The sequence below is a fragment of the Leucopleurus acutus genome (genome assembly GCF_964270905.1).
Source record: "Leucopleurus acutus genome assembly, chromosome: 18".
Classification (NCBI taxonomy): Eukaryota; Metazoa; Chordata; class Mammalia; order Artiodactyla; family Delphinidae; genus Leucopleurus; species Leucopleurus acutus.
Window position 1 is genome coordinate 54,527,597 of NC_139160.1, and position 72,089 is coordinate 54,599,685.

A 72,089-nucleotide genomic window follows, 5' to 3' on the forward strand; every position below is an offset into this window, starting at 1 on the left:
ATTCTTAGAAAAGCACAACCTTCAGAGACTGAACCAGGAAGAAATAGAAAATATAAACACATGAATCACAAACACTGAAATTGAAACTGTGATTAAAAATCTTCCAACAAACAAAAGTCCTGGACCAGATGGCTTCGCAGCCAAATTCTATCAAACATATAGAGAAGAGCTAACACTTATCTTTCTCAAACTCTTCCAAAATATAGCAGAGGGAGGAACACTCCCAAACTCATTCTACGAGGACACCATCACCCTGTTGCCAAAACCAAAGATGTCACACACATAAAAGAAAACTATAGGCCAATATCAGTGATGAACTTAGATGCAAAAATCCTCAACAGAGTATTAGCAAATAGAATCCAACAGCACATTAAATGGATCATACACCATGATCAAGTGGGGTTTATCCCAGGAATGCAAGGATTCTTCAATATATGCAAATCAATCAATGTGATACACCATAGTAACAAATTGAAGGAGAAAAACCATGTGATCATCTCAATTGATGCAGAAAAAGCTTCTGACAAAATTCAACACCCATTTATGATAAAAACTCTCCAGAATGTAGGCATAGAGGGAACTTACCTCAACATAATAATGGCCATATGTGACAAACCCACAGCCAACATCGTTCTCAATGGTGAAAAACTGAAACCATTTCCACTAAGATCTGGAACAAGACAAGGTTGTCCACTCTCAGCACTATTATTCAACATACTTTTGGAAGTTTTAACCACAGCAATCAGAGAAGAAAAAGAAATAAATGGAATCCAAATCGGAAAAGAAGAAATAAAGCTGTTACTGTTTGCAGATGACATGATAGCATACTTAGAGAATCCTAAAGATGCTACCAGAAGACTACTAGAGCTAATCAATGAATTTGGTAAAGTAGCAGGATACAAAATTAATGCACAAAAATCTCTTGCATTCCTATACACTAATGATGAAAAATCTGAAAGAGAAATTAAGGAAACACTCCCATTTACCACTGCAACAACAACAAAAAAAATACCTAGGAATAAACTTACCTAAGGAGACAAAAGACCTGTATGTAGAAAACTATAAGATACTGATGAAAGTAATTAAAGACGATACAAACACATGGAGAGATATACCATGTTCTTGTATTGGAAGAATCGATAGTGTGAAAATGACTATACAACCTAAAGCAATCTACAGATTCAATGTAATCCCTGTCAAACTACCAATGGCATTTTTCACAGGACTAGACAAAAAATTTGGCAATTTGTATGGAAACACAAAGGATCCCGAATAGCCAAAGCAATCTTGAGAAAGCAAAATGGAGCTGGAGGAATCAGCCTACCTGACTTCAGACTATACTACAAAGCTACAGTAATGAAGACATTATGGTACTGGCACAGAAACAGAAATATAGATCAATGGAACAGGATAGAAAGCCCAGAGATAAACCCACACACATATGGTCACCTTATCTTTGATAAAGGAGGCAAGAATATACAATGGAGAAAAGACAGCCTCTTCAGTAAGTGGTGCTGGGAAAACTGGACAGCTACATGTAAAAGAATGACGTTAGAACACTCCCTAACACCATACACAAAAATAAACTCAAAATGTATTAAAACCTAAATGTAAGGCCAGACACTATAAAACTCTTAGAGGAAAATATAGGCAGAACACACTATGACATAAATCACATTAAGATCCTTCTTGACCCACCTCCTAGAGGAATGGAAATAAAAACAAAAATAAACAAATGGGACCTAATGAAACTTAAAAGCTTTTGCACAGCAAAGGAAACCATAAACAAGACAAAAAGACAACCCTCAGAATGGGAGAAAACATTTTCAAAGGAAGCAACTGATAAAGGATTAATCTGCAAAATATACAAACTGCTCATGCAGCTCAATATCAAAAAACCAAACAACCCAATCCAAAAATGGGCAGAAGACCGAAATAGACATTTCTCCAAAGAAGATATACAGATTGCCAACAAACACGTGAAAGGATGCTCAACATCACTAATCATTAGTGAAATGCAAATCAAAACTACAGTGAGATATCATCTCACACTGGTCAGAATGGCCATCATCAAAAATTCTACAAACATTAAGTGCTGGAGAGGGTGTGGAGGAAAGTGAACCCTCTTGCACTGTTGGTGGGAATGTAAATTGATACAGTCACTATAGAGAACAGTATGGAGGTTCCTTAAAAAACTATAAGTGGAACTGCCATATGACCCAGAAATCCCACTGCTGAGCATATACCCTTAGAAACCATAATTCAGAAAGTGTCATGTACCACAATATTCATTGCAACACTATTTATAGTAGCCAAGACATGGAAGCAACCTAAGTGTCCATCGACAGATGAATGGGTAAAGAAGATGTGGTGCATATATTCATTGGAATATTACTCAGCCATAAAAAAGAAACAAAATTGAGTTATTTGTAGTGAGGTGGATGCACCTAGAGTGTGTCATACAGAGTTAAGTATGTCAGAAAGAGAAAAACAAATAAGATATGCTAACATATATATATGGAATCTAAAAAAAAACCCCAAAACCTGATGAACCTAGGGGCAGGACAGGCATAAAGATGCAGACGTAGAGAATGGACTTAAGGACAAGGGGAGGGGGAAGGGTAAGCTGGGACGTAGTGAGAGAGTGGCATTGACATGTATACACTACCAAATATAAAATAGATAGCTATTGGGAAGCAGCCACATAGCACAGGAATGTCAGCTCAGTGCTTTGTGACCACCTAGAGGGGTGGGATAGGGAGTGTGGGAGGGAGACACAAGAAGGAGAGGTATGGGGATATAAGTCTACGTAAAGCTGATTCACTTTGTTATACAGCAGAAAGTAACGCAACAATGTAAAGCAATTATACTCCAATAAAGATGTTAAAAAAAATAACCCAACCAAAAAAAAAACGGGGACAACTGGTAAACAAACATTAACATAATAAACATAAATATATTGATAATTATGTTAAATTTTAGTGGATGATGTTCTCCAATTATAAGGCAATATTTCCAGAAGATTTTTATATTGAATGAAAAAACAGGATTTTAAAATATCAAATTAAAGAGCTTTTGAAAGTAAAAGGATGAAAAAGGAAAATCATGCTTGAGAAACTTGTGAAGCTCCATTAATAACAGAAAATTAGAGTTAAGAAAGAATATAACCAGAGAATGTGAAGCTCATTTGTAATGATTGAAAAGGGTCAGTTTATCTCTTTCAGAGTATAGAAGTAGAGAGAATATAAATAATTCATTCCATGAGACCAACATTACCCCAAAACCAAAACTCGACAAAGACATTACAAGAAAAGAAAACTACAGACTAATATCTCTAATAAACAGAGATGCAAAAATCCTCAACAAAATATTAGCAGGTCAATTGAAAATGTATAAAAAAGAATTAAACAGCACAATCAAGAGGGATTTATCACAGGTATGCAAATCAGTTTCAGCATTTGAAAAGTAAGTAATGTAATCCATCACATCAACAGACTAAAAAAGAAAAAACACATGATCACATCAATAGATGCAGAGAAAGCCTTTAACAAAATCCCACAGTCATTCATGATAAAAAAAACTCTCATAAACTAGAAATAAAGGGGAATTTTCTCAGTTTAGAAAAAAACAAATCTACAAAAAACCTAAAGCGAGTATACTTACTGATGAGAAAGTCAAAGCTTTCTTATGAAGATCAGATACAGGGCAAAGATGTACTCTCACTGCTCCTGTTCAGCATTGTACTGGGAGTCTTTTCTAATGCAATAAGGCACAAAAAAGAAATAAAAGGTACACAGATTTGAAAAGAAGGCATAAAACCGTTTTTATTCACAGGTGACATGATTGTCTATATAGGAAATATGAAATAATTGATTAAAAAACTGAAACTAATAGTGACTATAGCAAGATAGCAGAACACATAGTTAACACAAAAAAGCAGTTTCTTTCTTATATACCAGCAATTAACATATGAAATCTGAAATTAAAACAATATCATTTATATTCGCATCCCAAAAAAATAAAGCGCTTGGGGATAAATCTAATAAAATATATGTAAGATTTATATGAGGAAAACTGCAATGCTGATGAACATAATCAAAAAATTAAATAAATGGAGAGATATCCTATATTCTTGGACAGGAAGACTCACTATTTTCAAAATGTCAGTTCTTCCCAATTTGATCTTTAGATTCAATGCAATCTCAATTGAAATCCCAGCAAGTTATTTTGTGAATATTGACAAACTTATTCTTAAATTTCTGTGTAGAGGCAAAAGACCCAGAATAGCCAACACACTACTGAAGAGCAAAGTTGGCGGACTGACACTACCCAACTTCAGGATTTTAAAGACTTTATTACAAAGTTACAGTAATCAAGACAGTGTAGTAGACAATCGATCAATGAGGCAAAATAGAAAGCCCACATAAATATAGTCAACTGCTATTTCATCTTTCTGAATCAAGCTACAAACTATAAATACCACTGTTTCCAGTGTTTTAACAACATAAAATTCCTTAAGACGTGTTTTTATATTTATGTTTTGAATTCTAGCTGGAGAGCTACTGCTTCAAACTTCTTAAACAAATTTTAATAGTCGTTTAATGGTTTCCATTAAAATAGTGAAATGACAGCACAAATTTTATTTATTTTATTCTCATGCCTAATGTAATTAAATCAGTATCAATAGTAGTTTAAAAAAGCATCAATTGATGATCAGAAAGTTTAATTCCTAAGATAAGAGGAAATAGATGGGATCAAATATACAGTAAAATGGTAGAAGAAAAAAATATATATATGATATGGTTGAGCCCGTCTCCTTTCTTTACTGGGGATCAGCAACCATCTGGAGTCTCTCCTTACCTATCTCACATCAGTGACCATATTAACAAATGCAGTTTATGTATATACATTTGGGCTGCCTGTGGCTCAACCCAAATTGGAGAAGGAGATTTGACCAACAGTTCAACTTCCATGAATATTTTCCTGAACTTATTTACAGTGATGAATGCAGTAAGTTCCCTACCTGTACTTTTAGTTTGTTGTCTATAATTAAATTTTTTCTGCTTATTTGAGTAACATCCTTTTTTCTAAGTATATTTTAGGCAGAAATTTTCTCCATTTATTATATTTTAAAAATTCTTTTATACCAAACTCCATTTGGCATCAAGATATTTCTTGAAATTTCCAGTGTGCTGATGGTAATCTTTTCCCTCTTTTAAATATCTACAAAATTACTATATGCAAAATACATTTTTGTTATGGGTTTGGGAATAAAATCCTAGACTGCAGAGCAGACAACTGTAAACAGTGGATCATCATGTAAACCAGTACCAAATACATATGTTTAGGAAGATAAAATAAAATGTAAATTAAAAGGAACAATATATAGCATGCGTTTCTTATAACAGCTTCTTATGCAGCTTTTAAATATTTTATTTTCATAAAATATGAGTGATTAAATTATTTGCATCAAAAATGTATAATATCCTCTATGCTTTATTCTTCCTGTAATTTAATTCCAAACCTAAAATCAAAATAAACAATCTATTCACAAATGGAATTGTATGTTTTCATGAGACAAATTAGTAGCTGAGTTTTAGCTGAGCCTTACTGCTTGATCAAGTCCTATACTGGGCTTCACATATGGAAGGTGAATCCCTGTGTACAAGTTTCAGCCTTGTGCCTCACTATCAGTAACTAAGTCCCTGTGTTATGCAGTCCTCTTTTATACAGTGCCTTGATTCCCTACTTGTACTAATGAGAAGTGTATTTTTCTATTGTTTTAACATCAGTATGCTTGTTGCTAGTATTGGAAACTCTAACTGTTGTCTCCTCTTCAACTTCCCATACTTCAAATCTCAATCTCTTGCAGGATTCAAGGCAGCTTTTTTTTTTTTTTTTAAACCAACCAGTACCTCAATGCTAAATACTCTCCTATGTTTATTCTCTTTACCTGCTGTTGTGTTTCCCACTAACTGACATGCCTCTGTGTACTTTGATTCACAGATTATAAACAAACTTATTCTGGTACATACCCTCACAACATCAGCCTCATGACATCACATTCTAAATATCAGATGGTATCCAAGAGTGAAAACAGTCAAACTATTAAATATTCTAATGCTTTCCAAACATCAAGTAATGGAAAACATCATACTGATATGTATATATTATATTCCATACATATGAAAATAACTATGGGGTTTTATAATGAGATATATTTACAAAATTGTTTCTTGAAGCAAGAATAGCTAATGAGATTTTCATAAGCTTTCTGTTAAGTAAGCACATTAAAAACAATTATATGAACAGACTTCACTCAGAATGCCTTCTTATATAAACTGGGGATTTTTCTCTTTTTCATTCCATTGCTGCTCTTGACTTTAAGCCAAAGATGATGCCTTCTTTTAGTGATAATTAATTTGATCTGGCTTATCCAGACTATTTTTTATCCTTTCTTTTAAAATAACTCAAATAAAATATTTTTCTGAAGAGAAAGTCTCTTGCTAATTGAACCTATGACCTTATTTTATTTCATTAGCAAGGTGACAGTCCTATTCTCAGTATTTTTTACTGTAATAGTACCTGATCATGAAATGTGTTTTTATTTAGTCAATAAACCAAAGTTGTTTTGTTTTGTTTGTTTGTTGTTTTTTACTGTGGTAAGAACATTTGATATGAGTTCTGCCGTCTTAATTTTTAAGTGCACAATACGGAATTGTTAACTATAGACACCATGTTGTACAGCAGATCTCTAGAATTTATTCATCTTGCCTAACTGAAACTTTGTATCTCTACAATGTATTATGTATACCAACTAGAAAGGGCTCCTCTGAGTAATATCTTACTGTTCCTCTGTCATTAATCCTTGAAGATCAGTAAAGCTCTACTTCCTAAAGGGAGTTCAAGATACTCTACATGGAATAACTCAAACCTAGGGTGATATTCACACATTGACTTTAAATAAAGACCAAGACAATCTTGTGAATGTCACAGACTGAATAGAGTTTGAGATTTTTATGCTGTATACTAGCCAGTCATCTTCATGAATGAAGACAGAAGTCACAGGACTTCTGATCAGAAACAAAGGACTTTATGACTCATTGTGTATTAAACTGCATAATCTTTATCATTATACCAGTTTCCCTAGATCCCAAGTATCTGGGCTGGGGGTAGGGATGAGGGGTCCAGAATGGCTGAGGTCAGAGTGCTGTGCATGCAGTTGGTTTCCATCACAGTTGAGGAATCTCAAACTGAGGATTCCACATCTTTTATGATGGGCTGCAAACAAACCTTCCTAACATTTTTGCAGCAGAGGGAGGCACTGTCTTTACCATACAAGATAGTAAATAATTATTCCCTTTGCGCCAGTGGAAACAGTGTTTATACATTCCATGGGTATTTATGGTACAGACATTCTTCAAAAGGATAGAAGGATAGTCTGGAACAAAATGGTGGTTAGTGCCTTACTTGCATGAAGTGAAGAAAGACAGAAGGCCCTATGGAGAACTGTCTCCTGAGAGTGTGAATATTTTCTATCACAGCATATATTATATTGTACTGTACCTGACTGTTCACTTGTTAGTCTTCTTTAATACCAATGGCAGTCTATTCCTTTATTGATTTTGAACCCTGAGCATCTAGAACAAAGTTTTTAAAAGTAATCAATATCACTACATTAATAAATGTAATTTTATCTAGTAAAATTAAAATGTGGAGGAAGAATATAGTAACTTTTGAATTCTAGTGGTAGACTCGTCTGACTTTGCCTAGAGCCAGTTCTGTTCTGAAGATAAAAATACAAAAGAATTTAGCTTGTTATACTGAAATTTGTAGATATGAGCAAACTTGGATTTAGAAGCAGGAAAAGGTCATGTTGTTCTGAGAACATATAAGAGTTGTACATCCTGTGGCTTTTTTAGTTCTGGAGAAAGTGGTTTCTCATGAAAGGGATTGGTAGCTAGTTGAGTGTACCGCACTCTAATGACAAGGAGAGATCATGAACTCATTTCCTGCATCTCAAGAATGCGAGGGAGCCTGACTAAACCATATCCTCTCAGCTCCTAGAATAGAGTTCTTCATTCTGACCTTAACCTATCTTTATAGGCTTGTCTTCAGCTATTCTTCATCTATTCACCAAACTGGACTCCATGCATTACAAATGTAATGTTTTACTTCTATGGCCTGACTCAGGATTCTTTCTTTTTTCAACAAACCAGCACTTCTGTCTCCAACAAGCTAAATACTTCTAAAGGCTTAGGAAGGGGTGATTTTTCTTAATTATAACTTCTCTAGACTTGGTGTATGAGCTTCTCTTATGGAATACATCATTCCTGTTTTGAATTATTAATATTTGTGCATCATATCCTTATATTATATATTAGGTTGCATATAATAGTGGTTAAAAAATGCATGGTGAAATTTCCAGGACAACTATGTCCCTCTCCAATATATATTCTTCTTTCTTCCACCTAAAAGAACACTAGGAATAAGTGTCATTATTTATTTTATTCTTGTTCTACTATAAGTTAATATAAAGAATTTTCAATTCTTTCAAGATATTTTTATCTTGAATGATATTAAAAATATTTGAATATATAAAAAAATCAAAATTTTAGGAAGCTAAAATGATAAACCCTATAAATATAAATTCTACTAATTTAGCTAAATTATTCTATAACCTTTTTGTGAATCCATTTAAAAGCAACATTTTTTGTATCTAGAAAAAACAGTTCAATAAAGTTATAAAATAATAATCATTTAAGAAATGCCAAATATATAAACAACAGAAGGCTATGGATTAACCTTCAAGATATTTGACTATATTTTTAGAAGTACAATCATTCAAAATTCTTGGTATTAGTATATTATTCAGCAGACTAATTAATAGAAACAAATATATGGATATATGATGCATATTATGTAATATGCAAATATTTGAAATATTTGTAGATGATAAATGCAGATTTAAGGTCAATTAATATTACATAGATTATTAAGTTAATATTTACAACTAGTAAATATTAACTGGGCAAGATAAAATTTTGGGGATATCCAAAACTGGACTGGGCAGGTAAAATTTGGGGATATCCAAAACATACTAAAATAAATTCAATCCAGTATTTGACAAAAAATTTAAAAATTGAACAATATAAAGAGCTGTGACATTATAAGGAAAACACAAACATACATAGTGCTGGGTAAAACTGGCACAATCTCTGGAGAGACATTTGGAGTTATCAGAGTGTAGCAAAAATATGCAACATGTTTAAATTTGCAACTCTACTTCTACAAATTTATCTATTGATAGGTACTTTTGGAAGTTGCCAGAAATTTACAGATTTAAAATCCACGTATATATGAACAATTTAAGTGTTCATCATCAATAGAGAACTAGTTAGATGCACAAAATTAATGTTTAGCAATTTCTAGACACTTAGGTGTTTTTCCATGCTCTTTATTATTCTTGCTATTTTATTTATTTTCACAACCACCATTGTGATTCTTTTTAGCAGTATTCCAAATAAATTACAGATTAGAAAAACAATGCACCAAGAGAATAAATAGCTTGCTCAGGAACTGACGTAAGAAGTAGTGAAACTGCTAAGAAAACCCATGCAGTCAGATGCTTGAATTCCTGATGTTTTCTATTGTACTTTATTAGCACTTGTGATACATAAAAACAATATATAGTATTCATCATTTAACATAATAAGGTAGATTTCTGATTTAATCATACACATGCCCACACACATAAACATATATATATATATATATATTACACTAACCTTTGTTTAAAAGTGGAATATGTGTATGTGTGTGTGTGTGTGTGTTGTGTACTTTCTCTAGAATGATACAAAATCAGTTACATAGTTGGTAACTCTGAAGATGAAGCTGAAATGACTGAGTACCAGAGGAGAATGACCAAGATAAATTTTATTGTAGCATACATTTTTTTTTTTTTTTTTTTTTCGGTACGCGGGCCTCTCACTGTTGTGGCCTCTCCCGTTGCGGAGCACAGGCTCTGGACGCTCAGGCTCAGCGGCCATGGCTCGCGGGCCCAGCCGCTCCGCGGCATGTGGGATCTTCCCGGACCGGGGCACGAACCCGTGTCCCCTGCATCGGCAGGCGGACTCTCAACCACTGTAGCATACATTTTTACAGTGTATTTTTAACTAAGTGATTATATTGAATTTTCCTGAAAATGTACATACTATAAATATGAAATTAAAAAATCAACTCAAAGAACACAAATTTAATAAAACAGCCTCTGTCTTGGTGGTAATTATGATTGATGACTAATTGTCTATAATGTGAGAATATAATTGGCTCTTTGTATTTAGACTTTATTTAAATGTTGCTTTGTTTAAGCTACATTTTGTTAAATTATTACCAATAAAGGAAAATATGCTCAATAATGAAACATGTACTCATCAGGATTATGGATACAGAAACCAGTAGAAGGATAGTCCTCCTTAAGTACTATAGAATCAATTTATTGGCTGTCTAGGATATCAGAAATGGAAAAAATACTTTAGCTCCCTCATATAAGTGGTATCATGTAACACTTGTTTTTCTGTCTGGCTTATTTCACAAAGTGTAATGTCTTCCAGAGTCATCCATGTTATTGCAAATGGCAGTATTTCTTCTTTTTTAAAGCCAAATAATATTTCTTTGTATGTATATGCCATATTTTCTTTACCTAAATTTTTCCTTTATCTAAAAGAGACTCATAGAAGTAGATAATAGAATGGTGATTGCCAGGGGCTAGGGGAGGGGGAAATGGAGAGGTATAGTCAAATGTAAAGTTTCAGTAATGAAAAAGTCCTAGAGATCTAGTGTACAATACAGTGGCTATAGTTAATAATACTGTATTGTATACTTTAAAATTCACTAAGAGAATAGATCTTATGTTAAATATTCTTATCAATAATACTATTAATAACAAATAAGTGGGGCAAGAAGAAACTTTTGAAAGTGATGGGTATGTTTATAGCATAGGTTTTAGTAATGATTTCTCGAAGGTGTACTTATTTCCAAACTCATCAAGTTGTATATATGAAATATATACTGCTTTTGTATGTCAATAACACCTCAATATAGTAGTTTTTAAATGGAGAAAATATAAAGGGTTTAATAGTGTAAATATGAATTTCAAGAATATTTAGAAATCAGGACTTCGGTTTCAGGGCACTAGTACATCCTAGACCTAAGCCCAACAGGAGAGCTGTGTGGCTTTTTTACTGTGGTTCTGTATATCAGGAGGAAGCATTCAGATCTGTGACTGAGCAACTGCTACAACAGCTGTATTCTCAGGAATTGACTACTGCAATCATGAAATCCAAGGACCAACAATAATATGTTTTATCCAGTGTCTTATGCCTCAACTCTAGGTTACCTCTTCTCTATTCCCTGCCCTGGTATCCTGGGAGAAAGCCAAAATATATTGCCATGTGTTAATAAGCATGAGAGTTCTTCAAGCTTTCAGTAGCATTGATTTCATGTTCACTAATCCAATACGAATACCTAATTAAGCTTCTAACGTTCACAGGATTCTTACTTTGGTTCCACATAGCAGTGTTCACAACTCCTGTCTCAAACCGTTCCCTAAGGAGTTAGGAAGATGTGCAAAGTATATATGACCAGGGCTAGAATCAGGGCTGCATAAATTGAGTTGTGGCTTAAAGAGAATGCTAAAATTTATGGGTAAAACAGAATCACAAAATTAGTCCTGTTGTTCTTTAAATAAGGGGCCTCAAACTGAAATGCAGGTAACAAACAAGGCAGGCATCATAAATTAATTCAACAGGTGATTCTCTATCTAAAGGAGGCTGATACTGTTCAGTCCCAGCCAAATGTAGCCAGAAGAAATTCAGGTTAAAAGTTGCAAGATTGCTTTTTATTTGCTTGCTTGCTTTTGTTTTTTGAGTTGCTTGAAATTGATCCTCACCAATCACAAAAATGTTAGCAGCAATCTGCAATTCTCTCTTGTCTATTAGAAGAATGCTTATAAAACTTAAGAGAGCATGTAAATTACCTAAGAATTTTGTTAAAATGCAGACTGATTCAGTAGATCTGGGGTGGTACTTAAAATTCTGTTTCTAACAAGTTCCAACATGATACCAGTGTGGCTAGTCCATGGATTACACTTTGAATAGCAAGGTACTAGTTTCTCCAGAATTAATAAAACTACATAATCTTTCGGTTTTAAAATGTAGGCTGATCAGTGACTAAAGGAGTGTTTATTTGTTTAAAGATAAAAAGCAGAAAGGAGAATAGTTCCTAGTAAATTGATCAAGTAAATTTAGTCTTATTGAATATCTATTTACAAAGCATATAATTATAATATAGCAATATATTTCATTTATGATATGTCAATATCATTTTATGGTCAAAATTCAAATTTAAGTTTATATGGATTTTTGGGAAACACCCATATTACTCAACACATGATTGAATAACTTTTAAAAATACTCTTGATATGATATAAGTAAACCACAAAACCCTTAGTAATGTGTTTAATTGGAGTCTACTTCAAATCACTAATCACACAAGTAATTGTTGATGAGGGAGGGGGTATTGTTTCTAGTACTCAGATATCTTATTTACCAAGAGAGTTATTTGTAGGATAGTTGCACATGGAAGGCAACAATGAGACCATGGTCATTAAAATTCCTTGTTGCGAATAAAAATGGCTTGTGAGCACAGCACATTCTTTTTACATTTACCTCGCATCCATGCTCCAAAGGCTCTAATACAATGTAATTTGGGAGTCTCAGCTGTCCCATTTACGATGTCCACTGTTCAATTTCGTAAATCAATGAGTTTTCCTAAATGGTGATTGCAATACTCTGGGTTAGCATATGACTACAAAATGATCATTTCTAAAATAACCAACCGACTTCTCTTTTTACAATTCTTAAACCTCCCTTACTGATTGTATGATTGCCCTACGATTAGGCAAAGTTCAGAAAGAAATGTTTTTTGCCTGAGTGACTACTATTTAATTATACTTCAATGGCAAACTCCTTTCTTAGGAGACACATTCATTGCTAAATCCTCTATCTTACTTTCAGCTCTTAAGAAATTAACACTGAAGTATAAGCAGATGATGATTATATGGAGTCCTAAGAACGCTTCCTTGGAAATAGGGTTTCTTTGAAGAGTGGGAAGCTTTCAATACCCACAGGATTAAGTCTTAGTACCTGTCATCCTTTTAGGTGCTATGCCTAAAATGAGGAGAGGATATCAGGAAAAAGAACTAATCAAAATGGAGATACATACTTAAGACCAGAAAGTGTTTGCTTTGAGGAAACTGCCAAAAGAATTCTCTATCTGTACCATGTGTAGCAGTGCCAACTCATTTCATTTGTGTTTTATTACTTGAAAATAGTTAGATTTTTAAAGTAAACTTAAGAATGAAATTAACATACTAAGAATATGTTTACATTTATCATGTAATTTAATGTATTTTATATATATATATAAATATATATATAGCATTTGTATATATCTCAGTCATAAGGTAGGGAAAGATATGCTACATGGTAACAATCATAATAGATGACATATAGTACAAGGTATATGTATCATTTAATTCTACAAAAGTGCCAACTCAAATAAGTGACTTTACTTGCTGCATAGTGAAAGCCTTTTGGGTATTAATGAGAAATAAAAATTTTAAATATAAATACAGATAAAAATTTTAAAATATATAAAATGTATTGTGTAATTAACAAAGTTTGTATTCCTTAAATGTGACTTCAAGCAAGTCACACAACATTAAATGTCTCAGTGTTTCAATCTGAAAATGATAACGAGTCATCATTCCTTTGGATTGTTTTGAGGATTGAATAGATAATACATAAAAAGAAACTTTCAGCATATGTCATGTATTATTGTTATTTTGTAACATGCCTCATGTCTCAAAATAAATGACTTGCTTACTTTATGACTGAGATATATCTATTACATATAATATATTATATATTTCTGTATATAATGTATATGTTTATATATATTATGTATTTATATGTAATATATGATATATTTATATCATATTTTATATTTCTTTATCTCTTGCTTTATAGAAGAGGACATTACGTATTCCTTACTGAGGAATATTAAACAAATAAGTAATAGCGATACTATTGTCATTCTTACATTATCATCAAGAATTACTATAATTATTGCTGTTAGATCTATTATATATTAGCTTATTCAACATTCATTTAGCAAATATTGTGTGCTTATTATGGGCTAGGTACTACTAATCTTAGTGCTTGCAATACATCAGTGAACTGAGCCATCATGTTGCTTATATACCAGAAAGGGAAGACAGATACTTAATAGTCAATGTAATATATTGATGCAATACATTGACTATTACAAGTATTAGTTGTATCATGGTGCTGGACATTTTTTCTGAATGTCATTCTGGATCTACTTTCCATGCTTCTCCACCATCATCTCTATACCAGGTGGCAGACCTGTATGAACTAACTCCATTGTCCCCCTCAACTTTCTGGCTTCTGATTAGATTCAGCCCATGCTAAGTTCCTGCTGAAAATAGGGAGGGTTGGAGAATAGATAACCTAGTTTATTCCTCCATATCTTCCCTCTGGGTCTAGCTCTTTAGCTCAGGCTGTGTCCTTTGACCCATGGTCACTCCTTCTCCCAGTGCAGGCTTCTGTACATGACTCTCACCACTTTCTATAACTGCTCTCTTGCCCTGCCTTTCTGGACCTACCTGTCATAACCATATAGTTCTATACTGATATTCCACGTTCCACCCATTTCAAATACTTTGTAAACAGTACTTGCATAAAATCCCTCTCCAATAATATAATCCAATAATATGATATGTTTTTCGTGTTTGAGGTCCTGATTGATATTAAAAATAGGAGGTTGTAAGTGCTGTGGAAAAAAATTGAAAAAGTAGAGAAGGGTAAAGCTGATATAGAGTGCTAGGGCCAGCTTACATATTTAAATTAAGTAATTGAGATAAGTCTCATTGATAAGATGGTTTATAACAAGAATGTGTGAAAGATTATGGAGTTAGCTATTTGGTTATTTTATGAAAGTCTATTTCAGGCAGAGTAAGCAGTTAGTGAAAGGGACCTGATCTGAAAGTTTAACTACCAAACAAGGAAGCCAGTGGTGTTTCGAGCAAGAAAATAAGAAAAGTGGAAGGCTCTGAAGTCGGGGAGGTGATAGGAAGTCAGATTATTTACCACTTTGTATCTCATTTTTACAACTTTGTTTTTCTTTCTGGAGAAAATTAGAGATGTGTAGGGATTTGAGTTAGTGAATGATGTGAACTGACTTATGTATTTAAAGGATCACTCTAACTTCTTTGTTATGAACCTACTGTAGGCTCATAACAATATTAAGGAAGCATGGTGGCTCATTGGAAGGCTAAGTGGCTCAGACTAGTATCTTAAGCTACATATATATTCAAAATATAGCCAGTGGTATTTCCTGATAAGTTAGATATGAATGGGAATTTATAAAAATTAAAAAATCATTTCACTAAGATCCTGGGAAATTTCAAGTTTTTGTCCACTCTCAATAATATCTTACCTGTGTCGACACAGCAATGTTAAAACTAAAGCCATATGGTGGAAGTTGGCTAATGGCAGCTAATCAAAAGGAGTGTATATGCTCAACTTGATCTCTATGGCATGTGGCAGTGCCAGACATATGGAGAAATATTTGTAGACATTTGTGTGAAAGTATTTCCTTTAATCTGTAAGCAGACTAAGCATGTGATTCAGCATACATCACAGGGCATATGGTTTTGGTAATATTGTTGTTGACACGTGTGTGTTAACAAAAATTGATTGTTCTGCATTTGGATTTAGCAAGATACATGTCCACATTTTTCAGTGTTGATCCAGTTGAGGATATACAAAATAACAAAAGGAGATTAAAAAGAATGATGTTAATCTAGTCTAATAGTAAATATGGCCAGTACTGGTATCTTATGTGTTATAAGTTGGTGTAGAAAAAAAATTTCAATAACATTTCAATTGCCTCAATCACCAGAGAAGCACTGTGCATGTAACACACACACACAGACACCACACACACACCCCAATATTTACAACACATGCCAGTATACAGCACACTTCCATAACAATTTTTAATATTTTTTATTATTTATAATTAGTGATTTAAAGTAAACAAATACATTTTAGATACTACATTTGAAATAATATGTTGATTTTACAATTCAGCAGTGTTCATAATATTTAAATCATATACATAAATATAAACATTTAATTTATAAAAGTATAAAGTGTAATGAAAAATATAATTTGCCAAGAAACAAGTAAAACTATTGCCCAGAAATAAGTGCAAACTAAATATATATTTTATTTCTTTTAGGGACTTAATCTAAATATCAAAAGAATGTAAAATTTAATTATATGTTATGCTGTTGAGTATGTAGAATAGTGCTGTTATGATTTTTTTTTCACTTTGCTCTTAAAGTTAACTTATGTTTAAGTGTTCCATGTTTTTTTCTTTATACTAGTCACAGTCTTTTTTCACTATTTTAATTGCAAGCTCTTCTGTACATTTTACAAAAGGGTAGTGAAAAATATTGAACAAAAATACACTTATAACCTCCTTATATGTAATAATATAGACATAGAGATGTAGTACAGAGAGAGAGATGATATAGATGGATATAGCTATAGTTATAGATATAGATATAGGTATATCTGATGTACCAGAGAAAAATTTAGGTAGACAGAACAATTATTATTTTCATACTTCTTGTTGTTGTTTTGTAATTGGTGTTTCTTATACATTTCATATTTAATAAAATATCACATAGATAAAAGAATGTTAAAACTAGTACAGCACCTAGTGATGCTCTGCTGTGTGATAAAATAACAGAGACAAAGTGAATAGGATGAGGCCAGATCTTCGAATCTTAGAGAATTTTATACAGCATAAGTAGTGTAGCTTTAAAGCACAAGCTTTGACATTAGAGAAATTAAGGATTTCATGTGGATATCTCATTTACTGTCTTTGGGCATTTGCTTCAGTTCTTCATAGTTAAATTGAAGATACACCTTAGTACATTGTAGTCTAGAGGACTAAATTTGCTATTAAGGGTAAATGACTTTATAAAGCATATGACTCATAGAAAGCACCAAAATTGTTTATTTACTTTTAGTAATTTCAGCATAAGTATTTTTCTTATCATTTTATGGTCTTAAGCTCATAACTTTGGATGTTTTCTCATAGAACAAAGAGAAGAAAATTTTATGTAGAGATGGGGCAAAGTTAGGTATATGTTTTAAATGTGAAGGATGCTTTATGGGAAAAGAAATAAGAAATAGGAAGGTACATTTAGAGGCTATATCAGGAGTCCAGGTGAGAATGGAAAAATATTTTCCAAAACTAGATAAACTTTTTAAATAAATGCATATCGTTAAATTTAAGATTTAAAAAATTGATGTACAGATCATTCAAGGAAATTATTCATAATTATAATATGATTTCAATAAAAGGCTACAAACTATATGAAATCACTATTACTTGCTTATTTTATTCTCCTTTTATGTCAAATGCATAGCCATATTAAGTCTCTGAGGCTTATTTGTAGCCACACAGGAAAACCAATTATTTAGTCGATTAACAACCTTACACTCACCTGCAGTAATATCTCACCTCGTAATTGTCGGGTTTTTTTCCAGTACCCAAGTAATCTTTGTTCTAAAGCATTATTTTGAATTTACCTCCCTGCTCACTCTAGCCAAACTTAAAAGCCTGCTCAAAACATGGCTTAATTTGGCTCCAAAAACTTTGAGTAACTAAACTGCCACGTATAACAAAAGTTGCTGCCTGAGCTTTAAGGACCCTATGGGATAGATAATAGAGACAGATGAACATATAGACAGACAAATAAACAGATATATTTGTACATATATACAAATAATATATGCAAAAGCCAAAGGAATCATATGTTATTTCATATATATGTGTGGATGTGCCTCCTTTTTTATAAGGTTTTATTGTTTAGTTGGATAGATAGGTATCTGAAAAAAAATCACTGGATTAATGGGTGGATGGATGGATAAAAGTATGGAAATAGTTAGCTGCTTGTATTTTCTTCAAGATATTTACATGACTAATATCTCATCTTTTTAGCTAAAAATCAGAATCCTCACCAGAGTGCTTCATCATGCAATAATTTTTAAGCTCTTGATATATTAATATTTGTCACTTATGGTAATGTTTTCTTTATGTTTCCATGTATAAAAGTAAAGGGGACGTATCATAAATACTGAAGTTACTCTGATATTTTTTGTTTTATTTTTGTCTTTTAAAATTCACTAGTCCACTGGACACATTCAAGTCAAACATTATGCTTATATAATGTCATATATTTATATTTTAAATTTATATATATTTATATCTGCTTTATTTCAAAATTTTATCCAAACTTTAATCATGAACATTTATTAATGTCATTAAATATTCTACGATTATGAAGTTATTTATGTATGCACCGTATGGATACACAAGGCATTACTTAATAGCTAACAAATATCTATTATGTATTGCGATCTCTAGGAACGTACATTCAGTTTGTGATAAGATATATAACATTCATAAAATATTTGCCATTGGAAGTTAAACACACATTTGGTGCACTGTATAGTAAGCCTTGTGCTAACTGCTTTCAAGAATAAAAAGTAACATAAAATATGGTACTTATCAAGAAGGATAAAACACACTTACATATACACATACACAGAAAAAGGACTAAATGAGAGTGCATGTAAGTTTAATATAGAGAAGCAAGTAGATCAAAATCCCTTATCTTTTTCACTCAAATATATTGAGTTTATTTTAATATATCTTTTCTGTACTATGAATAAGTCCTTATTCATAAATAAACATTTTCAGTGTATATTAGTTATCAAATTTGATGTATTCTATTAATTCTGTTTGAAACTATTTATTTAATGCCATTAGAGTTTCTACTGCCAATTACTTCCAAAGCATATATCATATGAAAGTTTCATTTATATAGCAACAAATACTAATAATTTAACTTGACGAAGAAAATATTCTAAAAATAAACATTCAACAATTAGAGGCACACATATGTAAACTTAATCTTTTAATAACCATGTAATAACACAAAGCTTATTTGCAATAAGAGAAATCACCTTTTAAATTACCTTCACATATTATTTAATCAGTATCTTACTCTGGCTATGTCTTATGTTATAGTAACTAATATTAGAGAAAAATTATATTTTAAAATAGTATCAGACAGGGTTATATTTTTACAGGTTTTTCATCTCACTGTGAAGATGTATTACCCTATTGTGGCAAGAAACCATAATATACTGGCTATCTTACAGGGAAAATTACAAATTTGTTTTTGTTTTCTAAGATCAAATAAGAAATGTAACAAGAATAAGTAGGAAAAAATGAACAAGATGGTTACACCCAAGTCATGGCTGTCAGAAATTCCAATTTTACTTCTAATCTACCCAATGTTGTGTGAAGAGAACTAATGTTCAATCCTAATCATAATAGTGACAGCCATCCAGACTTCAAAGGTCTGTACACATAAAAGATAAAGGGTAAATCAATCTTCATAAAGTTTCAGTTCTAGGATATTCTTGGGTAAGACAACAAATCATACTCTTGTTTTGTCTTCATTTTGGTTCTTTTGTTTTTCTTCTGAAGTTAGAAAGAGTCTAATTATCAAATACTTTGAAGTTTTACTAACATGAATAAAATGTTCATTTTTACATTGATTTGGGCATGTCAGTCGTTTCCATTCACATAATTATGCAATTAAAAACTCACTTATTTATCTGGTGATATAATTGGTATTTGCAAATGGAATTTACAGTATTTATCACTTTGTAAATCATGATAGTTGAGTTTATTATTAAGTGTGTTTCCAGACACTATTTAGAAATAATTATAGCTAGAGTGCATTTCACTTTTTATTTATACACTGTCCATAATTTGTGAAATAATTCTTCAAGTTAATTGAGACACATGGTATTTTCTGCAACAGCACTGCTTTCAGATCAGCAGTTATAGTTATCCCTGAAATAATAATGAATCCTATGAGTTAAAAAATTCCAAAAATGAAATGGACAAATGTCAAAAAAATTAATTTACAAAGAAATATGTGTCCTATTAGTAAAATATTCTAAAACCACTGAGTAATAAATAGACATGCCAACTAAGATAATGATGAAAGCTCATTTCCTCCTACCAGATTTACAAAATAATACCTAAAGTCAGCCATGGTTTGGAAAACTAAGCACTCTCATACAATCTTTAATGGAAGTGTATAGATTGGTACAAATATTTAATTGCAATAGACATGATCTATGAAAAAGTATACATATAATTTAAGGCTATTTCTGAGTTTAATATAAGTATTTTTTTCAAAAGAGGGGAAAGATAAATGTACAAAATGTTTACTGCAGCATTGTTTGTAGGGACCATCTTGAAAGTATTCATTGCAAAATAATTAACATATTTATGGAATTCTCTTTTTTGACCTATTTTGCATGGACAGTATAATAGCGTATGATCAGGTTCTGTGATTATGGAACATCCTTTGAGAGATAAATAAAAGTTGAAAAAATCAAGTACTGTTGGGAGTGTTATGAATATCATAAAAAAGAAAGCAGATGGTATTCTAGAGGTTATACCATGGGTATCTAATCTAATCTGGAAGGGCTTCTTGAAGAAGTGATGGTTGATCTGAGATCTGCTGAGTAAGAATTTATTAGATACGATGACCCAATACAGAAGAACCTCAGAATATACTAACTGCTTAAAGAAGACTATATACTGAATATACTAAGTGTTAAAAGAATACTAAGCTAAAGCACAGGTGTCCAGGGACAGTCGGAGGGTAGCTAGTATAAATGTAAAGAAGTGTCGAGAACAGATAATTAAAATAGATTATCTGTAGATGTAGTGATAGGTTGACTATGAGGAATAAGGATACAAGGCAATAAATTGTTACTTTCAGATTTTTGACTTAAATAACTTGAAAGGTAATGTTACTTACAATATAGGGACAATGAAAAGGTGGTTGTTTTGGATATAATGAAGATTAATTATGAGTTCAGTTTAGTGTTGTGAATTTGATGTACCTAAGAGGCATAAAAGTGAAAATATCTTTTAGACACTTGCATTTTTTTGACCTTAGGAGAAATGACCATGAATATAATATTTATCTGGGGAACGTCAATAAAATTAAAAGCATTCAAATGGATGAAATCAACTAGGGGATATGACAATAAGAGGAGAAACACTGATAGTTTCCCTCACTTAAGGGTTTGATAGAAGAAGAGGAGGCTGAGTGGAGAGTGAGGAGAATCAACCAGTGAACAAGAAGGGAATCCAAGAGGTGTTTTTTAGAAAGGCCACGGATAAGACTATATCAAGGAGGACAAGTTTGTTCATCAAGGTCAACATTTCCTCCAAAAAAAGGTCAAGATTTAAAATTAGAACTTAGAATGTGTGACATGGCAAGACATTAGTAAAAGGCATAGAGGTAGGTTCAATATGTAGTATGTTCAGAAGCCATAAAACAGTTCAGTGAGATGTGAGTGGTAGATGAAGAAATGGAGATAACAAGATAAACAGTTCTTTTGATATATTTTAAAAGGAAAGAGAATAAAAAGAACAATATATAAAGGTGTTGGGAAAGTATTACAGCAGTTGAGAACAGTTTATGTTTTCTACATATGTTTATTAAAAGAGTTTGGATGGGAAGGAACAAGCCAAGTGGTTGGTTGGAAATACAGGATAAAAGAAAAAAGTAAAAGATTGTGAGTGAATGAGATGAGAAAATGTAGAAAGTGCAGTGCCTCTCCAGTATAAAAGTGAAAAAGGACTTGATGGGCCCAAGTGCCAGGTATTTGGCAGATAAAATAAGAGAGTCTGTCAATCCAATGTGTTCTGTTCCATTGTGTAGTTAAGAGGTAATTTCTTCTGTTGAGAAAAAGGAAGAAGGTAGAGTTGCCAAGTTTTGCAGAGTCTGGAATTGATTATAAAAACTATTGTAGAAAGATGAGTAGTGTAGGAAAGAATTGTAGTGGTTCAGGGCATTGTCCAGTGACCATTAATGGTTACAGGCTCTGAATTTATGATGGAATCAATTCATATAAACAGTGCTCAAAACCCTGCATGGTTAGAGAAGGCAAATTGTGTTATAAAGGTTTCTGGCTTGCACAAATATATGTTCTAAATGTAGAAGAATACATCAAGTTTTAGGATGCTGCGATAAGTGATAAAATCACAAATATCTGGACTCTAAGCTAAGAAGAAAGAGAAGAAAAATTCAGGACTGTGACAGATAGCGGCACATAAATAGTGATAACTCTCTTCTGTGAAAAATGACTGAGAAAAGCAAAGCACCCATCCTAATGGCAAAGATAGTCTAGGAAAACAGGGATTCTCTATTATAGTGTTGTATATGTATCAGTTCTCAGAAATCTCTTGGTAGATGTTGGATTACATCTATTTCAAATAATTTATTAGTGACCTACAAATTAAGGGTTAATTGTGAAAGCTGGTCTATAGATTTTCTCTGATACTTAAGTGTGGACCTCATGCACTATTGATTGATGGCTACTAATAAACATGAGAAATTTTATTTATTTATTTATTATTGAAGTAGAGTTGATTTACAATGTGTTAGTTTCTGGAATACAGCAAAGTGATTCATATATATATATATATATATATATATATATATATATATATTCTTTTCCATAGTCTTTTCCATTATAGTTTATTACAGAACTTTGAATGTAGTTCCCTGTGCTATACAGTAGGGCCTTGTTGTTTATCTATTTTATATATAGTAGTTTGTATCTGCTAATCCCAAACTCCTAATTTATCCCTCCCCTACCCCGTTTGGTAAGCATAAGTTTGTTTTCTATGTCTGTGAGTCAAACATGAGAAATTTTAAGATTCTGTGGGATAATGCTGAGCATCCCATTTGTGGAATAATGCTGAGCTGGTTTCTTTTTCAGAAGTCCAAGTATAAAAGTAAAACTGTTTTTTCTTCACATATTTGAGGATCAAAAAAACTGGTAAATAAGTTAGTCACCAGTCATCTCATTCGCTATCAAATACTGGTGGGAAGGAAAATCATGTTTAGAATTCAATAATCTGGGCTTCTCTGGTGGCACAGTGGTTAAGAATCCACCTACCAATGCAGAGGACATGGGTTCGAGCCCGGGAAGATACCATGTGCTGCAGAGCAGCTAAGCCCGTGCGCCACAACTACTGAGCCTGTGCTCTAGAGCCTGTGAGCCACAGCTACTGAGCACGCGTGCCACAACTACTGAAGCCTGTGCTCCTAGAGCCCGTGCTCCGCAACAAGAGAAGCCACCACAATGAGAAGCCCACGCACCGCAACAAACAGCAGACCCCACTCGCCACAACTAGAGAAAGCCCACTTGCAGCAACAAAGACCCAATGCAGCCAAAAATAAATAAACAAAAAATAAATAAATTTATATATATATATATATATATATATATATATATATGAATTCAGTAATCTTAATCAAGACTCAGAATTGGCACATGTGTCTGGAGTAGGCAGCCCTGACTATTATTGTCCCTTGTTTTGGAGCGGCAGGTTCAATAAATCCTGAAATCTTCACAGAAGGACTTGTACAGACTTTAAAAAGAATGAAGTGGAAAAATATGCACTGACATGGAATACAGTGAAATGCACTGACATCAAATTATATTATTATATTGATAACTGGAAAGGAATAGATTCATGATAATATATATTACATGATATAATTTTAAGAAAAAGTAATGATATTAACAAAGGCAAAAAGCAAGATGCAATAAAGTTGAGATACATAGGGTCCAGTAAGTAACCATTCTTCTCCTCACTCAAGTTCAGAATTAGTTGAAAGATGGACAAATCATTTAAACATTTGAGAAATCAAAATATCAGCTCTACTTCTGATAAAACGAAAAGGCAGACCAACCATAAGTTTAACAGGGAGATCTGGGAAAAGAGACAGGCAAAGAGGGCTGATATTGCCCCAGAAAAAAAAATTTAAGTCAAAATGTGCAATACATAGAAAAATTATAATTTGTTTATATTAGCAATAACTTCTTTCATTATTATTTCATCATAAAATGTAACTACAGGAAATGAAGTTCTAAAATGAGAGAAAATATTAGCAACATATAAACAATAGAGAGTTAATATTCAAAATGTTTAATTCCTACAAATCAATACAATGTACAATAAATCTAAAACAGTTTGCTTCAGTCACTGAAAATAGACAATTCTGTTTTTATTTGAATCTTAAAATGGTCCTTAATTCAGTGGTTATCAGATATTTTATACATTCATACATTTCAAATATGAGGTTTTAATAAGACATTTTCATACATCAAACCTAAAAAAGCTTTTCACTAACAGTCACCAAAGCAACTTCTAAGGGATATAGTACTTTAGGAAAAAAGGTCTGAGCTAGGAAAAGCATTATATTTCATAATTTTAAGAAATATAAAAGTATAGCTTTTGGGTGTTTATATTAGGCACTCTGGTATTTTTTGATAAAGGAATGAATCATTTTTAATTTCTTTCTGTGATTAAATTTTCAATTTGGTTATAGCTAAAATGAAGAATCTAAAATAGAACCCAGCCTATTAAGAAACAGTGCAAACTTTCTCCAAAGCTGATCAATAAAACATAGGTCCCTGTTTTTTTAAGAATTAAATATAATATATATTGTATTTGTATACTATATATGCACTTATATCTTTAAGTTATTTTAGCCTAAATGAAATACAGGCATACCTTGTTTTATTGCACCTCTTTTATTGCCCTTCTCAGATTGAAGGTTAGTAGCAACCCTGTGTTGAGCAAGTCTATCAGTGGCATTTTTTTTTTCAATAGCATTTGCTCACTTTGTGTCTCTTTGTTGCATTTTGGCAATTCTCTCAATATTTCAAACTTTTTTCTTTATTATTGATCTGTTACCATTGATGTTACTAATGCAAAAAGATTATGACTCACTGAAGGCTCAGATGATGGTTAACATTTGTTAGTACTAAGTATTTTTAAATTAAGGTATGTACATTTCTTAGACATAATGCTATTGCATACTTAGTAGACTATAGTATAATGTAAACATAACTTTTATGTGCACTGGGAAAGCAAAAATGTGTGTGACTTCCTTTATTGTGATATTCGCTTTATTGTAGTAGTCTAGAACTGAACCTGCAGTATCTCTGAGGTATGCCTGTACTTTAGTTTCCACTTGAGGAGGTCTTTATTTTCTTATTGATTTTTATTTTTGGTTTGGTAAATAAAATAATTGGTCACAAAAATGAAGCAAATTACTTGTTCTATCATTTTTGACAAAATATTTTTTGAGCAACCAATATGTCAGGAATATTCTGGGAAATGTACAGACTGGGATGAAAATATAGATTTATTCCTAGAAATAATGAGCTTAGAGTCCAGCAGAGGAACAGATTATGTAAGTTCAGTTAAGTATTTTAAATATGTAGCACAAAAATGATTCTTCCGCCCTTTGAAACCATCTATAAAACTTTTGAAATAACATTTTTACTTTCTGTAAAGCAATTACATATAATAAACTTTACAATCTACTTCAACGTCAGGGAGGTAATGACAACTCATTATTTCTAGAAAGTCAGTGTTTATTCAAAGGGGGATTTTCTGAAAACTAGGAATATATTTTGCTGCCATATAAATGAAGACAAAGTTCTGCTTTCATGAAATCCATTGACTACATGTCCTCCATGTGAAAGAAGTTGAGAGAAACTATTAAGTGATTTCTGGTACAGCTATAATAACTGGGCAAGTTTTGAGAAAAGCTTCATAATACTTGGGTGTATCGAAAAATGTGAAATAATGTTTATTCAGAATATTAATTGCCATCAGATAGTTGTTGAGGTTGCGAAATTTTTAGATATTTTAGATAACTGGTAAGGTTCTCCAGCTTCATAATGAAAGGAAGAAATTTAGATGTGTGCAATAATTTGTTAGAATGTGGACTAGGTGAGTAAATTCCAAACTTCAGAATTATTTCTGGTAGAATTCCCAGGATACATTACATAAGAATTCATTTGGCCAGTTTACTCACTGAAATATTATGTTGTCAATGCTTGTCTTAGGATTGGGCTGAGAATTCATGAGGTGGCCCTGGTGGAAGACATCTGGAAATTGTTTTCCAGTTTTTGTTTGTTATGTTTTTGTTGCTAGTGGTGGTGATTTTTTAATCTAATAACCACAGAAATAACTAATTCATCTCCTTCCTTGTCAGTTGGTATGTTTCTTTTGTGAAGGATAACAGTGCTGAGGCCACCATGACACCAATCAGAAGATCAAGCTGACAGTGGTTAATATAGGGTTCTTGATAATATCACTGATGTACTGCTTGGAAACCTGCCCTAGCATAAGATTCCATTTGTGTGAGTGATGTGTGTTATAAGTATTTAAACTAATTTAAATATACACACACACACGTGTGCCTCTATGTATTTTTTATATTCTCTATTGGTTGTTGTCAAAAGCATCCTATTCAAAAGCATGCTTATTAAATAACATTGTTAAATGTAATTCTCAGGAACACAGTCTCTGGAGTCAATGCATCTGAAATCAATCCCTTCCCCACCATTTCAAGCTATGGGACAATTATCAAGTTGTCAGTCTTCTGGACCTAAGATATAGTACCTGTATGATGAAGCTTGTCATAAAGATTAAATAAGACTATTAATGTAAGCCCTTCAAAGATTGCCCAAAATATTGTAGGCAGAGGATGCATGTTAACTCGTGACAGCATTGTTGCAGATGGATACCCTATGACTCAGGCATTTGACAATAAGAGAGCCTATCTACAAGTATTACCTAAGTTTCCCCCACAATATGAATTCTTATAAGCATTTAAAATGTATCAAACATAATTTCTAAGGCTTTGCTTTTAAGATAATATTAAACTATACATATTCACTGATGTTTTTATCTTTCTATATCTCATCACTGGACTTGGTAGAATTTTATCTAAAGGAATTAAAACAAAATTCCTGGGAAATTGTTCTTTAAACATTTTAATTCACCAATAAAAAAAAAAAAAAGGTTGATTCTAGAACTGAGGCAGGGAAAGTAGAAGAGGAAATTAGAACATCTTGTGGTGCTGGAAAGAAAAGGAAATGATCTAAAATATGTGTTTGAAGAACAAAGCAGACAGTTTAAAAGAGCTCCTAGTGGCCAAGTCTGGGGTAATTTGAGGGGAAAAAAAGCACGTATAGTAGTATAGTGTAATGCATGAAGTAAAATAAGTATCAATGAATCCATAAAGATGTAAATAAACAACAGAGTACATAAATAGTGTAGAAGGAAGACCTCAGTTCTACAGTAGAATTCAAATAAACAAATGCAGAAGAAATAATAGAAATAGAAAGCAACATTAGTCAAACACGACGATAACAATTGTTGTAGGCAAGATTCATTAATAAATGCAAACTTAGTAGGTAAAACTATAATGAGAAATAGGATATCTGAATAATCTTAATGTATTTCTCACAAGATAATTACTAATTACGAAAGAAAAAAGAAATTTTACAGTGAAGTAACATGACAGTACCTTAAATTAAGTGATAAAAGTTAGCATCACCGGTAAAATGGCATCGATAGTACATACTGTACTTCCAGATGTGATACTCATAGAAAAGCACATTTCTTCAATCATTGTAGTTATTTCCTGGGGCTGCCATATCAAAATGCCCCAAATTAGGTGGCTTAAAAGAACGGAAATTTATTATCTTACAGTTATGAAGTCCAGAGGTCTGCAATTAAGGTGTCAGCAGAGCCATTTTTATTCTGAAACCTGTAAGGGAGAATCTTTCTTGCCTCTTCCTAGCTTCTGGTGGTGGCCTTCAATTCTTGGTATTTTGGGGCTTGCAACTGCTTCATTCTAGCCTCTGCTTTCATCATCATATAACATTCTCCTTATGAATCTGTATCTTCTCATGGCCATCTTCCCTTCTTATAAGGACAAAACTCTGATAATTATCCAAAGCCTTATCAGCATATGAGGATCATTTATTCAAGAGAAATGACTGAATATCAGAACAAACGGTGAAGTGTGTCATGTTTTAACTTGTAATATTCCCATCCTCCTTACTCAATTCCACAGTAGCCTTGAAAACCATCAGCTTCACAGCTACAGTAGCCATGAAAACCAGAAGCCTAGCAGCCACTAGGTGGCAAAATAGGTTTGAAAGTCCCCAAAAGCTCTAATCCTGGAGAATTGCCATATTTAACACGGCTAGCCACTATTTGGAAATTCTAACTCACAAATCTTATACACATTAACTAATTGAGAGCTCACTAGGTGTGAGTAGCAATTTCCCTGCAGCATTTGTTGTAATCATTTGGAAGAAATTAATTAACATTGCAACTGTCTGAGACAGGGATAACAACTGGAGAAAACAAGAGACTGGCCAAAAAACTTAAGGAAGAAAGCAGAGGAGTGAGATACCCATAGGTGCTCTGAAAACCTCCAACATATTCCTGCAAATTTAGAAGGCTGTGCATATGTAAAGGGCTCTGTACATGCCCAGGAAATATCTCAGAAAGCACTTATCTTTCATCTCCAGCTGGTTATGAGGCTCTGCACAAATAGAAAGTAAAGACTAAGTCAGGGTTGTACATTGTCAGGGTGTGCACAAAGAACTTGACTGAGACTGGGAGACTTCTTAGTGCAAGGAACTAAGAAGATCTCTATATGATCTTCAGATGACAGTTATGGTAATGAAGCAGAGGCTTCACTGGCCAAACAATACAAGTGATATATATTTTAGTGAATTAGTTTAGTTTACAAAAGTCAAAAACTAAACAACAGCAGTGACAAAAACAACAAACAGCAATGATGATACATCCTGAGTGTGATATTTGACTACCATACTTGTCACATTATATTATTTAAAAGTTCCAGTTTTAAAACAAACAAAACATCCAGACATGTGAACATAAAGGAAAAGATGCCTCATATATTGGGAAAAAAATTGTCAATAGACACCCTCCCAGAAGGAGCTCATGTGTTAGATTTACTAGACAAAGACTTAAAAGAACCAAATATAATTCTGGAGTTGAAAAGTACAATAACTGAAATAAAAAATTCACTAGAGGTACTCAGCTGCAGAAGGTACTCAGTGCTAGCAGAAGAATTAATTAGCAAACTTGAAGACTGGTCAATTGAAAGTATCCAATCAGAGGAAGAGAAAGAAAAAGAAGGAAGAAAAATGATTAAAACCTCTGAGATCTGTGGAACACCATCAACCATACCAAAATGCACATAATATAATTCACAGAAAGTGAGGAGAGGGATAAAGGGGCAGAAGGAATATTTGAAGAAATAATGATTTAAAACTTACCCAATTTTATTAAGAACATTAATTTATATATCCAAGGAGCTTAGCAAACAAAGTATGATACATATAAAGAGATACACCTATATTATTCATAATCAAACTCTTGAAAGACAAAGACAAAGAGAGACTTTCAAAAACAACAATAGAGAAATTACTCAGCATGTACAGGGAGTCATAAATGAGATTATCAGCTGATTTCATTTAAGAAACCAGAGAGGCCAGAATACAGTGAGATGACATATTCAATGTACTGAAAGAAAAAAGATTATCAACAAATACACAGTCTTTATAAGAAAGAGCTGGGATAATTGGGTACCCTCATCTAGAAGAATATGTTTGGACCCAAACTTCATATCATATATGAGATTAATTAAAATTTAGTCATATGCCGAAAAGTAGGAACTAAAACTATAAAACTCTTTGAAGAAAATGTAGAAGTAAATGTTTGTGACATTGATTGGTTAATTGATTCTTAGATATAACAATGAAAGCGCAAGCAGAAAAGAATTTGATGTCATCAAAAGTAATAATATTTTTGCATCAAATGATACTTTTACAAAAATAAAGACAACCAGTATAATGGGAAAAATAAATGTCATTTATCAGTTGTATAATATCAGAAATATTTATATTATCAGATCTGATATCTCTTATAATATTATATCAGATATATTTATGATATCAGATATATTTATCAGGTATGTATCAAACATCTGATAAAGAACTAATATCCAATATACATCTAGAATTCTTACAATTCAAAATCAGAAGACAGAACACCTGATTTTTAAAGTGGTCGAGGATTTGAAAAAATATGCAGGTGGCCAAGAAGCACTGGAAAAGATGCTCAACATCATTAGTTATCAGGAAAATGAAAAATCAAATCCATATAAGACACTATTTCCACTAGGATGGTTAAAATTAAAAAGAAAAGACAAATACAAGTTTTGTCAAGGATATGGAAAATTGGAACCATTGTACATTGGGAGCAAAATTGTAAAATGGTGCAGCCACTTTAAAAACAGTTGGCACTTTCTTATGATGTTGAACGTAAATTTACAATATGACCCAAAATTCCACTGCCAGGTATATAAACAAGAGAATTTAAAACTTAAGTCTAAACAAAAACTTGTACACTAAGTATATAGCAGCATTATTCATAACACAGGCACACTTTGTCTATCAGAGCCTCGCTTTATTGCACTTCACAGATACTGCTTTTTTTTTTTTTTTCGCGGTACGCGGGGCTCTCACTGTTGTGGCCTCTCCCGTTGCGGAGCACAGGCTCCAGACGCGCAGGCTCAGTGGCCATGGCTCACGGGCCCAGCCGCTCTGCGGCATGTGGGATCTTCCCGGACCGGGGCACGAACCCACGTCCCCTGCATCGACAGGCGGACTCTCAACCACTGCGCCACCAGGGAAGCCCAATACTGCATTTTTTTAAAATTGAGGGTGTGGCAACCTTGCCTCAAGCAAGTCTGTGGGTGCCATTTTTCCAACAGCGTTTGCTCACTTCATGTTTCTGTGTCACGTTTTGGTAATTCTTGAAATATTTCAAACTTAGCCATTGTAAATATATTTGTTATGGAGATCTGTGATCAGTGATCTTTAATGTTACAATTGTCATTGGGTTTTGTTTTGTATTTTTAATTACACTATATACAATTTTTTAGACGTAATGCTGTTGCACACTTAAAATACTATAGCATTGTTTAAGCATAACTTTATATGCACTAGGAAACCAAAAGAGATGTGTGTGACTCACTTTATTGTGATATTTGCTTTATTGTGGTGGTCTGGAACTGAACCTGAGGTGTGCCTGTATCCAGCAGAAACAGTCCAAATACCCAACAACATATGAATGGATAATCAAATTGTGTATATCAATAAATGGAAAAGTATTCAGCAATAAAAAGTATTGAAGTACTGATAACTGCTGCAACATGGACAAATTTTGAAAGCATTATAAGGAAAAGAATTCAGTTACAAAAAACTTACATATTGAATAAAGATTTACATGAAATTTAATTGAAATTTATATGACCTGTCAAGAATAGGCAAATCCATAATAACAGAAAGCAGATTAGCTGTTGTCAGGGGCTAGAGGCAGAGGGCAATGAGGAGTGACTACAAAGATATACAGGATTTCTTTGTAGGGTTATAGAAATGTTCTGAAATTAGAGAGTGGGGATGGTTGTACAACTCTATCAATAAAGTAAAAATAACTGACTCATAAACTTTAAAGTTGAATTTTATGGCATGTGAGTTATATCTCAGTAAATCTGCTATTTAAGTAAGAAAACTTATGCATGTCATAATGTATTATCATAAACAGAAGTATATCAATATATATTTTTAGAGAAAAATGTCATTCAAATTTGTACATCTATGCATTTGCATGTATATTTATATATTGAAAATTTGTATTCAATGAATAAGGGTAATTTTATCTTGTATATTTATGTATAGAGTTTGATTTCCTCCAGAAATTGCTATTTATTATAAAACTGTATTAGTTATATACATGACTAGCATAAAAAAAGCTTCTTATATCTTTAAAATTCCTGTTATAACATTGACTTACAACATTATCCACTCAAAGGAAGTACAAGAATTTTGAATTAAAATGAAGCTGAGTATTGAGAGCTTTGGAAAATGTCAAGTTGTTTTGAAGTAATACGTCTTTCACTAATATTATTCTATTCACTACACTGCTATGGAGCTTAGTAAAGTCACTGATGCTTTCCAACTTAAAATAGGTACATAGGTAGGTAGATAGATACATAGGGATTCGTCTCTTAGCTATGTAGGTTAAAGAAACTTTTTTCTATATATCTATACCTTATCCCTATCACAGTCTCTACACACACACACACGTGTGTTTGTGTGTGTGTATATATATATATATATTTATATGTAAAATTGTTGAACCTATTATTTACAGAGACCTTTGTTTTATTAGTTCTACGTTCTCTGTAAACTCTAAAAGTAAACAGGATATTGTATGTAAGAAAGCTTAATATTCATAAAAATCCAAGCATTTGTCAGATAAAATAAATCTGGACTTAGGTAAGCAAAGATTTTATTCAAAATTGCAATAGGGAGAGGACTCAGACCTCATGAACCGCAAGCATCTCTAAATCAAAGTAAAAAGGGCTTTCTTTACTAGGGAGAGGAAAACAGAACTAGCAAAAACATTGTGGGGAGTAGGGCAGCAAGGTGGGCTGACCAGGTAGAAAAACTAGGGCTTTTCTACAGGAAATGTGTCTCTCCGGTCGGCCAGATTTCAGAATGAACTGTTAAGGTGGGATATTTTGTACCTTAGTGCTTGTTTAACCTTGAAGCAATCCAAAGTTAGGGACCTAAGAAGCAGATAGAAGCCTGATTAAATTTCATCGAGCCGAATGAGAAGTAAGTAGGGCTGATTACAATCACTTGGTCACTCTCAATTATGTTCAGGAGTTAATTATGAAAGACAGGGAGACAGAAAAACAAGTTAGATATCAACTATTCCCTGTGAGGTAATCTTGAATTACATTTATGTAGTTGCACAAAAAATGATCTACTTTTCCCTATAAATTCTGCAAAATATGATTTGGCTGTTTAGTCTTCCTACAGCTAATTTTATTAATAGGGTCTTCAGTGACCCTATTTCTAGATAAATTCACATTCTGGAGTACTGGGGGTTAGGTCTTAAATATGCATATATTTTTAAATTTTGGACATAATTTAACCCATTACAGACATGTTTTATAACATCTCAATACCTCAGGTGTCTCATCTTTAAATGGGAATAATTATTATCAACATCATGGGGTTAAATGAATCATTCGAAGCAAAATTCTTGGATGAGCACTTGTCTTAGCTCTTATAATTGTTATTATCATCATCATATACACATACGCATGCATGACTTTTAACAGAAACATACCCCTGGAAGGACAGAGATAGTGATGACTATAAATAATGTAACATTTTATTAAATATTAGACATATATATCATTGCAATCAATAATATATTCTCAATGTCATAATTTTGCATTGATTCAATATGCATATTTTCACTTAGTTATGATAAAACTATGCATATACAAAGTGAAATCCTGGTATTTAACAACCTAAAGAGAGAATAGGGATTTTGAATTCAAGTATATTACACATATGGATAGGAATTCTGAGAGCTTTGGAAAATGTCAAGTTGTTATGCATTGATTAAAAATTATTGACGCAGCTCTTGACAAAACAAGTATAGTAGCACATGTTAAAACTCATAAAATGTGTAATAAAACTAAGTAACGATTATATAAATGAAATCTGACTTCAATATTATTCAAGATCATTGTAAGAACAATACCTAGCATCACTGAATTTCAAATAATACATGTTTTCCAATTAATCACTGTTGTAATTCCTGGGTCTCTTGTCCCAGGCCTCACCTTTCCACCCATTTTGACAACTAACTTGCCTGCTATTCTGGAAAGAAGAGCCCCTACTCTCCATAAAGAGAACCCTTCCTAACGAAATGAATATATTGCCCCAGTACTCAATAAATGTTTACCCTAAGTGCTACTATGTCTCAAACATTTCACTTTGGTTTTAGATCATATTATTATTCAATGCATTAAATCACTGTCCCCTACATTAAAGATGGCTATGATTCACACATGACTTATAGCTGAAATATCAAGATATCCAAAAATAGAAACAATCATTCACTCACATTCCCAGGAGAAATAATTATGTATATGAAGATGGAATTTATAACCTGTATATTTTGAAAGGTTGCAATTGTAATTCAAATAATCATTTTACATGACTCAAATAAGTTTAAGAAATATGATGTTGCCAGATGAATTGTGTACAAAAAAATGTTTACCTGTTATAGATAGTATGTTTCATCAATATTTGGACAATTACTGACATTTGAATCCAATTTAATCAGATGCCTTTCTTTAGTAGCACAGGAAAGGCTACTTTAACAAATGGATTTAGATAATAAGAACCAAGCCTATACTGAGGAATAAATCAATATTCCATTTACTTAACAGTTAAGTATTGATGCATATGTCACAGTAAATATATACAGTCAAAATTATATGTAAAACATTATAAGAGAAATATCTGGCTTGAAGTTCAGATACAAGTCTCCTGATTCATGAATCTTTCTCTTTTCTTTTTTCAGGATACTTGTTCTGAATTGCCTTTAACCATCTGAGTCATATGCCAAGCCACATATCACACTTAGTCCATGTTTAGGTTAATCTATAAATGTATAAATCATGTATTTACATGAAGTATATTATATTATCAATTTCCCCATGGGTTTAACAAACTTTAAAGTCCAAAGCTCAAAAAATTACTATAATATTTTATAGCCTGATTTTGTTTCCTTTTTTTGTTATTATAACCATAAACAAAATCACTAGGTGTAGGCTTAGAAATTTTTTCTGGTGTAACAAATTCCTTTTACCTGTTAAGTGGTTACTGACACATATATCTAGTGATCAGTATTTATCTGGGAGAAGTCATCAAGCACTCTATCATAATCAAAAATCAGAAGATAACTCAGAACATGTAATGTTGCCTAGTCATGAGATGATAATATTTTTTTTTCTTTTTAATTTGGTAAGATTGCACCAAGTCCACTAGGAATAAAGCAATAACCCTAGGAATATATGAAAATAAATATAAAATTATTAAATAATGTCAGTAATTATAGTAATAATTGCAAACTTTTTTCACATTTTTGTCATGTTTATTTTGCAGATTAAAGTTTTAGAAAAATCATTAAAATATGTGGTTTAATTTCGTTAATTTAGATTAAAATTAAATTATATTATATACAGTTTATGTTTAAATTTTCAAACATTTTCTTCAGTATATATTTGAATTTAATCAAAGAATCATTAAAATTAAACACCCATGAATAATCCTTTCTATGTATCAAAATCATATATCATCAAAATTGTTTGTGTCTTCTGAACCTTCCCTTAGTATTCCTCAAAAGGTCATGCAGATATTTGTCCTTGCTACTGTGATTAGAGTTAAATGGAAATGCATAAACTTCATGGACTACTGGAGAGTGCAATCAAGCTAATGATTCCTGGATATTTCAAAAATAATAACAATCTCTCATTCAGACTAAATGAGATACAGAAGATATAGAAACACATGAGAAAGGAATTCTGATAAAATTTCATTTCAGTCTATATCAGATATATCCCTGAAATGATCCAAGGTTATTTCTCAGGAATTTGCTTTACACATGTTTTAACAATAGATCTAATTCTCACATGGGTTTGAAGTATTCAAAAGCAGTACCGACTCTCTCAAGAATTCTCATTAACCAGTGCCACCATAAAAAATAAGTGAGATTTGTGTGGGTTGTTCCTACTCCATTTTCTTTCAATTACCAGTTTGGCAAGTGTGAAAAACGGATGGGTTTTAGAGAATGACTCAAGATGTTAGTAACTTAATCATGTGGAGCCTCCAATGTTGACTGCTCTTTCAGAAGTTATTTCTCTTTTGGATAAAGAAATATCATCCCAAGAACTCAGTATCTATATAGCTAAAAAAGGCTTCCACAAAATGTTTCCATTTTACCCTCAAACAACTATAACTATATGTTTGCAGAATATTACTTTATTAACCTATACTAAATTTGAGGTAGTCTTTGTCATGAGGTAGATAGTAAAAATATGAATTACATTATTTAAAATGAGACTAACCATTCTATGTAACAGTTTTCTCAGTATAAGTTTGTCAGTTTAAAAATTCAGGTTACACTATTGATATATAGTATTATGGCAGGATCTCTAATTTCAGTATTTGTCATATTTATATTTTGGCCTTTTGTATGTGGTTTCCTTTCTGATTATGTGTACATATTTTTTAAAATATTTATTGGAGTATAGTTGATTTAAAATGTTGTGTTAGTTTCAGGTGTACAGCAAAATGAATCACCTATGCATATACATATATCCACTCTTTTTTAGATTCTTTTCCCATATAGGTCATTACAGAGTATTGTTCCCTGTGCTATAGTAGAGTTCCCTGTGCTATAGTAGGTTCTTATTAGCTATCTATTTTATATATAGTAGTGTGTATATGTCAATCCCAACCTCTCAATTTAACCCTTCTCCCCCTTCCCCCCGGTAACCATAAGATTGTTTTCTACATCTGTAACTCTATTTCTGTTTTGTAAATAAGTTCATTTGTACCGTTTTTTTTAGATTCAATATGTAAGCAATATCTACTATAGTGTCCTTCTCTGTCTGACTTACTTCACTCAGTATATATACACACATTTTAAAATATATTGTTAATTTTTTTATTAAAATATATGATTCATTTATATATTCTTTCAAGATATATTTGCTGATTACCCACTATGTGTCAGTCACTGTTTTTATTGCTGGGATTATGTGGACCTGACTTAGGAACTTAAATTTTTGTGCTAACAGAATAAGATAAAGAGGAAAAATAAACAATATGATTTCATATAATGGTCAGTGCTGTGAAGAAAAACAAATCAGAATAGGTAGTGAGGGATGTATAGAGAAGGCCAGATGTTTCTGATAGAAATCACTAACATATTCTCTGAGGAGGTGACATTTAAACAAAAACTTAGTCTGTGATTATCTAGAGGGAAATCATTTCATGCTAGAAGGCAGCAGGTATAAAAACTCTGGAGTGGGAGTAAGCTTGGCATTTTCACGGAAGAAATATAAGCAGTGTGGCTGTAGCTAATAGCATGTAGGAGAAATCTCAAGAGGTAGGTAAAGAAGATTCTAGCAATTACTTTGAGGGTCTTTGTAAAGGTATGTGTGCAAGTGTATGTGGTTCTGCAATATATTAATCTAATGTGGCATGAAGGCACTGGAGGATTTTGATCAAAAGAGTAATATGATCTACACAACATAACATCACACAAGTTGTTTTAGAGAATAGACTATGGGGAGGGTAAAGTGGTGCCAGGGATGTGAGTGATAACAAAGAACTGGAATGAAGGGTAAACAGACTGGTCCAGGTCAGGGATGCTGATGCCTTAGGATTGAGTTTGGTGTTGGAGGTGGTCATAAGTTGTTAAGTTGGGGACATAGTTTTTAATAGAACTGACAGTACTAGCTGATGAGATGTGAGCTGTGAGGTGAAAAAAAAATCAAAGATGACTTCAGGGTTTAAGTTTGAGCATCAAAATGAATGATGATGTAATGATTAAGAAGAGAGAAGCTAAAGAAAGATTTGGGAGTGGAAGTACCATGCATTCTATCTTGTATGTATTAATTTTATGATGCTTGTTGAATAGCCAAATTGAGATGTTATTCATTAGATAATTGTAAAATTATTCTAGAATTTAAGAGGATGTTAGCAGCTAGTTATATAGATTTGAAAGTCATTTGTAGCTAGATGGTATTGAAAGCCAGGGGATTGAATGAGATCACAGAGATTTGCAACAAGCAACCATGCCAACTCTTTCCTTTATTCATTAGATATTATTGCCTGTCCTTAATTAAATCTCCAATGCTTCATATTCTTGCCATCAAGTTCCTTTCTCTATCATGCTTTTTGAAAAATTTATTTGGCTATCCATGGATGATACTGCTGTCTCTCAGGCTTTCCAAAAGGTGTTTGCATTTACCCACATCTCATATGTCACAAGTTTCTGCATGAAAATATGCTTTCATTTATCTGGGATAAATGTTCAAGAGGGTAACTCTCCTTTTGGTTTTAAAAGGAACTGCCAAACTCTTTTTCAGAGTGATGAACTATGTTACATTCCAATTATCAATGTATGAAAGATCCAGTTTCTCTGCTTTCTCACCAGCATTTAGTGATACCACTTTGTTTTACTTTAGCTGTTCTGACTGGTGTGTAGTGATATTTCATTGTGATTTTATTGCATTTCTCTAATGGCTAATAATTTTCAAACATTTTTATGTGCATATCAGCTAAACATATATAGTACTCTTCCGTAAAATGCCTGTGTGTCTTCTGACCATATTCTGATTACATTGTTATTCGTTTAACGTCCAGGTGTGAGAGTTCTTTATATATCCTAGATACTGGTCTTCTATGGTCTGAATATTTGTGCCTCCCTAAAATTCATGTGCTAAATCCTAATCCCCAAGGTGACAGTATTAGGATGTGGGACCTGTTGGAGATGATTAGGTTATGAGGGCCTAATCGAAGGCATATTTTTAATACAAAATAGTCCTACTAGAGAATTTTCCTATTCTGGGACCTAGTCAGTGATAACAGCCTCTTCTGTTTATGTCTCTTGGTAAATTAATCAGAGTACTATTCCCAAGTATTGAATATGATGGGTCCCAAATCCAAAGAGGTCCACAAAAAATGTGCTTCCTCCTTATTGGGAAAAAGTTCAAATTATAATAATTTGGCCAATGCTATGAAGGAGTTAAATAGCATGCCCCAAATGACTGTACTCCTAAAAACCCCACTGATGTTGTAGTAGTTTTTGAATCTTCCTAGGGGTCACATTTCACCCTCTGGTGTCATGTGTCTTACTGGGCCCCTCCATCATAGTTGACACTTCTTTCTTATCCAGACAGATTAATATTATATCATCAATTTAATGGACCAATTTAATATTTTGGAGGATGAACAGAAACTCGGCATTTGTCATTACAATAACTGGTAGCCCACAGACCAAGGATTCAACGTGGGGATTCTGCCAAGCACCCGATGTGCTCATTTTAATAATATAGTTCTCGCATTCCTTTCAACAAAGTGTTCCCTTCTCTCACCATTTGCCAAAACAGTCCTAGTATGTCTACTATATTTAGCACAGGTCGTCTCTTTCAGAGAGCTTCCAAGTGCCATTTTCACTGTGAGTTAGCACTATCTCCTGATTTTTGCCTGTGTGATGATAACTCTTTCATGGGAGAATTCACGCATATTAATAAATTCTTTCTTATCTAACCTGACGATCCACCACAACTCACCCAAAGGATCAAGTGTTACACATCATCTCCCACATTCGGAGAATATGCTGGCTAAGTCTTGCAGCTTCATCAGTGTGGAGCTTTTTCTTCTTTACTAGGTCCAGCAGTTCTTCCATCTTGTTTTAGTGTGACTTAATCACATTTACTTGTCAGGAAGGGAGGTGGAAGTAGATCTGGAGGGAGTGTGTGTTTCCTTGCAAGGCACAGACATTTGTAGGAAAGGGGTTACTGTCTTTAACCCCACAGGAGTGGGTCACTTCTGTGAGAATATGTGGTTTAGACAGATCTTGTTTCAAAGTTTTTCAATGCATCAACCTAGATTTCTCAATTCCAAGTCTCATAGATTCATGTCATTCCAACTAGAGTCAAGACCAACTAAGCCAAAACTGTCTTGTAGTAGCTGAGAATTTATCCTTCTCTGAAGCTATGCTGCCCCTGTAAACAAGCCTCATGCATGATACTCCAATATTTCTCTGCTCCGGAAACTGATCACTGTCTTTATAGTATATGCTACAGTAGGTTTTTTACTTTCACACTTATCCTTCAATTGTATAATATTGATCCTTGACCTTGTATTGTCTTTCTCCAATGCATTAACTTCACTCAGCATCAGGTATCTAACTCCATTGTCCACATAAATAGTGCAGCCACCAGAATATTTTCTTCCACTTTCCATTAGTATCCTATTCAAGTTTACCATCTGTAAATTTCTTTTAACAATTTAAAACCTCTGTGTTAGGAGCTTTTATTGGTTTACCCACTACAATTAATGGGATCCACATTGCCATAGAGGCTTTAGAATGGAGAGAAAAGTGGGGCTAGTATCAGTTTAAGCTACCCACAGGAAGCTTGGCTAAACACAATGGATGCCAAGGCAGCAATTCCATGGAGCAACTTGGCTAAACTCTCAACAGTCGAAAAGGCAGGTAAAGCTACTTTTTTGAGGAACATTAATTGTGTCAGAGATAACTAATACAGTAAGTCCACATTTTAAAAAGAGAATGAACTATTTTCTAGACTAACACATAAAGTAAGCAGTCACAGAGCTCATTGGAAGACAGATAAATCTTGATTAAAATCAACCAGATAAGGCTGTTCACCAAAAAGAATTTCAAGCTTTTGTGTATACACATGACAAAAAAGTTAAAGGAGCTATCAATCTTAGAATTAATATATTAGTACCTTAGAATGATCGCTACTACTGGTATTTAACCCAAGGGGAAGATGAATCCAAAGTGGCTGAGAAGAAAGATAGTTGTTTTTTTAATACCAATTTAGTATTCAAGCCATTTATGTGCTGAACAGGAGCTACAAGTTGAAAAATCTTATGTCTTGCATTGTTTATATTTCAGAACATGGTGGGCATGGCAATTCCCACTTTAAGAACACATATGGATATTTTCATATATAGATAACTGGATAAATCAATCCTGCTTAAAAAAAATCAGTTCATATTATGATCATCAACATAGAATAAACAAAGCAGTGTGTTTTGTAGACTGTGCTATTTAGAATAAACAAAGCAGTGCCTTTTGTAGACTGTGCTATTGAAGAAGCATATTCTTGTCTCTGTGTTACAAATGATAGAACATAAAATCAGACAGAACTTAACACAATATTCAAAATGAACAATTTTTTTAAAAACTTCAAATATTGAACTAAAAAAGGTACAGTATTTTTAGCCAATTGAAGTCAATCCCACATTAAAAAAAGATAAATGGAACATTGAAAATAGAACAGTGCTGTGCTAAGCTGTGAAAACTGAAGCACATGCCTGCCTTTTTTTTAATGGCTTATTTTCATCTTTCTAGTGAATCACTAAACTTTTAACTGATTTAATATCTTATTCTCTTAGAAGGGAGAAGATAAAAGTTCAGTTTTATGTAATTACATATCTTTTCATAATTTGCAAATTCTATCTGTAAATGTTATAAAACCATTCTATCTTCTCACTCAACTCTTCATGTTATATGCTACTTATTGAACACTTGATCTATAATGCCTTGGATTGTTTCAAACAGGTAATACTTACCTTTACAACTAAATCTTAAGCTTTTGAGAACGAAAATCTAATCATCATTTAATCATAAACCTACAACAAATAAATGTTTATTCAGCACATGCTCTAAGTCAGGCTGTGAATTAGTTGCTAGGGATACCAGCCTAGACAGAGATATAAACTCTGCCTTTATGGAGACAACATAAAGAAGACAGACATAAACGAAGAAGTATAATACAATATAGTAAATATTATTGCAGAGCTGTGGTGGTGTGGAAAGGGAATCAGGTAAAGTAAGAAGAGATGTGACATTTTAGAGGGATCCTTAAAGATACATTGGGATGTATGCTTAAGACAATAATGCCTTAAACTTTTTGTTTTCCTTTGTAATGCTCAACATAGAATTATTCATTAGTCCTCAGAAAACACATGCCAGTGGACAAAATATCTTTGTTATAAATTTGTGGGGAGGAGAAGGCCCCAGAAATTTCCACAGTTCTTGCCTATTTTACCAACATCTCTATAACATTACAAAGCTATAAGTCACTGATATTCATGTATGTAACTATAGCCACTTATATATTTCCCTAAACGTATATTACCTTTTAGCTGTGCTTCTGTTAGATAGCAATAATGTATGGTTAAAATAAAAAATGAATTAAAATACAAAAGGTAACTTTATGTTATTCTAAAAAGTTTCAAAAGATTTTTTAAAAATAAGAATTCATTTGGCTAAATACCCAGAGAGTTTTTAAAGATTTATGTCATCCAGAGAAGATAAACTTATTTTCTTCCTTCATAAAATGGATTTCTCATACATTTGTCAAATGCATTAACTATTCTATTTATAAAAACAAAACAACAATTGAACAATGCCTACACAGCAAGTTAAAAATATAAGGTTTGGAAATAGCTTTCACGTGTTTTCCAGCTGTAATTACTTAACTTTTAAAAAAGCTGACCTATTCTTATTTTATTATGTTCTTAATTTAAGACATTCAATAAAAGTTTTATCTCTGACTGATCATGCATACTTATATATTTATTATTCCTGAAAAAGTTTTAATACTATCCATGATTATAGTTGTTCCATTCTCAAATAAATATTTGACTAAAATGCATAGTTGAAAATCTGATGCTATTATTTGGATTGTCATTTATTTATGCTAGCAAAATGAATGGTTTCTTGACTCTTTTATTAAGATTAAGCCATTTATATTCTAATTGATTTTTTAAAAAGATTCTTGAAAAAATGTTACATTATTGACTCAGAAATATACTTCCAAAGGCATTAAAAAATAGATGGTCAGCCATCAATATGTGTTACATATTTCTTCTTATTTTTATTTTATTTCTGTGAATACTTATATCGATGAATAATTATAATAGCTTATGGGGTTTCCCTTGTGGCTCAGTGGTTGAGGGTCCGCCTGCCAATGCAGGGGACATGGGTTCGTGCCCCGGTCCGGGAATATCCCACATGCCGCGGAGCGTCTGGGCCCATGAGCCATGGCCGCTGAGCCTGCGCGTCCGGAGCCTGTGCTCTGCAACGGGAGAGGCCACAACAGTGAGAGGCCTGCGTACTGCAAAAAAAAAAAAAAAAAGCTTATGGTGTAGTTGATATTTTGTCTACAGAACTTTACTGGTGTTATACATACTTCCATGTTATACTGAATATTAATAGCTCTTTCCCATTAACTGCCTACTGAGGCTGGATTAGACTGGGCCATCACTGCAGAAAAGGATGGCACATACACACACACACACACACACACATACACACACCCCAAAACAAAACAAAACAAACAAACTGAACATGGGCCCAGTGCAAGGGGGCAAGATGTTGGTAGAGCAAAGCAAAGATATTTTCTAATAGTTTAGAATCCAAGAGCAAACAAAGGCAAGGAATATGGCCAAGTAACATAGTGGAGAGGCTTCATGGAGAAGCATTAGTTTTGGAGTCAGACACATGGAGTTTGAAACCTGAGCTATAAGATTCTGTGCAAAAAGATATGTAAATTCTTGATTTTTTAATTAAAAACTATACATAATAATTACTATTGAATGCAATAATGGTTGAACTATACCTTGCACAGTGTTTGATGCAAACTAAGTCTTCAGTACATGTTATATTCATTTCTTCACAACTGATGGTGCTGTAATCTGCAACAGTTAAAAACAGTCTACATGATTAAAAAAAAACAGGATTACTAAGAAGAAGAGATAAATAATATAGAACAGAGGTTTTCAAAATTTAGGAGTATAAAAATAAAAATAATTGTGATACTTAAGTGGCCCAAACCCAGAGATTTGGCTTCAGTTGGTCTAGAGCAGTGCATAGGCATCTGCATTTTTATTAGGCCAAGTGATTTTGTTGCATATTTGTGCAAGAAAATCAGTTGGATAAATACACAGGAAGAGTAAATTTCAAATTCTGTGGCCTTATATGAAGGAAGAGCTTATTTTGTACAACAGTATAATATTTAACTTGGTATCAGTATTTCTCAATCATATCAATGTCTCTCAAACTTGAATAATGGACTTATTTAAAAGAAACGTACTGTGAGAGGCTATCATCTTTGTCCAAGGTGACCAGATTTACCCTCCCATCTGACACAACCAAAAAACAACAGACTATATATCTTTATCTGTATCATCTATATAATCTGTATCTCTGTCTATCTATATCATCTATAAGAACATACACGATGGTTTTCAAGACACCAGACAACAGTGGGTAATGTTTTCTGGCAAGTGAAAAAGAAACAAGATACTTTCCTCACTAGCTGCCTTAAAGTTCCCAGGCCAAAGCAGGGAAGGGAAAGCAAGACAAGAGTCCAGGAGATCACATGAATTGACAAAACAGAGCTGAGAGTTCAGAGAGAAAAATGTGGCTGGAGATTACAACACAGATTACTGAGAGAAGAGATCTTCATAAAGAGATAACTCTGCATATCTAGAGTCTGAATACTGATCAACCCTAGTGTTTGAGAAAACTAAAAAATCCAAAAATATTAGAGAACAATGCCCAGTTTCTCACATAGGGCTGAGAAAGTGCATATCCCACTAGCCAGATCAGACAAACTTAATAATTTATGTGATATTTGATAGAATACTCAGGAAAATCTAACCTCAGAAGTTGGGAGTAATATGCCCTAAACAGAGCCATATTCTAGACACACCTAGGAAATCATAAAATAATAATGAACCTAAACATTCAAACTTTAAATAAACTATATCTCAGAACAAACCTCACAAATATTTATAGGAAAAATTATACTCAGGTTCTAACAAGGTGAAACTACAATTCTAATTTGACGTTTATTTATTCAAATATGTGCTAACACTTTGTTCATATAGTAATATACATGGCATCTTGTAGATATTACTTGATGCAATCAAATAAATTATATATCAATTGCTCTTTATATTTTTTTGGAATGTATCATTAGTAGAGAAATTTGAGTACATTGTGTGAATTTGATCATAAATATACTAAACACTGACATCTCATAAACATAAATAATTCAGCAGTGGTTATCTAGATAATTATTCACAATATATGGGGTGAACCATATATTCTCATGTAAATCAGAGAACACTTGAGGATCTATGTTAAAAAATATAGTAATTATGGAAAATATTTAAGCGAGAAATTGAAAGGGTCAGAAGATGTTTCCTAGTGGAGGGAATTGTATAAGCCACTTTTGAGGGAGTAACGGTATGATTCTAGTGAAAGATGATGAAAGCCTTATCTAAGAAACTGGCAGTAGAGAAATTTTAAGTGTTTAAGGCCGTCTGTGTCTGGGATATTTAGAGTAAGTGGCATAGGGAGAAATTATTATTTCAGAAGTAAAGTTGATAAGTTCTTTCTTATCCAGAGCAAGATCTTACAGTGATTACTGTCTTCCTAATTTCTCCCTATGACAGGTGAACTAGTCAACTTAAATCTCTTTAGTTAATTGCACCTCTGTACAAAATGTAGAAAAGTAGGAAAGACTGTATTTTTACACAACGTATAACATGCTTACAGATATTTAAATTGCATAGATATCAAAAACTGTCCTGATTAGGTTATGGAGAACACTAAATGGTCAGACAACTGTATACTAGTTGATAGGACAAAAGGTTGTCATCTAAAACAGAATGCCAGGATGATTGGGGACATATATTGCGATATTTGTAAGAAGGGAATAGAGATTCTAGTTACTAAAAAATATTTGAAAGCTAAGAATACAAACTGTAACTACCTGGTAGTGCACGGAGGGGGGAGTTTTTAAAGAAAATACTCTAGGTATATTGTATGTCAAGAAGATTAAATATTTGCAAAGCTCAAAAAAATCTACAGGGGCTTTGAGAAGTTTATATGCACGTGTGTGTGTGTGTGTGTGTGTGTGTGTGTGTGTTTATTTTACTAAGAAACTTCAAACACACAGCAAGGTTCATAGACTTAAAATTGATTTTAAAAATCTATGTTATTTCTTGGATTGCCTATATACCTTATTGTGACTAACTTGCAACTGCTGAGCGAGCAGTATTTACCAAGGCAGATATGATTTTCTCAGTTGCAATATAATGTTGATCTCATTTGGACTGACTGCTAATCCATACAACTCAGTATGCTGACTTTGTAAAAGATTATTATTTCATATTACCAATGAATTTTAAAATGTGGCAAAAGGCAATCTTTTGAAGGGTGCTAGTTTTGAAATTTGGTGTGGCCTTAACTTACAGACAGCAGTGTATCCAAATGTCTTTAGGATCAACCACATTTTCCATAAAATAATGGGTAATGTTGATTAAGTAACAATTACAAAACATTGCTTTAGTATTCTTAACTGTGGTTCATTGAAAACCTTTGATAGAAGGCTCTTACAGCACATCAATCTACACATATTGATCAAGTCAGACTCAGTTCTTTAACATTAAAATCTATTCTATGTGCAAAAATGGTTATAATATAAAAACACATTAGAAGTACTATCTCAAAAGAGCAACTCCTAAAGGGTCACATTAGGACCCTGTTGTATATTTGTTTGAAATATGATCTCAAAGTATTATAGAAGGTTATGTATGTGTCCCATAATATTTTGGGAAAGTTTTCAAAAAAGGAAGATTTCAGAAATGAAAAAAAAAAGTAAAAGATTGAATTCAAGTTTGAAGGTTGAGTGGGATTTAGTGCTGGAGTAGAAAAAGAGAATTAAAAAATAAATAGAAGCAATAGTCTCAGGAGTGGGAAATAGTAGGGCCTTTTGTAGTAAATATCGGTAAAACTGTCATAGCTAAAAGTGGGGTGAAATGGGAGCATGTATAGAAGTAGATATGGAATAGAAGACAAATAATAAATCACCAATATGTTCAAAGAGCAAATTATGCACTTTTAATATTAGTTATGGCTATTAAAAAGTACTTGATAATTTGAAGTAGAAAAATAAAATAATTAGCAGTAAAATAGATTGAAAAATGGACTGAAGGATGAGTAAAGGGCAGCTATTTATAACCCCAAACTTCCTTTTACCCAGAATTTCTACTGCACTTATCTTAGATTGATTTTATGAGATATATCCAGATATAGTACTGTTTGGGGGTTTTAGGAATTCTGAAGCTATTTGTGTGTATTATAGAATTAAGCAATTTTTTTTTAAACTGTATTATATTGTTGGGTTTCAGAATTCCCTTGTGTATCTGAGGGGAGGCAAGAAAGAATCTTGCTGTTTTGGAATAGAATTAGAACTATCTTATGAACCTATGACTTTTAGTTGACTGTATGAAATTGCCACTTTTCTAGTACAGTCTGCTAAAATAACCTAGAAACAATGATATTCCACTAGAGATGAGTGGCCTTAGTTCCCAGATCTTAATTTCTAAACATTTCTCGTGAAAAGGAACAAGGGGACTTTGGTGAAATGGTTAATTTCAAAGTCGAAACAGGGAAAATATAAGGTAAACCAGAAATTTGTCTTTCAGGAAGTAAGGAAAATTATGTATATGTGCATGTTTGTGTGTATAATATGTATATTTATATATAATATTCTCATAGTCACTGATTATTAGCTCTTTAATTAAATGATTATTGAGTTGAAAAAGAGAAAAGGTAATCTGTCTATACAGTAAGGTTGGTTTACTTAGTGTATCATGTTAGGTTGGAATTTTGGAAGTGAGAAAATATTTTGGTCTTCTCACCACTTAGGCATTAGATTCTGGGTTATGTCTCTTAATACTTAGGCAATGTTTCATATTCCTCCAAATCTGCACTCAGCAGTATAAAAACTGACTAGTATGTATTTATGTCTGTTGATCACAATCATCCTGTTAACACATCCCAGAGATTACATATTAATTCAAGTGATATGTAGAATTTTGTAATTTTTTTTTGCCTCCTCTATTAAGGCCACTAGATCTATGGAATATTGCAAGTAAAAAAAAAAATCAAATTTATATCCGGATAGTCCAATATATATAGATAGATGTTGAATTAAAAAAAAAAAATCACAGTTTCAAAAGAGAATAATCTGAAGGGCCTCCTAGCACAGAAGATAAAAGGGGCCATAACAAGCTAAATTATTCTGTCACAACTTTTATGGTTTTTAACTGTCCTTTCTTTTCTATTACATGCATATTAGAAGTCAGCATATTCTATTGGGAGGAGAATTAATTGGAAGGAAAAATGAGAAGATTTTTGCTCTTATATTCAGTATCATTCCCTTACACTTGAACCAGACATTCTTTTTCTTCTACTCCACAGGTTATCCTACATGCCAATAAAATCTAAAATTCAAAAAGTCAGATGATCTTACTTAATTTTTATTATTCCAGAAATCAAGGACTCAAAGCTACTGGGGCATGGGTCCTGTTACTTGGACATATTATTCTATCTTAGCTAAACCTAGCTAGCTAGCTAGCTAGCTAAATAAATAAATAAATAAATAAGGAAGGTCAGGTTGAAATAAGTGGAGGAACAGCAGGGGAATATGGAGAAACAAATCTAATCTCCCTGTTGCATGACTAGGATACTGTAGACATGGACTAACTTGAGTCTCTTTGAAACCTGTAAGATCTAATCTAGAGGTGGGAATTAATAAGACAGGGATAGGTTTTAGATAAATCATGTTATGATTCTCAGGTGATGTAAACTTTTTCTCTTTGCAGCCTTATGTCTCTTATTTCTTCAAACACAAATGGTTGTTTTCTAAGACTACTGGTTGTTATTATGTCCCTCTCAGGTTTGAAAAGTTATTAGGCTACACGGAACTTCTGGCTATTCTAAATGGATGGGTTAGATTGTTTGTTTTTCAGTAAACCATTTTCATTGCACCATGGAAACCCATATCAAAACAATTGAAATTGAACAACTTCCTGATTGAAAGATGAGGTTTTAGAATATCAGGAGTATAACAGTGTCCATAAAAAGTATCCTAATCACTTTATCCTTCTTAAAAAGCCCTGCCCTCAAGGGAAACTAGTTTACAAAAGCTAATCTGATGAGCTATTATCAGAGCCTAACAAAAGTAAAACACCCAACTCTAGTCCAGTTTAACCATCCTGTCCTACCTAGAGGAGAATTATAAAACTGAGAAACACTTGTGAAGTTCACAGCCCAGAGGCATAAACTCACTAATAGACTGAGACCTAATCATAGGTCTATAGAATGTTTTCTTTCTCCACACACCTCTCCACCACAGTACTAAATGTCTGCATAAAACAATCCCTTTAGCCCAGTACGTCATGTCCAGGTATCAAGAAAAATTACAAGGCATACTGAAAGGCAAAAAACACAATTTGATGAGACGGAGCAAGCATGACTGTACATGACAGAGATGTTGGAATTATCAAACCTGGAATTTGAAGCACCTATAGTTAATGTGCTAAGGGCTCTACTGGATAAGGTAGATAGCATGCAAGAACAGATGGGCATGTAAGCAAAGAGATGGAAATCCTAAGAAAGAACCAAAAAGAAATACTGGAGATAAGCAACACTTTAATATAAATGAAAATGCTTTTCATGGGCTCATCAGCATATTAGATACATCTGAGGAAAAAAAAACCTCATCCATAGACATCTGATCTGTAGATTCCTCAAACACGAAAAACAAAGAGAACAAAGACTAAAAAAATTAAACAGTATCCAACAACTTTGGGACAACTACAAAATGTATAACAAATACATAATGGGGATACCAGAGAAGAAAGAAAGGACCAGAAGAAATATTTGAAACAATTAATTTTCCCATATTAATGTCAGACACCAAACCACAGATCAAGAAAGCTCAGAGAACACCAACCATACATGACAAATTTTAAAATGTTTTGAACTAAATGAAAATGAAAACAGCTTGTCAAAACTTGCAGGAAGCAGTAAAAACAGTACCTAGAGGAAAATTTATAGCATTGAAAGCATATATTAAAAATGAAAGAAGATCTAAAATCAATCCTTTAAGCTTCCACCTTAGGCAGCTAGAAAAAAGAAGGGCAAATTTAATCCAAAGTAAGCAGAAAAAAATTAATAATTAAAATTAATGCATAAATCAATGAAATTAAAAACAGGAAATCAATAGAGAAAAATTAACAAAACCAAAAGCTGGTACTGTGAACATCAATAAAATCAATAAGACTCTAGCCAGGCTAACTAAGAAAAAGAGGAGAAAACACAAATTACTAATATCACAAATGAAAGAGGGAATATCACTACAGATCCTATGGACATTAAAAAGATAATAAAGGTGTATTATGAACAACTCTATGAACACAAATCTGATAACCTAGATGAAATGGACCAATTTGTTACATTGGTCCACAGTTTGCCAAAACTCATACAAGAAGAAAGAGACAATTTGGATAGGCCTATATCTGTTAAAAATTGAACTAGTAATTAATAATCTTCCAAAACAGCACCAGGCCAAATAGGTTCATTGGCAAATTCTACCAACCATTTTAGGAAGAAATAATACTAATTCTCTATTATCTCTTCCAGAAGATAGAAGCAAAGTGAATACTTTGTAACTTATTCTGTGAGGACAGTATTGCCCTAATATCAAAAGCAGACAAAGGTATTACAAGAAAAGAAAATATAAACCAACATCTCTCATGAACATAGATGCAAATTTTTTTCAAAAAAATATTAGCAAATTGGATACAAGTGTATGTAAATAAAATTATACACCATAGCCATGTGAGATGTATCCCAGATATATAAGGTTGATTCAACATTTGAAAATTAATTAATGAAATCATCATATCAACAATTTAAAAAAGAAAAATTACATAATCATATTGTTAGGTGCAGAAAGTTGTTTGACAATATCCAACACTTATTTATGAGAAAAATTTTCAGTAAACTAGGAATAGAGAGAAACTTTCTCAACTTGATAAAGGATATCTACAAAAAACCTAGAGCTAACATCATACCTAACAGTGAGAAACTTGAAGCTTTCCCACTAAAATGAGGTACAAAGCAAGGATGTTCTTTCTAACCACCCCTTTTCAGCATTGGACTGGAAGTTCCAGATAATGCAGTAAGACAAGAAAAGGAAATAAAAGATATACAGATTTGGAAAGAAGAAATCAAACTGTAGATGACATGATTATCTACTTAAAAAATCTGAAGGAATTGACAAAAAGTTCTGGAATTAATAAGGGAGCATAGCAAGGTAATCGGTTACAAGGTTGAAATACAAAAGTCAACCTCTTTTCTGTGTGCCATCAATGAACAAGTGGAATTTGAAATTAAACACAATATAATTTACATTAGCACCCTGAAAAATGAAATATTTAAACCTAATAAAATATGAACAAGATATATATGAGGAAGTCTTTAAAACTCTGATGAACAAAATCAAATAATAAAAAGTTGAGATATATTCCATGTTCATGGATAGGAAGTCCCCAAATTATCAAGATATCAGTTCTTCCTAATTTAATCTATAGATTTAAGGCAGTGAATCAATCCCAGTAAATTATCTTCTAGATATTTACAAACTGATTCTTAAATTTAATCCAACCAACACAATATGGAGGAGACTAACAAATTTGGAGGGCTGACATTACCCAACATCAAGACTTTTAAGACTTACTACAAAGGTACAGTAATCAAGACAGTGTGGCATTAATGAAAGAACAGACAAATAGATCAATAAACAAAATAGTCCAGAAATAGAACTACTTAATTATAGTTAACTGATTGTTGATAAAGGACCAAAGGCAATACAATGGAGAAAAGATAGTTCCTTTAGCAAATGCTGCTGGTACACTGACATATACATGCAAAACAAAAAAATAATCTAGATACAGACTTTATACTTCTTACAAAAATTAACTCAAAATGGATTGCAGACCTAAATGTAAATGCAATACTTTAAAACTCCTAGACCTAGTTGACCTTCAGTATGGTGATGATTTTAAGATACAACATCAAAGCCATGATTTATGAAAGAAGTAATGGTTAATCAGGATGTTATTAAAACTAAAAATTCCCCTCTGTGAAAGGCAATGTCAAGAGAATTAGAAGACAAGCCACAGACTGAGAGAAAATATTTGCTAAAGACATATCCAATAAAAAAATTGTTGTAAAAAAGTATACAAAGAATTCTTAAAACTCAACAGCAAGAAAAAAAATTGATAAAATTTGGCCAAAGACCTTGACAGACAAACAATGAAGATAAACATATGGTAAATAAGCACATGAAAAGATACTCAACATCACATGTCATCAGGGAAATGCAAATTAAAACAACAAACAGATACCACTAACACATCTATGAGAATGGCTAAAATCCCAAAGCCTGACAACACCAAATGCTGATGAGGGTGCAGAGCAACAGGAACTCCCACTTATGGCTGGTGTGGTACAGTCACTCTGGAAGACAATTTGGCAGTTTCTTACAAAGCTAAACATACTTTTACTGCCTGAGTCAGTGATTGCGCTCCTTGGAATTTATTCAAATAAGTTAAACTTCTGTACATGCAAACACCTGTGCATGGATATTTATAGAAGCTTTATTCATAATTAGCCAAGCTTGTAAGCAACCAAGGTGTTCTTTAGTGGGTGAACAGATAAATGAACTGTGGTATATAAAGATAATGGAATATTATTCAGCACTAAAAAGAAATGAACTATCAAACCATGAAAAACAGGGAGGAACCTTAAACGTGTAATGCAAAGGGAAAGAAGCCAATCTGAAAAGGCTACATTCTGAATGATTCTAACCATATGACATTCTGGAAAAGGCAAAACTATGGAGACTGTAAAAAGATTAGGGATTGCCAGGGGTTAGGGAGGAGGAAGGAATGAATAGGCAGACCACAGAGGATTTTTAGGTCTGTGAAAGTATTTTGTATGCTACCATAGTGATGGGCATATACCATTATACATTTGTCCAAATCCATAGAATGTACAATACCAAATGTGAGCCATAAGGAAAACTATGGACTTTGGGGGACGATGATGAGACAGTGTAGGTTCATCAATTTTAACAAATTGATGTAACTCTAGTGGGGGATATAGAAAATGGGGGAGGACATCCATATGTAGGGGCAGTAACTATATGAAAAATCTCTGTACATTCGCCCTCAGTTTTTCTGTGAACCTAAAAATTCTCTAATACAGTATTGCTTTTAAAAGTATCCTAATCCTTAAAAATCCATTTCATTATTCATTTCTGAAATAGCTTTACTATTCTGTCATTTTTGTACTTACATAATTATGACAGGGTTCTTCAGGGCAAAACAGTTTAAATTGCTTTCAATTTATTAAGGCCAATTAATGAACATAGAAGGAAAGCAATTAATCATAATTTGTCTATTAGCAATTGTGGCAAACAGTACAATTTATCTCAAAAAATATCAAATGGAGAAGAAAAAGGGAAAAGGGGGAAAAGAAAATAATCTAGGACTAATTAATGATGATCAGGGTAACTTCTGTTCGTATAGTGTATTAGCTAGGATACAATTTCAGTACATAATAGAGAACAAAATTTGAAAGTGGCTTAGGCAGAATTGAAGTTTATTTTTTCTATTGTAATATCTTGGATTTAACCTGTAATAGCCTTGTTAGGGTTTGTAAGATATATCTGCACCAAAATGCAGTATAGTACCGTGTTTCCTTCTGTCTTGTTGCTGCTTTGGTTTTAGTGTCATGACCAATTTGCATTTTACAAAATGGAACTATGCTGACCATATTCCTGGAAACTGGATAAAAAATGATTGGAGAATAGGCGTTCCATTTCTTTGATGGAAACAGCATGGGATTATATATATTATCTCTACTCAAATCTCGGGTTGCCAAATTAAGTAAATAAAATTTCTGAATGCTCAGCTGAATTATATAAATAACAAATATGTTAGTATAAATATATCTCATGCATTATTGGAGCACATTCATATTAAAATATCATGATTAAGTATATATATAACATTTATCCAAAATTATTTTTAATTGATTTTATTGAAGTATAGTTGATTTACAATGTTGTGTTAATTCCTACTGTACAGCAAAGTGATTTAGTTACACATACATATATACATTATTTTTCATATTCTTTTCCATTATGGTTTACCACAGGATATTGAATATAGTCCCCTGCGCTATACAGTAGGACCTTGTTTATCCATTCTGTATACAATAGTTTGCATCTGCTAATCCCAAACTCCCAATCCATCCCTCCCTGCCCCGCCTTGGCAACCTATCCAGAATTCTTGCATTTTACCTGACCACTCTAATCACACTCCATCCCATTAATCAGAATTTAGTTAAAAATCATCTACTTTTAAGGAAAACTAAGAAATATAAAGCTATTCCAGATGGTCTTGCAACCAGCTAAATACCAAGGGTTCTATAATTATAGATATTGGAAACACAACTACAGTCTCTACAATTACTATATTTTACAGCTGATATGGCCAGAAGTAAATTCAGTCTTTCTGTAACTGACATGAAAGTATTAGTGCTAAATGAAAGAATCCACCTGAAAATACAACTATACTTATTGTAGGTTTTAAAATCCCACTTGCCTCAAAATTTACAGGCTTTTATTCCCCTGCTCTCCATGTAATCCAGATGTATGTCGTGAAGTCCTCCAGGCTGACAACCAGCGATGTTGGGAATCACTTAATTCTAAGGGTTTATGGGTATATCTACTCTGTTTATGATCACATCGGGCAAGTCTGAACACACATATCATATAAGGTATTTTAGTTTATCCTCATACTAACTAAAAATTTAGTTTGTGATTCAACTTTGGTAAATACTCTATGAGGAACTACAAAGGCATCCACTCAAATAGAGATCATAATGTCAGTTTTAACCATGCCTATCAGAGGCTTAGTCATAGAGACATTTACACTTAAGTACTAATTCTCTCCAAAGTCAGCCATGATAGCCCAGCTCCCTCTTAGGACTCCAAACTTTATTTTTCCATCTCTTTTTTCTCCTTCTGTGATAATCTTTGCTCTTCCTTTTTCTTATAGTTGTTATAGCTATCATTAATTTTATTATTTTTAAGGCATGTCTACTGATACAGAGTAAATGTTACATTTTAAAATTTGTATTATTGTTGGTTTCTGGCAACAAACATTTTGATTTCCAGTCCTGTCATATAATATATTTATTAATTTTCTCAGCTACTTGTATTAGTATGCATGCCTATTTTTAAGACAGGAATTTATTGTAAGAATATTGAATGGTACTTAGGGAAAAGTCCTGGATAACACCAAAATAAATCCTCCTTCTTATTAAGATTATTCTATTGATCACCACTCAAGTTATAAGTCATTTAATTATCTATTAGGCAACACTGTCTTTTCCATTTATCAGATTACTTGAAAGATGCAATATACTTATTCATTGTTAAATTCATTGATAAGTAATACTTATATAAATTGATAGAGCTGACAACTCTATATTTTCTACCTTTTTAAAACAAGGAAATGTATAACATGTTGCATGTTTTCTGTCTACAAAATAATTTGTTTTCCATGATAAATATAAGAAGTTAAAATAAGAAGTATGATTTCTGTGCTTGCCTTATCTGCCAAAGCTGTATCAAAGTCAAGGTCTACATTAAGATTTGACCTCAGAATTCTGAGGCATACCAAGATAACCATAGGAAAAAATTTAAAACATCGTCTTGAGGCAAATATGAATGCATTACTTCTGTTTTAAATAATGTCAGTCTTCAATTATATTTCAAATATTTGATTAATTTTGTTTTTCATGTACATTAAAACATATATAGGACTGAGGTAGAAAGAAATTTTTACAGGCTTACATAAAAAATTGAATCATGTATCCCTAATATTGAGAGTACTAATAATGTTTTTATGGCAACATTTATGTGTCTCGTCAAATAAACTTCCCCCTGCCTTTAATACAATTAGGTAGCTATTAAAAAAAAATAAGGAAAATGTAATCTATACCAGGCACTAATGTTCATCTTATTTTCTTATTCTGACAGTTAAATTCTTAAAACAATATTTAGTTCCATTTAGTTTATTATAACTTAAGGAAGTTTACAGTAAGTAAAAACATATACCTGTTCTTTACTTAAGATCAACTCAAATCAAAGAGGGATTTCAGCCAATGAGATGCAATGAGGGATTATAGAAAAATTAACAGAGGAAGTACAGAATACCTTAAGTAGGTAATTATGACCTAACATATTTGTGAAATGCAGCTATTAAGAGTAAATGTTTATAAGGGATATGCTAATTACTTTTACTCTATTCTACCCACTAGAAGCAAGTCACTATGCGCATAATGGTTACTTAGGGAAGGAGAGAGGGGTCTGTGATTGGCATGGCTTGTGTAGGAGAACCTGTGAAGTGGCTGCCAAATTTCTTTTCCTTGACCTAGTGATAATTGCCTGATAATACTTGATTAAGCTATATGTTTCCATTGATTTTATTTTTCCGTGTTTTATGTTACAATAAATATATTTTTAAAAGTTGTTTTTGAATTGAGTGCTGAAAAACATAAAAACTAAGTGGGCTTCTCAGATTGTTTTAGGGGCTTTACGTTACAAGTAGAAAACTGGGGAAACTTGATAAGTATTAAAAGCAGAATTTAGGAGTACAACTGGTGAAAATATCATACCAGGGAAAAATAAACTCTGATGAAGTTCACAGAAAAAAGTTATATAATGCATTAATATGCAGAGTTTTCAAGTCCATGGACACATCATTGTATCCTTATACATAATGTGAGCCAGAGGAAAAGTATGTGTCATGAATATGAAGATGCACCTGGCATAAGAACACTTTTATCATTAGCAGCATCTTCAGCTTGTAAAGAAGAAGCAACACTTCACGGATATGATTCATGGGAATTATTTGAGTGTTGACTTTTCTGAACATGCTGGAGGGGATGTGAGTAAGAGAATCTTGTTTCAAATATGCGTGTGTGTATATATATATGTGTGTGTATATATATATATATATATATATTTTTATAGATCAAAGCTAAGTCAAAAGCAACAGTATGTGGCTTCCCTGGTGGCGCAGTGGTTGAGAGTCCACCTGCCAATGCAGGGGACACGGGTTCGTGCCCTGGTCCGGGGGCCCGTGAGCCATGGCCGCTGAGCCTGTGCGTCCGGAGCCTGTGCTGCGCAGCGGAAGAGGCCACAACAGTGAGAGGCCCGCATACCGCAAAAAAAAAAAAAAAAAAAAAAAAGCAACAGTATGAATTCCATGATTCCCATGGGGATATTCTTCTAGTTTTCTTTTGTAAGCCAATTAGTTTATGCTGAATTCAGACCCCAACCAGTTATATATGAATTTTCAAATAAATTTGCTCCCAGAAACCTATACCTTATCACTAACAAGGTTTTGAATTCTGTTTTATTTTAGCTTCATGGAATTTGTAATCCATTTATTTGCTCTCAAGAATATTTAGACTGTTTCTATTGTTATTTCCTGTTAGAGCTTTAGTGATTTTCTAAGTTCAGCTTGAGCATGGCATGCCAAAAAAATGTTTTTATTCAGAAAATGTCTAAAAAGAAAGATGAAAATTGATGAGAAAATGTACAACGTGTCATAATTTCACCATATTTTAAGGGCATTAAAGTGAGAGATACAGTAGAGAGGGAATACATTTGACAATATAAAGAATATTTAATGGAGACTAAGTTAAATAGATTGATAAAATGTCAGGATGTTGAGATGTTGAAGAAGAAACTGAGAAAGCTTGTTAAGCAGTAAAACTGCTCCTAAGCAAATTTCTGTATGTGCAAAATTGATCAATATTAAAATGAATGAATAAATAAAGTATGTTTTTCTTTTCTTACTCATATATCAACGGATAAGATAAGAAATGCCAATTAGATAACTAAGAAATTCTTAAAATTCAAGTGGAACATCTAATTTGCATATAAATAAAAGAGAAATATCACTTGCATCTAAGGTTATGTCAATCTGTGGGAGATTAATTCTTTCTCGCCATAATTTATTTCCACTATTTATACAAGCCACTTTATCAGACCCAGATATTTCACACCTTCCAGTACAAGCCTTCAAAGTACACAGACAAGAACTATACCAATAAATTTATTGCTTGAATAGTCTCTTATTTATATCTATTCAAGCTGGTCTGCACTGAAGCCTAGAAATGGTGGCTTTAGTTTGAAAGTTTTATTTGATTACTTTAATTGTAAATCTATGAAGCAGGATAAATTGAACTAAAAGTAATTTATGTTATTAACTTGAACACTTAGTCTAACCTTCAAATTTATTATTATATATCTTTTTATAGGAATCTGTGTCAGTGTCATATAGTGGGCTATCGAATTCAAGTGATGAAATTTAATATCTCAATGTGCCTATAAATCATTATATAAATTCAGAATAAGCAGACTGTATAAATTTCTTACTGCAGCTGTAACAAATTACCACAAACTATTTGAAACAACACAAATGTATTCTCTTGCAGTTCTGTAGGTCAGAGCTATTACTCCTGTAGAATCTAACAGAGAATCAGTCTCCATACCATTTCTAGTTTCTAGAGGCCACTTGCCTTCCTTGGCTCCTCCATCTTCAAAGCCAGCACTGTAGCATCTTCCAACATCTCTCTTTCTCTCTGTGTCTATTATTAAATAACCTTTTCACTGTCTTTTGTGCCCTTGCTTCCCTCTAACAAACACCCTTATGATTACACTGGGCACACCCAGATAATCCAGGGTAATTTCCCCATTGAAGACCCTTACTTTAATAATACCTACAAAGTCCCATTTTCTATGTAAGATAACATATTCACAAGTTCTGGAGATTAGGATTTGGACATCTTAAGGAAACTATTATTCTTTCTACCACAAAGACTATACTTCAATGAGTATCCCTATAAAAATTTACCAAATACTTAGATATTCCAGGTAACAAAATATTTCATGCGATTAAACTGGGAATAGTTGGGCATTGCTCATAATGATCTAGAGACCATGAACTTTTATCTATATTTAGGATGAAAGGCTTAGTAGAGTGACTTTGAGTAATTTAGCTGTAAGCATCTGCTTCCATATCTTTGAAATTGTCCTAAGAATATTAAGTGAAACACATGAACTGCCAATATTAAATAATTTTTGATTTAGCAAATGGCAGTTTTGTATGGTTAAAAATAATATATCTTTGCACTTGTGTTGTGATAATTACATAAGAAAATATATAAAATAGTATCAGCAACATACTTGAAAAATGGTACACATGCAATGTAACTACTATAATTTTATATAGAACTGACATATTTATTACATGCAGAAAGACTTCTAATTCTTGATCACAGAAGAGATGCTAAGAAGCCATACAAAAACATAGAATGGCTCATCTGGAGAGAAACAGGATACCAAATGAATCCTAGAGGGCGTAGTTGGTATGAAAATGACCCCAAAGAGAGGGCAAATGCATAGGGCAGTAGAGGGAGGAGAACATAGATGATTTGCAAATTTGTATTGCACTTTTTGAAGAGATTTCTCTTGTTTTAATTTTACTTTAAGATATAATTTTCATGAAGCCAGGTAGTTGGAAAAATAGTTCTGAGATAATTATGACCATATGGACAATATAGTCCACTAACTAAACAGCTGGCACAGAAAATGTAACCTCTCTGCTTTGCTTATAACCTTGCCAGAATCTTTGTAATATGCCATGGACTGAGGTTATTGTTGAAAACGTTTTCATGTTTTAAACTAAGATGGTAAGTAAAAAGCTCATTAATGCTTTCTGTCCGTCCAGAAAAGTTGTTTTCAGGTGTAAGCTCTAAAATTTGTGATACTTATTCAGTCTGGGCAGTGTAATATCTCCTAGTGAGTGTTTATATATATATATATATTTTTTTTTTCCCCTCATATCTCAAGTAAGAAGTTGAGTTAGTTTTATTATTTCTAATGGTACCTGTTCTTTAAAATATAGAAATCAGTTTCAGGTGGATATTGGTGGAGATTTGCAATGAGGTTTCATTGGTAGTCATTTTCTTGGTCTGAAATTGTTTAAGCACTTAAGCATTTACTGAAGCCCATTTTCATCTAAAAGTCATGTTTACTAATATAAAAATATGATATGTTTATTGCTTTTATTTAGATGAAATTTAACAAATAGAGTTCAATCCTTTTAATTGGAAGGTTAAAATAGAGTAAGAAATGATAATAGTAATAATGCTAATGTATTGAGTACTTACCTTGTTTCATTCAGTGTTTCAAATTTCTACATAATTTACTTCATTTACTTTTTATTCCAACGTTATGAGGTGGGAGGTACTAATTTTCTCACTTTACAGATAAAAATCGAGGCATAGAAAAATAAATTAACTTACCCATAATCATACAAGTTTCTATCCTCAGTCTCCATTGGGGCGGAAACATGAAGCTTTGGGAAAGCTAAGGAAGAAGTTTAGAGTGAAGTCAGAAAATAGGTTGTCACTGATTGCATAAGATATAATAAAGCAGAGTTGGATGATAAAAGAATAATCTCAGAAAAAATGGCAAATTCACAGGAGTTCTTTTCTGTTTTTCCTCTACTCCACACTACTGTGAGAAAGCAAACCTGCATAAATGTATCTAGTCTTTTACACCAATGTTTTTCTAGAATGGGCTGTTCCAAACTTCAAGATGGAGGTGTATATTCAGATGCTCAAATTTGGAACCACTTTCTCCAATTAGCCTATGAAGGGTGGCAGAATACGCCACCCAAAAATATGCCACTTTGGCATAAGGATTATTTTGAGCTAAAGGCACTTGAGAAATAGCAGATGCTAGAAGAACATTCTAATCTCCTCTTTTCTTCCTGAAAAGAGGAGATTAAAAACTCCATGAGAAAGATGGAGAAAAGAAACTTTCTTTAACAGGGAGTCCGACTCGAGAGAAAATCAGAGAACTTGTTAAAATAATTAATCTCTTCCTTTAGGCTCCACGTAGTTTAGTTACATTTCTACAATTGTCTCTGTCTGTTCCACCTTTGCTTAAAAATATTTAGGTTTTTGCCATTTCTTTCAGCCTTCATTAAGAGAGCTCTACTGTCATGTAAAATTTAAATTGGTATGCTTTTCTCTTGTTAATCTGTCTTATGTCAGTTTAATTCTTGGTTCCAGCCCAACACCCAAAAAGGGAGGTAAAATTTTACCTCCCCTTCACCTCTCAACGCAAAGCAGACATTTCTATTAATCTGACCCACCATCTCTCTCTTCTTTGTGACTAGTAAGAGGATAAAGGATTGTTAGTTATTAAATCTCCAGAGTACAATATTTTTTGGTATGCTAATATAAATTACTATTTTGAGAACTTTTGGAAAGGATAACCTTTGTCAGAATTCTTTTCTTTAATTCCTATAGTTTCATTCCTTTAACTGTTAACCTTGAAATTCTTAAGACAAAATAATGGAATATATGAACATATAGTTGTGTAGACACAATTCAACTAACTATATCCATTTTCCTCCTTGAAACTAGTATAGATGAAATGTAAATAGGTTGATAACAAATCCCATCAAAATAAAACAATTCATATTTAGGAAGTGGCTTTATAAAATATTTTATTCTAGTGACACAGATATGTAACTTCAGATCCAGACAAATCCCTGGTAAATACCAGAAATCATCCAGATGACATTTTAATACCAGTAGGAGTTGTGATCTATACTGATGGAAAATAAAGAGGGAATAGTGCTCAATCAAATCATAAAAAAAAAGGATTGCCACAGAATTATGTAAAGATGTAAAATCTAATGAAATGGTACCAAACTCTTATTGGAGCCAAATAGGAAACTTAAAATTCTAACACTGGAAAATATAAAATGTGCCCAGATGATAAAGATTAAGTTTTTTCAGTATGTGTGCATGTGTGGGAGAGGCTTAGACATCTTTCTCTCCCAGCTCAAACGTAAGACTTAAGTATTGATACAACTTGAACACAGGGATATGAACATTATCTGGCAAAAAAAGTAGCCTCACTAGCCCGAGCTGTTAACCTCAAATCACTTGTATCAATTCCAGTTTACCTAGAATGTTGTATTTATAGCCTTAAGGTTCAGGGTCTTTTAACCCTGGAGAGGTTTAGAATAAAATACAGAGATGATGGTGTAAATCATACACACATTAATAATATATGATTTTGGTTAGGGATGATATCTGTACTTAGGATTAAAATAGTATGATTAAGATAATTAGCTATAATTCTTAAAATTTAGTTTGGTAATTCTGTTTACAATGTGTAACTGAGTGACAGATTTCACACTTCAGATTTTAAGTTAAGAGTTCCATGATTATTTTACTGTCTGCAAACAACATTGAAATGTTGAAGACAGCTTGAGATGCAAAGTATTTATAATTTACTTTATTATATTTACTCTTGTGGATTAAATAATTATAATTAAAGTATCAATGATTGAGATTTTAAGAGAACATAGTGTTCATTTAAAAAAAATCCAAATGCCCTGGTTGTGTTAGAGTAAATTGTAGTAGTTTATTTACTACTTTAGAGAGTATCATGTAATTTCTTCTTTCTCTCCCTCTGACGTTAGATTTAGATTCTCTTAGGCTAAGGTCTTTGATTAGTGTCCTTATAGAAGTCACTGAAATTATCTGAGCAACAAATGACATCACCTGCAAAATGAAACGCTTAAATCAGGTGACTTTTAAATGCTCCGGCACCAAGCATCAAAAACAAACATAAACATGAAGACTATAAGCCAAAGAATCAGATCTGCTAAAGAACAATTTAAAAAAAAAAAAAAGGTAAAATCATATTCTTACACATAGCTGAGGAGAGATTTCTTCCTACAGAGACAAGAGGTGAATGACAAGAAGTTGTGAGATGCTGGGAGTCTTTGAGGTCCCCACCCAACCAGAGAGGAGAGACCTCACTGAGCACCTTGGTCATTCAATTGAGACCTCAAAAAGGCCACTCTTTACCTCATCTTTTTGGAGTTTGCAGTTATTTCCTGGAAGTGTATTCTGAACATTTTAAAGATTGATTTAGACTACTCCTTTATCAGTTGGACTATGATTGTTTCACTTTTCACTCAGTAAGATAGCTAAAATAATCAATTTCCTCAGACTTTAGAACATTTAAGTGCTTGTATCTGCAGCTGAAGATTGTCTAACTACAAAAAATTCTGCTTCCCAATGTGAATATTTGATTTTAGATGTGTACATTATGTGTTCTGTTCCTGAAAATTATCAGTTTAAACTTTTACAGATTTAGTGTCATGATTCTAAACATCTAACCTGATTTTAAAATCATAGCTTAAAATCTCATAAGCTGAAATCATTTTTTATTAAAAAAAATTGTAGAAAGTTTCTGCTAGGTATTGGAATGGCTTTATTTATTCATCTTTGAGAAGCTGAGGAGGACAATTAGCCTTCAGGTTAAACATACACGCATACATACACACATAAACATGTGCATAGTCATTAGCATTCAGATTTCATGGACCTAGTAGAAATCCAAGTGTCAGTTTCCAAATGCTTAGCCAGGGCATTCCTTGGAGAGAGTTCTCATTAACTGCAACGTTTTTTGTTTGGTTGGTTGGTTTTTGTTTTTCCTGAAGAGTAATTTATGCATATTTACTATAGAGAGTAGAGATAAAGGCTGGAGACTAATGATCTATCTTCACGCCTCCAATTCTTTCATCTCAAAATTCATGTTGCTTTAATGTTTTTCAATTCCTTTTTTCATTACTATAGATTATGTTTAATATTCCACTTCTAATAGTTAAAATTAATATTGTTTTATAATGATTAGTATTCTTTTTACCTAGTTTTTCAATATTTTAATTATGTTATAATGATTTAATTATATGTTTAATATATTTGAAATACAAATATGTTCAGTTTAATTGAAACCTGAAGAACCAGATGATGATCTCCACTTAGCTTTTCACAAGTATTCTCAGATGTATCTGACTAAGGCACTAGATTTAAGAGAAAGCAAACCTCAGGGGCATTTTATGCCCCTGTGGCTTTCTGTCCCTCAGCTCTGGGGTTATTTTTGACTTACCCATTTCAATCTACTGCAAATGCTTTCTCTGTGTAGCTTGCACCAGTCTGAAATACTGGAAATCTGGATTTCCATTTTTCATTGTTCCATTTGGATTCTCTAACTTGACTTCAGTCTGTACTCTTCGGCACAACATACCTGCAATTTTGTACAATTCTGCGCCTGGCCATTTTTTGTTTGTTTGGTCTTTTGTTTCCTTACAGTGAGTGGTACCTATATTAATTTCCTATTGCTGTTGTAACAAATTACCACAAACGTAGTAGCTTTAAAAAACACAAATTCATTTTCTTACATTTTGGTGGACCAGAAGTTCAAAATTAGTTTCCCTGGACTAAAATCAAAGTGTCAACATGTTGATTCCTTCTGGAGGCTCTGAGCAATAATTCATTCCATTTTAGCTGACTGTATTCTCTGACTTGTGGTCCCTGTCTCCTTCTTTATAGTGTTACTGAACCAAGTTTGTTTGCCTAATGCACAGCAGGCCAAATGCTGAGACATCAAGGTTTGCAGCAGAGAAAGATTTTATTTACAAGGCAGCCAAGACAGGAGACAGGAGAACAAGTCTCAAATCTGCCTCCCCAAAGAAAAGGGGCTCACCATATTTATGCAATAAAACTGAGGCATGGAGAGCATGGGGAAAGGTAATTGGTGACAAGAAAAAGGGTGATATAATCATTGTTATGCACCGAAGAAACTAAGCTACAGGCTTCTTCATGGGATGCATGCTCAGAAAATAGCAGCTTTAGCATGCTCTGAGGGTGGAGTTTTTGGCCCTCTGATGTCAAAAGGTCATTGAGTGGCCACTAACATATGCCCCATTGGAGGGTCGGTGGTCTTTTTTTTTTTTTTTTTAATTTATTTTTGGCTGCGTTGGTGTTCGTTGCTGTACGCGGGCTTTCTCTAGTTGTGGTGCACGGGCTTCTCATTGCGGTGGCTTCTCTTGCTGCAGAGCACAGGCTTTAAGGCTCTAGGGCACCTGGGCTTCAGTAGTTGTGGCACATGGGCTTAGTTGCTCCATGGCATGTGAGATCTTCCTGGACCAGGGTTCGAACATGTCCCCTGCATTCGCAGGTGGGTTCTTAACCACTGCGCCACCAGGGAAGTCCCTGGTCGGTGATCTTAACCAGTCTTAATTGTCTCAAGCTCAAACTCAACACAGCTGATTCTAAGTTCCTGGAAAACAACTCAGGCAGATGTTTTATTGTTTAGGCTAAGTGACACTTGGAGGACATGCAAGCATTTGTAAAAAATAATGTGCGATTGATCATTGAAGGCAGCTTACAGGTGTGATGGATCTAAATGATGATTACCCTTGGTTTCCATAGTTCATTAATCTCAGCTTCCAACATCTAATCACCTTCTTCTCTTCTGTACTTGAGTCTCCTTCTGGCTCCCTCTGGCTTTATAAGGACACTTGTGATCACATTAAGGGCTAACAGATAATCTAGGTTAGTACCGTACCCTATCTCAAGACCTTTAAAGTGTATTCTTTTTAAGTTTAAGAATGAGATAAAGATTACCACTATCATGATTACTTAACATGGTCCTGACCAATGCTTAAAGGTTGTGGCTAATACTGTAATATTAAAGGTCCTGGCTAATGCTGTAAGGAAAGAAAAACAAAAATAGTAAGGGTTTTAGCATGAGGAAGAAAGAGATAATTTGTCATTATTTGAAGAGTATCTGTAAAACCAGGTACAGAATCAATGTCTTTAAAATTAATTAGAGTTCAAAAGGATAACATCTCCAAGATCAATTTAAAATTCAATATTATTTTACTTTATCATGAAAAACCCAATACAATATAATTTTTAAACATTAGATATTGTGGTGGCTTTGTATTCTGCCAGTCTACCAAAGTTGGAATACTATTTTGAAAAATTCCTCTTTAGGTTCAAAATATGGTCAGCTATGATAGAAATTAGCATGAGGCTTGGAAGGTTGAAATAAAGCAGAAAACATTTTTAATGCTCTGACATTTGGTGTCAGTTTTGTATTTTTAAATTAAGGTGTGTACATTGTTTTCTGGACACAATGCTATTGCATACATAACAGGCCACAGTGTAGTGTAAACATAACTTTTATATGCACTGGGAAACCAAAAAATTCACATGACTTGCTTTATTTCCACATTTGCTTTATTGCGGTGGTCTAGAACCAAATCTGCACTATTTCCGAGGTATGCCTGTATACTCATTCTGTTTTATCCAATTAATTTTTTAATTCAATCCTATTAAATAAAAATTCCATTTGTATATGTACTTAGAAACTTTATAAACTTTTCCTAAAATATATTTGGAAGAATAAAAATTCAGAAATAGCTAGGTCAATTACAATATAAAAGGTATAAGTAGTTAAATTTCTTCAACAGATATTAAGACATTTCACAAAACCATAGCAATGAAAGTATGTTATCATTCAAGGATCATGGTAAAGTTTTGATTGCAAAGTTGAAGTGGAAGTGATTTAGATACTATATCTGATCAGTATCCCATGAGGGTTGGCTAACTTGCATCTTCATAAAAATTCTATAGTCAGATATGTGGTAGTGACTGAGCCAACATAACATTGATAATCAGACCTAAAAATCAGTATTTGGGGTTTAATTCATTTTTATATGTAATAGTTTTCCAGATCTGTTGTACCAAACTACCATCTACTTAGTAGCTTAAAAAGCTGCAAATTTATTATCTTACAGTTCTATAAAAGTTGGATAAGTGTCTTAGTGGGCTAAAATTAAGGTTTTGGCATACCTACCTGGGTTCCTTTTTGGAGAATCCAGGGCCCTTGCCTTTCTAGATTCTAGAGATCACCCACATTTCTTCCTACATCTTCAATGGTATTGCATCCCTCTGGCCATTCTTCAGTGGTCACATCTCCCTGTGACTCTGAACTCAGCCAAAGAATGTTCTCCAAATTTAATAACCCATTTGCCTAGATTTAACTCCTTTGGGTAATGCAAAATAATTTCACAACCTCAGTGTTCATAACTTAATTTCATCTGCAGTCCCTGTTGCCAGATGAGGTAATGTATTCTCAGGTTCCAGAGATTAGGATGTGGACATTTGAGGAAAGTGTTTTCTACTTATTACACATGTGGTCAATTAAAGTGACAAAATGAAGAGGAAATATGAAAAGGAAAACCAATCTCAGAAAGTTCCCTACTGCAATGCAAGAACCCTCAGCGTTTTTAGATCTATGGATTTTCTCCCACTGGAGTGGTACATGAAGCCTCTTCACTCTCCCAATATGGAATGTCAAGTCCTTCGCTAGAGCATCTGACCTTACTTTGACCAAAATTCTTGTACCAGATGACATCCAAAATTTTACTCTATGCTCCTGGACTTAGCACCATAGTAATATTTCCAAAAAGCTAGGGGCCTGATTGAGACTGATAATGAGCAATTTAAATCATAGTTCTATTCCAATTCATGTGATTTTGTTTTCTTTAGAAGCACCTTACTTCTTGCATATGGATAAAACAGATGGTCGCCTTTAAATAGAGCTGATATAAACTTAGATGATAAAAATGTAATATTTCTTCAGAGAACCCACCCTATTCAGAGTATATCAGTAAAGTGAGATCTGAAGAAAATAGAGAAATAAATGAAGTTGATAATGGATAATGTGTGATTGTGTTAGAGGATGGAAAACCTGATTTAAAAAAAAGAGCAATGGAGAGAAGGTACTTGGATAAGCAAGTTAAGAGGTTGCAATTGAAAAGTTTGTTTTGAGTTTGTGATTTAAGAGATGACTCACTTTGGATGATGAAAAATTCAAGTTTGAGACTGGATATGGGTTGTGGAAGTAAAGTGGAAGGGAAGGATTGTGATGGATGGACCATTCACATGGATGTTTAAATAATACATGTTAATGAGAGTTTTAATACAGTAGAGGAATGTGATACAGGAGTTTAAGCTGTTAAGGGATGATAAGGGGTTAACAGAAGGTAAATTAATGGTCCTCATATGAAGACCATGGGAATGCAATAGATAGAACACAATACTTAGAGAAACCAGCATTTTTACCAAGTGATAGAAAAATAATATTTTGAAAATGGTGTTTGGAAGCAAGGGTGATACCAATGCCATCTCCATACCCTAAGTTATAGGTAGCATGAAAGAAAAATAATACAGTCAAGTGATAAGAAAAATAACAACCATAGGTGATAGTAGTCTGTTAATAAAAACAAAGATTAATATTCAGAGGAACATTTGTTGACCATAAATTGAAGTTTTAAAGTACATTCTAGAAAAGTTGGTCAGTTGAGTGAAAGGAAACTGTTAAGTACAGTTGCCCATGGATATCGGTTGGGGTATTGGTTCCCGAATACCCTGCTTATACCAAAATCTGAGGATGCTCAAGTCATTTATATGAAATGGTGTAGTATGTGCATGTAACCTACACACATCCTCCTATATATTTTAAATCACCTCTAGATTACTTATACTAGCTAATACAATGTAAATGCTATGTAAATATTTGCCAGCATTTGGCAAATTCAAGTTTTCTTTTTTTGGAACTTTCTGGAATTTAAAAATATATATATATATTTTTGGGCTTCCCTGGTGCACAGTGGTTGAAAGTCTGCCTGCCGATGCAGGGGACATGGGTTCATGCCCCTGTCTGGGAAGATCCCACATGCCGCGGAGTGGCTAGGCTCGTGAGCCATGGCCTCTGAGCCTGCGCGTCCGGAGCCTGTGCTTTGCAACGGGAGAGGCCACAACAGCGAGAGGCCTGCGTACCACAAAAAAAATAAATAAATAAAAATAAAATAAAATAAAAAATAAAAAAATACATATTTTTGATCCAAGTTTGGTTGAATAGTCAGATACAGAACTTGCAAGTACATATACTGGTAATAGGGAATTTAAACTAAACACATACAGTACCAGTATGCTATAGGCACCAAACAATCAGAACAGACGCTGACTGGAAATAACCAGTAGAACCATACTCATTTTTAGCAGCTGAACATAGTGTTAGAGTTCTGTTCTGGATATGATAGATAGAAAACCTGTGTTAAAAGCAGTGTCATAAATAAAAAGGGTTGCCAGGCATGAACGTTGTGGTGGAGAAGGGAACACATAGGTTTCGGACTATGTAATTTGTATTAACTGTCATCGTATGGTGTTGATGGCTTCCATGATTGTTGCCATTTCTGTCAACAGTGTGCATATATTAGAGTCAGGTGGTTATTCGCTCTTGAGAAGCGTCTGCCAGTAATTCTAAATAAAACACTCAGACAGCTTCTGGGAAAACTATTTCCATGGTCATAGAAAGGAAAATTTCAAAGGCTACTGATTGATGGAGAGGGATAGCTGCTTCCCTGATCAAATAGGTGGAAGATGATCTCATATGAAATATCGGGTATTCTCTCCAACTGCACCTCTTTTGTGTGTGTGTGTGTGAGAGAGAGGGAGGGAGAGAGAGAGAGGGAGGGAGAGAGAGGTTAGGGGCATGAGTTGGATGGTTCTGTCTTTAGCTTTTGTGTTTATCAACATTGATTCTGTAATCTCGTATCTTCCTTTTGCACTCCTGGAATCAACTATGAGGGCCTCCTGGTTATTTGCACTATTCTGTTCAGAAAATGATATTCACTGTAAAGGCCAAGTCCTCAGAAGACACTATTTTCAGAAAACTGCTTCTGGATTCTTCTGTGTTTCTATTCTGTTTCCTGAAAAAACAGCAGGAATTTTCACCCTCAGGATGGTTCCTGCACTCTATATAATTGTACTGTTTTTAGATAGCATATTTGAAGCATGCTTTCTGATAGAGAAGTACCCACTGAGAGCATAGCAACTGCATTTGACCTATTTTCTTGGATTTACTTCTGTTTCCTGGTCCTCACTGCTGGTGTCAGTACCTGCACTTGCTCTGAAGGCAAAGTGAGTCTAAGAAAAATGAAGCCAAGGATTGATTTACCACTCAGGGCAGTCCTTTACTGGATTCATTATTTGCGACTGGTATATGCCAAAATTAGGCATATATCATATGTTTGGTTAACAAAAAAGGGGAAAATATCCCTAAAAAATTTTAAAGTTTAGTCAATCTTACAGTCTGCTTTTTTCAGTTCTATGGCCAATAAGTTAATAAGTATTAGGGACTCCAGTACTGCTGGATGACTTCAGATAAATGGTTTCTTATCTGTGTAGGGCAGTTGGCTCTAATCCTCAATCATTTTGCCCCTTCATGTATTTCAATGATGTTTTTACATCTCCATTCTGCTGCTGATATCAGCACTTCCCTGTGTAACCATCTCTTGCTTTCTTCAAGAAAACTAAAGTTATTGGGCAGGACCTGCAACAGTTTCAATATTTTTGCACTAAAAATAAATTCTATAAACACACACTCACAACCATACTTGCACCTGCATAGTTCTGAGAACTCTGTCTTCTTTCAGCTCCTCCACTGGTTTTCCTAGTACAATCCATATCTATTCCATTTAAGACCTTTTTCAGTACATTCGATCTGTTGCTGTTTCACTGTTTAAGCCAATCTTGAAAGATGCTCAGGCCTTTTTGACAAGAAAAACAACAAACTGCCCCCTATCTCTGCACCCTGCTATAGCTTCCCATGAAATAGAAGGTGCCATTTTATTATCTACCCTCACCTCTTAACACACTTCATTCTGAGCTCTTCCCTCATCTTCACAATGAAGTTACAATTATTCTCATGATTTGTCATTCCATTAGATACCCTCTCAACTTTTTCTTACAGGAGAATCTAGAAAGTGTTTTATGTTGTTCATCACAGCTTTTTTTATTGAATTCTTTACTCCTTTTGATTCTTTCCAAATATATCTTACTGGTCCTAGTCCTGCTTTTTACACCTTCCTTCTAGATCATTTACCAGAACCTTATTTAGCACCATTCTTTGGTTGTCATCCCTTTCATTTTTCTCTCTAAAATCCTACCATCTCTCTTTTCTCTACAATTTCCCTAAGAAATGTATTTTCATTGCTTCATCTGATACTTGCATTTAAGTATTAACCAATCCCTACATCCAGCTTAGATTGACATACTTTGCAGGGAACATTTTTGGGTCATCACCATCTTTTCAGATCTCCATCTGAAATTTCTATATAAAATCTAATTATCTTTCTCTAAAGTTTTATTTTTTATTTTTATTTTATTTTTTTGTTGCATGAAGGGGAACCCCTTCCAGGGCCTGAGAGTGGGCTCTTGTCTAACACTTGGAATTGTCTGAGGAGACACACAAGCTGACAAAGCAAGACACTTTATTGGGAAGGGGTGCCTGGGTGGAAAGTAGTAGACTAAGGGAACCCAGGAGAACTGCTCTGCCAGATGGCTCACTGTCTCAGGTTTCATGGTAATGGGGTTAGTTTCCCGGTTGTCTCTGGCCAGTCATCTCGCTTGGCCTATTGTATGACTCAGGGTCCTTCCTGGTGGCATGCGTGTCTCTCAGCCAAGATGGATTCCAGAGAGAAAGACTCTGGGAGGTTGGTCATCTCCTCTCTCTTTTGGCCCCTCCCAAATTCTTCCAGTTAGTTTTTGGAGGCAACACCATGTTCCTTATCACACCTCCTGTTGTGAGACAACTCAAGCAAGTGGATCTGGCCAAGCTGGATGGTTTCAGTCAACAGTTCCCTAACGATTTTATTATTTACTTTTTATTGTTTTATACATATATCCACTTTAACCCACTTTTAAAAATCACATTTAGTATTGCTCTCCTTCATTTCATTTCCAATAACACCTGTCAGACAAAGACCAGCAAACACACAAATCCCCAGGACAGTTTTCACAAATGTGCTTCAGACTCATGGCCCATTTTCCTGAAGTATAGCCTCATCTGTATTTGGCAAAGGCATTTTAGATTCTACATATGCCTGTACAAAATCTGTTCCTTCAATTCCAGTATTTATTTTTCACCCTCTGTCTTCGTGATCTTTTAATATCCCAAGTCAGAAATTTATTATTTGCCTTTTTTAAAACCTTGGACATATAGTCAATTAATGTTTTGCTTATTTTGCCTCTTTGTTGCATAATACATTAATCTTTTTGTCTTTGTCCTGACCGCTTTTGATGGATAATTTTATGTGTCATGGAATGCCAACTAACAAAACACCCCTCCTTAATGATTGCTTAACTTCCTAGCTTGTCTCTTATCCTCCAGTTCATCTTGTTGCTGGCAAAGTCTCTAACTTAAACACAACCTGACCAATGCATTCCAAAGT